The sequence below is a fragment of the Sebastes umbrosus genome, chromosome 9 (genome assembly GCF_015220745.1).
Source record: "Sebastes umbrosus isolate fSebUmb1 chromosome 9, fSebUmb1.pri, whole genome shotgun sequence".
NCBI lineage: Eukaryota > Metazoa > Chordata > Actinopteri > Perciformes > Sebastidae > Sebastes > Sebastes umbrosus.
Genome location: NC_051277.1, coordinates 25,181,013 through 25,231,810, shown reverse-complemented (window position 1 = coordinate 25,231,810; position 50,798 = coordinate 25,181,013). Strand labels below are relative to the sequence as shown.

Here is a 50,798-nt window from a genome sequence, read left to right as displayed (position 1 = left end):
ATCAAAAATAAAATTTGAACTCTGTTAAACCCTTTGGAGCTCAAGATTTCAAAATGTATCTCCTCTTACAATGTTTAAACTAGACACTCTAAGCTCCACCATAATACATAACCTACTGTTACCAGTTTTAAAGATTTATTACAGATTTTTGAGATTCTTTTTAGTTGTTTTTTTTTTTGTTTTTTTTAACTTAGTTTTCATTGTAGTTTCAGCAATTTATACAATCATCATCACATTCTTTCCTACTGTATTTTCATTTTACAGCTGTCTCTTTGTTTTTACACAAAATTTCACAACTTAAGACAAAGGGCACAAGACTTCATCTTAAACTATAATTTCAATCGAATTCAGAGAAAAAGGGAGGACACATACTTAAACAATCCAAAGAATTAAAATAAAATAAAGTAAAATAAATAAATTTAAATAAATTCTTTTTAGTTTTGAGTTATTCTCATGTCCATACTTTCCATATATTCACTGTGTAATTTGCTACAATTTATATATAAAGTGGGGTGTAAAATGCATTTTTTTTATGTTAATAAGTAACAAAGTATGCAAAAATTACCTGTTTTTATAATTTTATACTTTTGAAGATATATCAAAAATAAAATGTTAACTCTGTTAAACCCTTTGGAGCTCAAGATTTCAAAATGTATCTCCTCTTACAATGTTTAAACTAGACACTCTAAGCTCCACCATAACAGATAGCCTACTGTTACCAGTTTTAAAGATTTATTACAGATTTTTGAGATTCTTTTTAGTTGTTTTTTTTTAGTTTTTTTAACTTAGTTTTCATTGTAGTTTCAGCAACTTATACAATCATCATCACATTCTTTCCTACTGTATTTTCATTTTACAGCTGTCTCTTTGTTTTTACACAAAATTTCACAACTTAAAACAAAGGTGAGAGAGAAAACACAAAAAAAAAACAAGACTTCATCGTAAACTGTAATTTCAATCGAATTCAGAAAAAAAGGGAGGACACATACTTAAACAATCCAAAGAATTAAAATAAAATAAGTAAAATAAATACATTATTTTTAGTTTTTGAGTTATTCTCATGTCCATACTCTCCATATATTCACTGTGTAATTTGCTACAATTTATACGATAAGATATGCAGAAGTTTTCCGTAATGACAGGAAAAATATATCATTCAGATCTCCATCAGAAATGTCCCAGTCAGTTCAGACCAGGGAGCCTTGGAGTTGAGTAATGACGTCCTCCGACCACTGGGGGGCGCTGTCACATGACGGCTTATGACGTCTCATTTCCGATTTGTAAAGCAGAAGTACACAAATAACGGCATGTACCCGCGGCAGATATGAACCATGAACGATGAATGCGTCGGTAAGGTTGCCAAGTAACACATGTCCAAGATGTTTGTGTTTCTGGTGGGGATGTCTTACTGTTGAAGAGATGGTCACGTCAGCACGCAGTCCAGTTTACAGGCGGTAGAAGCTCAGCAGGCTCGGTGCTGCACAACAGAGAGGTCACAGGAGCAACAGGAGCAACAGGAGGTCATCACAGCTGCAGGTGAGTCACCTGTTGCCATCAGTTGAGTGTAACTTTCACAATACACGTTGAACATTTAACTTACACAGGACATTATTTAAAATGTCACACAGTCATTATGCCATAAAATAATCACAAAAATGTCATCTAACTATCATAGAAGTATACCTTGATTTATTTTTTATTTTTTCGACATACTATACTATAACTTTATTTTATTTTTTCAACCTACTATACTATGACTTTTATTTTGTTACATACTACACTATGACTTTTTTCGACATGCTATACTATAACTTTTTTTTTCGACATACTATACTATGACTTTTTTTATTTTTCGACATACTATACTATTTTTTTTTTTGACACACTATATTATGACTTTGTTTCGACATAGTACACTATTACTTTTTTATTTTTTCGACATACTGTACTGTGACTTTTTTCGACATACTATACTGTGACTTTTTTTTCGGCATACTATACTATAACTTTTTTTATTTTTCGACATACTATACTATTTTTTTTTTTGACATACTATATTATGACTTTGTTTCGACATAGTACACTTACTTTTTTATTTTTTCGACATACTGTACTGTGACTTTTTTCGACATACTATACTGACTTTTTTTTCGGCATACTATACTATGACTTTTTTTATTTTTCGACATACTATACTATTTTTTTTTTTTTGACATACTATATTATGACTTTGTTTCGACATAGTACACTATTACTTTTTTATTTTTTCGACATACTATACTATAACTTTTTTTTCGACAAACTATTCTGACTTTTTTTAAAAAAAAATTTCAACATTCTATACTGACTTTTTTTGACATACTATACTATGACTTATACTATGACTATAACAAAAAGTCATAGTGTAGTGTCGAAAAAATAGAAAAGTCATAGTATAGCATGTCAAAAAAATAAAACAAGTCACAGTATAGTATGTCAAACAAAAGTCGTAGTATAGTATGTCAAAAAAATAAAAAAAAGTCGTATAGTATGTCGAAAAACATTTTTAAAAGTCATAGTATAATATGTCGAAAAAAATAAAATAAGTCATAGTATAGTATGTTGAAAAAAAGTCATATTATAGTATGTCGAAATGGTAAAAAAAAATCATAGTATAGAATGTCAAAACAAGTTACAGTATAGTACGTCGAAAAAATAAGTCATACTTTAGTATTTCGAAAAAATAAAAGTCACAGTATAGTATGTCGAAACAATTAAAAATGTCACATTATAGCATGTCGAATTTTTTTTTTTAAAAGTCATAGTATCGTATGAAAAAAAAAGTTGTAGTATAGTATGTCGAAAAAAATCGGAAAAGTTATAGTATACTATGTTGAAAAAATAAAAAAAAGTCATACCATAGTATGTTTTAAAGTCATTGTATAGTATGTTGAAAAAAACAGTATAGTGTGTAGAAAAAATAAATTAAAAAAAGTCTTAGTATAGTATGTAGAAAATAAAAAGTCACAGTATAGTATGTCTAAAAAAAAAGTCATAGTATATTGACAAAATAGTATAGTATGTCGACAAAAGTTATAGTATTGTACGGCAAAATTTAAAAAAAAAAGTCAAACTAAAGTATGTTGGGAAAAAAGTCAAAGTATAGTATTTTAGAATCTATAGAATCTTTAAATACATAAATGAATGACATTACCACGTGCTTCCCCCTTGTCGTGCACCTGTCGACCGCCAGATGGTGCTGGTAGTTCACTGATGGCATGAAGTGCAGCTGTAGTAAACACTAAAACAAGAGGGCGTGTAAACACAGTTTGGTTAAGGGGTGAGCCATGTTCTCACTGACCTTTGTTTCGAGTCCAAAGTCGGTTAATATTTCACTTCAAAATGACTGTTGGTTTCGAAACTGGGATTTATTTCCCCTACAAAACTGGACCAGCGCTTAATTCACAGGTTACATCACTGACTAAACGTTAGGGTTAGTTATGGGGTGCAGTTGATATTTTAAAACTGATCAGATAAAACTAAAACTGTCTTTTTTTTGTAGTTTTGTACAAAATGGAGAAGGAGGAGGAGGAAGCCCTTAGAAGACTGATTTCTCGTGTCCGAAACAAACAGCAGCACCTCCAGTCCTCTGAGGAGGAGAGGAGCAGACACGAGCACAAAGGAGCCACATGGAGGGAGTGGACCGGCTGTGAGAGAGAAGTTGTAGCAGGCGGGGACGAGTTTAGAGATCAGAGAGAATGTAACCTCCCTCTCTCACGAGAGACAGACCAAACCTCCCCCAATCTCACATGTCAAGGTCCTGAGGTCCAGTCCGTCCCCCCTCAACTCATCTCAATGCTGCGGCTCAAAACTTTCAAGGAGGAGATGAGACGGGTCAGGTGACACTCTCTACTTGTGTGACTCATTTTGTTTTTACCATGGGGGGGGGGGGGATGTTTTCATGATAGAACAGCCGCCTAATTTCTCCACTTGATGTGTTTAACTTGTGTGTCAGGCTGCAGAGGTGGAGCTCCATGATCCCGCTGTCTGCAGTGTGTGTGAGCAGGAACAGGCTTCTCTGGCCTTGAAAAGTTTTATCAGGAGGAAGAAGACACAACTGCGGTTCCAAGCACTGAAGGGCAGACTAAACACACACTTGAACTGTGGAGTAAGTGACGAGCTTTGTGTGTCAAACTCTTACAAGCTCTTTTGTCTCTAACTGACTATTTGTGTCAATTTGTCTGATTCACTGGATTAAATCAAGTATTTCTCTCGTTACAGGAAGAGTGCACACGTCGTGGGAGTTTGGGCAAAATCTCCCAAAGCCCTTCGATGCCCCGCACTGGATTTGGGAGGAACTACTTGGTGGAGATGTGCGGGTCACAGCAACCTGGGGTTGCCTTAGCAACCACTAAGGAACGTGGAGTTGCCCAGACAACAGATGAAATGAGGGGTTACCCTGACAAAAAAGCCACGGGAACTCATTTAAAAAGACCTCGCTGTCCTTTTTCAGACAGATAGCTGCAGACATGATGGGCACAGTATTAATACAATGAAAAGGGACAATGTTGTGGTGGAGTCAAACATATTCCTATCTTTTTATTTTGACACACGCGATAAACCCACCCACTTGCCTAATAAACACTAATCCATATGCTGATCCTCGGTTACCCTGCTCAGCTGTGTTTATGTTCACACTAATTAACAGAAACACGTTTAGCCTTTGTTTTGAGTGTAAAAAGAAAAAGAACATGCTAACGAGGTTAATACAAAACAGCTATTTATTTTCTTATCACTGTATTAAAGTTAAACACATAACACTATTCAGAGCAAATGAGTCTGGCCTTTTTTTTCTCCCGTTCGTGGTCACTTGAACACTGTAAACATTAAAACAACATTGTGTTTTAGTTAAACTTCAATTAAACATATTACATTTCTATATTGGCACAAAAAATACACGACTGACGGTCATGGAAGCACGCATGCATTGCAAAAAAAAAAAGAGAAAGTACAGTACAATGTCTAAGGCAAAAAAACGATAGCGACATGGGCGAAATTATTTGGACATCTTATCGAGTTTCTTTTTGCATTATTGCAGTTACATGTTTAGGGGCTAGTAAACCTACTATAGAAGTCATACGATTACATATAAACACATCCAAAGCACGGATAAAAACAAACTACAGAATGACGTTACCGGATCCTCCATCAGTTTCAGCTGACACTTTATGAAAAAAGGTACTAAGACAATTTGTTAAAGTGGGGGACTGTTTGTGGAAATTGTCCTGAAGCACAGATCTGTTATTTCAGCCATATACTGCCATGTACCTGGCTGATCTTAAATCAGTGTATTGGACCAGGTCCCTTTAAACCCTACTGTAGTTGAAGGTAGAGTAGGATCTACTCATCAGGCTTCCTCTTGGGCTTCTTTGGGTTGCGGGAGCGGCTCTTGGCCTTGCACAACGGGCAGATGGGAGCATTACGATGAATCTGCTGGTGGCAGGACAGACAAGCCTGGAGAGAGGGGGAGACATTTAGAGCAATCACTTCATATTATGCCCTTTTCGCTGTGTGTCTGACCAAGCTTATTCTTTGGTGGTGTTCGTTTTCTTACCATTTTCTCCATATATGGCATTAACGAGGAGCCGATTTACATCTTGGATATTCGCAGTGCTTTTTCATTATTACAAAAGAAACTATAAAGTGCAGCCTAATTAACTGTAACTTACAGCAGGTTCACATAGGGAACGGAAAGGCCGCACTATGTTAATCATCACGCAAGCTGAAGCCTAGCTGTTCACATCAGAAGCGCATTTTTCTGCGCCAGTCAACAAGCAATTCTGCTCCTCCGCTGTTTACTACAGAGCTCTCTCTAGACTCTCTGTCTCTCTCTCTCTGTGTGTCTGGTCTGTCTGTCTGTGTAGTGCGTGGGCTCGTCTCTCTCGCTCTCTGTTAAGATACAACTGGCAAATATGTGGAAATGTTGAATAAGTAAGCAATTTAAAACCCTTGATCACAAACAGCAGACACTAGGCTACTTCTAATAAATATAATGAATGGATTTTGAAATATGATTCAGGGGATGGAATCAGAGGAACCAAAACTCCGGGAGAACAGCAGGGAGAGAGGGGAGGGAAGTCAAAAGCATTCGTGGGATGCAGATTTTATCATCTTATCAGATCATTTATATCACCTAATATATAATTTATAGTAGATTATCAGTGTGTTTTCTTGCCAGATTCGTTCCCGGTACTCAGAGAAAATAGACCAGGCGCCGAAACTATCGCTGAGGATTGCGAGCCAGGCACGGAGCGCCGTGGCACGGCATGTCCTGTGTGAACAGCCCAATTGATTTACATGGGCGCCGAAAGGACGCGGGCAGCGCTTCGCCGAAAATCGCGGCGATTTCGCAGCCTATGGGAACCCGCTGTTGAAATGGCTGCTGTATTATTAGGTCAGACCTAAAGACTTTTTTTCCACGATCACAGCTGTTTTAGGTCAGTAGGAGCAGTACCTTCATAGGTGGTGGTTGCTGTCTGAAGGTTGCCGTCTGGCGTGCATCTTGCTTCCTGGAGACCTGAAGCTGCTGTGCCGCTGCCGCGGCGGCAGCAAGGGATTCTGGGATGGCGGGCTCATGCGGCTCCTTCTGCCACTCTGCTTTCTGCTTCTCAAAGTAACTGTTCAAAGCAAAGAAAGAGAGAAACCTGGCTGGCTGTGATTCTCATTTAGAGCTTATGAATCATATCACAGTTGAGATTATCCCATCTACGCCGTGTATCAAGACACGTGGAGTGGCAAAACCAAATACAAAAGGAGACTAAAAAATTGAAGAACATTATACTCAATCTCACACATCCTCTTTATATGTACAACTCTGAGTAAAAAGTACATTCATTGTGAGAATGTTTGCCTGCTTGCATGAGAGTGTGTCCGTGAGTGCGGAGGGCTGGGAAAGAAATTTGGCCTTGGACTTTATGCCTGACTGGCCTGTTTTCAAAAAAAAAACAAAAAAAAAACGTGATATCCTATTTCTTTACGCTCTCTGGTTTCTCTCAAAATAGGTTTGTGATAGAGTAGAGCATTAAGAGAACAAATCTAATGGGTTGTATTTCCTGTAAACATGATCCAGTAAAGCACCGTTTAAGCTTAATTACAATCACCACATTAAAACACATTTCAACTTTTCACAGTTCATAATTGTTATGGATTCTATGTCACTCTTGTTTTCATATAAGTTATTACAGTTGGATTTGTTTGCTATAACTGAGGTGCACATTTTTGTGCTGACATGTCACTCTTACAAAGTATCTTAAAAATGCCCCACAGGCCTGTGACGTCACTTGTTATTACTGTCAATTACTTTTCTGCCATGAAGTACAAGTTTTAACATCTCCGATGTCTTCGCATCAATCTCTCTCTGCAATGAGTTCTGTCTTCTAATAAAAAACACAGAAGGACGACATAAGCCAGAACTTTCCAATCATCTCGTAAACTTAGGGAAAATCAAGGAACACACCACCAAAGAAAAGAGAGATGACTACCACCTGGCCAAATGAACTCATCATGTGAGCTTCCACACAGAACACGGCCAAACCGAAAAGCCTGCCTGCCAACAATGCTCTCAGCAGCGTGCAGAGCAGCAGTCCTCACAACTTGAGCTCTTCATTTAAGGAAAATTTCAATTTGCAGAGCATGAAATATCCTAACCACATCCTAATAACCACAGTGAGAAATTACAGATCATTTCCAAATTCCCTATATACTGACAGCTGTACCTCTGAGTGAGGGACCAAACCAACAACTGACAGAATCACTTGCAGGCAAACTGGGTTTATATTTTGGTCTGTACGACAGGAGAAAAAAAATCTCAAATAAAAAGTCATCTTCTACAACTGTCCTAACGTAACAAACGTGATCCTTGATCCAATTAAACACCTCCGATCATGAATTTCTTAGCTCTATATACTCTACTTACTATTTTACAAACTGTTCACACCTCTGTATATATTTAATACTTCTCTATACATACTACATTCCTGTTTACATTCAGCTTATCCATTTGAAATACTGTCTTCTACAGGTTTATATTTACATTACTTATTTTATATTTATGTATGTTAATATTTAAGCCCTATATTTTAACTTCCACTATTTTATATCTTTGATTCTCATTTAGCTTTTACTCATGTGATTTCCTTTTATATATATATGCACATTTTTAATGAGCATTGTTGAAGGGTACCTGAGACCCAAGATTTTCATTGCCTACGACTGCTTGCTGTAATTGTTGTGCAAATGACGAATAAAGAAACTTGAATCTTGAATAAAACTAGTCATCATCATCCCACATTTGCTCCATAGTGAACTGTCCAATCTTAATATAATATCATCCACTGTTGATGGATGTCAGACTGCAGTTTGTGCATCTGGAAGTCTATCTGTCTGCCCTCCTTGATGTGCGTTGGAGGGGGAATTTAATTGGACCTGATTGAATTTCTGAATAGGCTAACAGACCCGTCCATCAAGAGAGATACTTCTATTTAAGACTTAAATTATTTTTATGTCCTCCACATTACCACTAAGATGTGTTAAAGAATGTAAGCTACAGGGACTCTATCATCTTGTGAGTACAAATATTACAGAATTACTGTGCCAAGGTTTATGATCCGCTTTAGAGGCTTCTGTCGCCACCCAAATACAACAAATGGGAGTTTTGTTTTTGTTCAAAGCATCAATAAATGGCATTTGAAAAACAATGTCTCACTTACTTGAGATAATTGAAAGATCTCGCTGTCAATACATTTACATTGGGGCTATGAAAGCCTGCTCAACATTCCATAATAAATAAATAATACAATATTTAAATCAGACAAATCATTCAGGTTCTTCAGAACACTGATGACCCAAAGATCATCTCCCACTCAAAGGATGTTTCCTCAACGTAGGAAATTCATTTCCTCCACCTCGCAGTGTCTTTATGTTGCTGGATACGGGATTGGGAGCATTTTCTATTGCCTCTCAATGGCTCTCAACATGGCGATGGCTCGCAGCTGACGGTGCTAACAGCAAAGACTATACAAGCAAAGAGACAAAACTCCGGTGTATTTTCGACAACAGCCGCCGCTGCCATTTTGTACTGAAAACTCTTATTATATTCATAATATTTTATTATTCAACACAGGTCATTTTGGTAGCATATGACAATAGAATAGAAATTATTTTGTTTTACTTTGGCACTGTTTAAGTGGACGTTTTACTGGGATACTACGGTAATCGCTTTCAGTCCAAAATGGCGGAAGCATAGCTTTGCTGCTGGGCGCTGATGTTGCAATAGAACGAACAATCGACTTTCACTTCTTGGCAATATACGTTCTTTGCTAACAGTGACGGCGTTATCAGCTGTAACCGCCCTATGAGAGCAGTGCAGAGCAGCGGCCGTGAGCTAGCCAGTGGTGCACGAAACTGCACTAAAAGCACGCACGGCCGGCTCCTTCAATGTCAACAAAGCGAGGAGAAACTCGGATTGCAACACACAGAGGGAGAGCAACTTCGTTCTCTGCTCAGGTAGACATTACTCCTCTATATGTTTACATATCATATAGTTGTTTGCTGCTATATTAATGCTCTGGATATCAAATTTACCACCTTTAAAAATAAGATGCACAAAATCCATCTGACACCACGGAGCCGAAAGGGCAGCGAGCTGCTAGTTGTCCTTCGCATCTGAGAAATCTGATCTGAACATGATGATCCAGAACTTCTTTACTACGACACCAGCCAATAAAATAACTCACTGCCATAATCTGTACTATCCCTCACCACCCAACAGACCTGTCAGTAAAACATTATTTATAATCCTGTTTGCCATTACTTGTTTAATCTTGCACAATGTTGCACGACTGTGGGCAAAGTGCATTTTAACTTGGACGGCAGACATCTGCTGAATTCTCTACTATTTAACTAATTCAGGCTGGAATTGTAAATGTTAGAGATTATACTCTTGATTCAGTTAGTTTTTTAGTGACCGTCATCATGAATTAATCTATAAAAACTGACTATTGAAGAATTCACAAAATACTAGAAATGTACTGTTCACACTTGCATCTTTTAATCGTCAAAAATATTCCTCTCTATGGATTATGTAATTGAGGCAATGGGCTCTTATCCTCAACCATAGACACTCTCGTCCAGGAAATTATGAGCCGAAATTCATTGATATATTCTTTTGTATTAATAAATGATTTATGACGCATGATGATGCCCCTATATAACCAGCGATATTATTGGCTTTTTCTATGTAATAATTTGTAATGCCAGTTCCCGTGTCCAATTCCACGCAAAATAATACTAAGCTATTTACGGTACACAGACCGGAAGAGCCTATGTTTACATTTTCACAGTCAAAGTTTGGCAGTGAGTCATACATTAGCCAGTTAAAAGGAAGCAGGAGGAGATTTTCTTTTAGAGAATTTTATTTTTGACATTATATTTTGTGGTTATGCTGATACTGGGGCAGGGTCAGCAAAGAGGAAAAAAAAAAAGAATTGACCGAAGAACAAAAAAAAGCTAAACGGGACAGTGATGGAGCACAGGCAAAAACACGAGTCAACATTGGTCGGTCATTCAACAGATGGAGAGAATTGTGGGATTTGAGAGGATTCAAAACCGATCCTGAATTGGACCTCTTCCTCCTAGACAGGTATTTAATATGTCTATTTTAGTTATGAAATACATAACAAGATATGGTTTTACATCAATATATGAATTTACGTTGGTGGCTAAAACTTTTACTTTGTTTCACCATCGTCATATTACAGTTATCAATCTTACGTAGCCACAAATAGATACATTACCACCTCATCACTATGCATCCTGCAAATGGCGGTGTTTAAGAAAGAGAAAAAAATACAAAAAATAAGTTGCGTATTTCTTTCACTTGCATCCAAAACAAATGCACGCACTAGCCAGATCAAGATCTTTACGACATGAGGTGGTGGTGCTCATGTAAACACTGCCGCTTTTGTCCACAGGGGCCGCCAAAATCAACACAAAATGAAAGTTCCTTGTGAATTTTGAAGCCTTTATGTGTCTTAAAAATGGCGGTTGCTAAATGAGACTACTAAACGTCATCACGCCGACTCATCGGCCTTTACAACCTCTTTGTGTATACTTGCGTTGATGTGACCGTGGTGCAGTTTGTTTATAGCCTAACGTTAGCTTTTTACTTCTGGTGATTGCATTCACTCTTCAAAAATCATAAAAGTGGTGTTCATTTGTGAAGATTATTTTACGGAACAAAACGTTTAAGTACCTTAAACGTGTATTTGCCACAGAGCTTATTTTCTACAATAATCCAAAACCCAATGGAAAAATCCCATTGGCTTTTTGTTGAGGGAACCCAGAGCGATGCTACCTTCCTACCCTATGGTTTGTTGGCCTACAAAAATACGTCATTGGTAGAGCACTATTGATGGCCAAACATTGCTAACATTCTTACATAAAGCTGAGGTCATCTGATCCAGGATTTCCTGCCCCTTCTTTCATTACCTGTCCTACTCGTAATACAGTGAGTTATTATTATTATTATTAGGCTGATCTCGCTCTGTGAACTGATATCTCATATGTGAGACTGTGTTCTAGCCCTGGGGACATCACATCGACCGATTTCCCCTTAAACAGGCGAGCTCATAGACAGACCGGAAGCCTTCATCAATCAATGTAGATACGGTTAACAAGTTCAAAACACATATACAACGGGATATTTGTATGATTGATATAGCTGTCTGGGCAGATAACTCTTCACTGACTAAACGCGACCAAAATAGTGTTGAAGCTTTAAAAAACCATTGCTCTCTCTCTCGCCACATGATGAGCTAGTGAAAAGTGTTTTTTCTCCAGAAATCCTGGAAAACAGGATAGAAAACACTCAGTCTTGTGATGAGCTCACTGCACGGGTGGAATACGGTCCCATAAAAGTACAAAATCCAAGCCTCCCTCAAAAATAATCCAAGGCACACTGTAGCGTTTGAACAAAATAAAAATGCTTTTATTTTACATGGCAATCATTTTTATTCTATTATTGCCATGTAAAATTTTATTCAAACACTACAGTGCGCCTTGGATTATTTTTGAGGGAGGCTTGCATTTTGTACTTTTTTGGGACCGTATTCCACCCGTGCAGTGAGCCCTTCACAAGATTGAATGAGCCCAATACAACTGAAGGATCTAAAGAGCACCTGTATGTGATTACCACAAAGACCCAGCAGCGCTTCTACTCCATCGTCTTCCAGATAGAAGACACTCAATGATGACAACTGAACAATAATTACTGTGTTTATTATATTTCATGTCACACACCATATGCACTCTTGTAACTTTCACCAGAAAAATAAATGGTGTGATGACAGTAATGAGCTCAAACCCGCAGTAGGGTTACATAACCGTGGTATTGTAGTGATGCAGTCATGTGGTGAGCATCCCAGCCCTACTCAGACTTTTTAAATCCCAAACAGATTGCTCTCTGTCCTCTAGTTGTGTCTGAATATGTTAAGGCTGTTTGTGTGCAACCCTTTTTTTTTTTTAAATAAGGGATCTGATCTTCATGATTTCATACAGGCCCATTTCATTACTACCTTCCATTGCTCCAAGACTTGAATAATAATAAAAAATGAATACCACATAACTGAAAGGTTGGCAGGTCCCTGATGGATCTCTTTTAAAAATCTCATATAGAATCTATTTGATCTTTTTCATTCATCTGTTGGTATGGCGGTCTTAATATTAAATACAAAAATGCACTGGCTAAAATAGTAAAGACAAGCAGCAAAATTACAGGTGTCCAGCAGAGTAGCCTGACTGTTCTTTATAACAGTCAGGTGATGAAGAGGGCAAAAATCCATCTAGCCTGACCGCACCCACCCTCTTCATCAGGAGTTTCAATCCCTGCCCTCTGGCACCCGCTTCAGATTCCCCTCGGTCAAGACAAACGGATACAAACACTCATTCATCCGCTCAGCCATTACCATGCAAGGAAACTGAGGTAGTTGCTGGTCATATTTAGCGGGGGGATGACAGCTAGTCATCATGGTACTGTTTTGTTTTCTATCGCTGTTGATCAGTATTTTAAGGACTGCACTGGAGTGGTTCCCTTTGACTCGGTTTGAAATTCCAACACTCTTTGAATGGGTTTATTTTCTCAAAGTCGCTAATTACATGTGGTGTACTACTAGGCTCCATTCTTGGACCATCTTTGTACACGCCAAATATATATGTACTTGTGGCCTATAAAAAATGTAATTAACCAATAAACTCACTATGTCCCTGCAAGCCTGATTATATTTGGGCTTTTCACAGTACACAACATCAACTTGTTTTTAAACGCTAGTAAATCACATTCTATTATGTAACACTATGTCGTGGCACACTGAAATTTCACTGTTATTGCAATCACACTGAGACAAGCTACACAAATGTACCTTGGCAGTGACCAATGAATATCTATATAGTCTGCTAGCTGTTGCCATTGTCCCACACTGTATGTCTGAGAATATGTGTGGTTACACTGTAGATGATATTCATATGTGTGCAAAAATGCCATAAAGACAGTATTCTACATTTACTGTACTTTATGTTCGTGAATTATGTGATCTTGACTATATGCAGAAAAAGCATAATGACAATAAAGTTGAAATAAAACTGTTCATCGTATGCTTAAGTGTATCATACAAATGTTGAATAAGTGATCTTTCATACGTAGACAAACATGTTTTAAGATGTTTTGAGATCTACAGTAAGTGTCAAGTCAATAATTGACTGTAAATCACTATATTAACAAGAAAATTTCACGAGACCTAAAGATGACAAAAAACATGGTTGTAAACAAACTGTTATCTGTATCAAGCTACATCTGTTCAAAAGAATTTCAATGTACCGTGTATGCATTGTGTGTGTGTGTGTGTCTATTTGTGTGTGTGCGTATACTGACTCCAGGGAGAGCTTCTCCTCTTCTTCGTTCAGGTTAGGGAGTCTGTGTAGACCTAAAGTCATCCTGAGGGCGTCAACATGCTCCTTCAGAGGTTTGTACTCATCGTGCAGACGCCGAGTTGTTTCTAGCAGCTTATTCAAGTCGTTCTCCGACTGCTTGATGGTGCTCTCCATCTGAGAGGACAGGATTGGTATTTCAGAAATGCACATAATATGCTCTGTATAAACTATTTGTGGTTGTACCTAGTCATTACACATTTATACTACAAAATAATACAGGTACTGAAATTGCATTCACTATATCTTGATGTGTTGTTCGTCTAACATTGCTATTCTCAAGGCTGTTGCTAAATTGTACCAATCTGAAAACTGAACTGAGATTTCAGCAGCACTTCCTCTACAGAGGGTGCTCATCTCTGAATGTAGGACTCGCTCACCACATTGATATCTGCATGGATGAGCCGCAGCTCCTCCACATGTGCCATTTTCTCTTGTAGGAGCAGATCCATTTCCTGTTTGTACTCTTTCAGGTGCTTCTCTTCAGACTCCAGAGCCTCAAACTCGACCTTAAGACGAGACTTGATCTTCTGCATCTGGACGGTCTTGTTCCTGTAGAAAGTGGCACAGAGACAACAGACACCAGCTGTTAGGTTATTTCCCTCCCACAGATGCAAAAATAGAAAGATCTTTCCTCACAAAAATAGCAAGATCTTAAAACACCACACTCTTTTTCCATCTGTCATGCAGTGATTTGAACTCATGAATGACGTTCAGCATTGATGTTAGGCCGAATTACTCCAGCCGTGATTTAATGTATTAAGTGCATTAACTTCAATACATCGCCTGCAACTAGTCCAAAACGAGGCTGCTAGACTGATCACGGGTACGAGGAGATTTGAGCATATCACTCCGGTTTTAGCTGCACTTCACTGGTTGCCAGTCAAATTTGGAATTGATTTTAAGATGTTATTATTAGCTTTTAAAGCTCTGCATGGTTTGGCACCAAGCTACATCACTGAGCTCCTCACACTGTATGTGCCACCACATAACCTGAGGTCCTGTGACTTGGCTCTATACTGGTTGTAGACAGGTCTAAGCTGGTGACTAAGGGTGTCAAGGCCTTTTCCATCAATGCCCCTTAACTGTGGAACAGCCTACGTCAGGACAGCTAGCTCTACTACCAATTTTAAATCTCTTTTAAAAACCCATTTTTATAAAAAGGCTTTTTTAACTCAAGCAGCTTGGTGCACCTTTTCCCACACCTTATATTGTCCTCTTTTGGCTTATGTGTAGTGACTCATTGTTTTGATACCACTGGTTACGGGTTTTAGTTTTCTCATTATTTGGTCTTTATGTTTTGTTCTTCTATTGTTGTTTTTTATTTTGTCTGTATTTCATTGTATCTGTGCAAGCACTTTGAAACTATGTTTAGAAAGGTGCTATACAAATAAAGATTATTATTATTATTATTATTATTATTAATTAATGTAGTGTTTCATGCACATCTGTTACGCAGTTACGAAGTGTGGCTGCAAATAAGACATCAGGGCAAACAAACACCATTCTGCCACCGGTGTTAAGTGAGATAGATAGATAGATAGATAGATAGATAGATAGATAGATAGAAACTTTATTGATCCCAAGGGAAATTCAAGTTTCCAGCATCACAGTTCCCATAGTGCAAAACATGTTAGTAAAAAGGCAGTACAAAAGTTAGTAGTGCAAAGTACAAATAAATATACCAGATGTAAACATACAAACTGAATATAGTGCAGAAGAGGCTGTAAAAAAATGAGTATAGTGCATTATTATGTCCTGCAGACCGTCCTCCTTTGTCCCCCCTCCTCCCTAGAGGGGTGTTGTACAGTTTGATGACAGACCAACAAGCTTGCTAGCTAAGTAGCTAGCCTACCCACAGAAATAATGAGCATCGCACATCTGGCATTTTGTTGATACACATCTGGAATGTCCATACATTATAATCCGAATATGCACCTTAACTACAGCTTCTCATTTAGCATGTGGTGACTGCTTTCCAGCCCTGTGGTAAACCAGCCAACACTAGACTAGACATATTAAAGAGCTGGTTCAGCAGCAGACCGGCTAATATCAGCTAGCTCAGTAACAAAAGGGGATCTGCTGGCCGGCTAATGGTTAGCTACAATAACGTTTCTCTATACGTGTCTGGCAACAACTAACTTCATTTCCCCGGTCAGGTCTTACCGTATCTCCAGGATATTCTCTAACTTGCACATTATTTCTTGTTCGTCCGCCATGGTGTATCAGTCCCTGGTCGTTCAGGCCCCGGTGGTCTGTCTCGGTGTCTCACGGTGTCTCTAAAGGTGGTCTGTCTCCTTGTTGATATAGAAACACAATAGCCGGCGCGAGCGCGCACACGAGTACGAGCCCGTAATGTCTGAACCGTGGCGACGTTGTGATGATGAGTAGCAGCACGAGCAGCCTGGCTGTGATTAAACTAATAGATACTAAGTTACTTAATCCACTTCCTCTTACTAGCTATCTTTTACAGCACGACGGGAACAACTTCATATTTAAACATTAAATGTAACATTAAATAGTGACAGTATGGAGTAGGTTTAGGTTTCTCTCTGCTTGTTATTACTGTATCAGGGCTTTATAGCTATAGCAGTGAACCACAAGGAAGAAATACAATATAATTCAAACATTCAAAATCAGAAAAATATAAACAAATGTTACAAAACATGTTACAACAATAAAATTAATCAAATGATACTGTTAAAGGGAGTGTTTGTAACTTCTTACACGTTTAAATCAATCCGGGACGGTGTCCCATGCGCGCTCGCGTGTGGCTACGCTGTTCAGACAAGACTCCAACGCAAACTACACGGAAGCACCAAAACCGCTTATATAAGTTATATCTAGTGAAGCCCGTCTGTTAAACAGTGTTGGCCGCGGTCGGAGGACGCAGAGGAGACCGTAGCTTTGGTCTCCAGAGCCGGAGCCTCTGCTCCTCTGCCTGCTTGCCTTCACTCAGCTCGCTCCACCTCACGTGCATGCGCGCACACTCCACACTGCAGAAGAGTTAGTAGCTCTGAGAATATCAAGTGAATGTACAGTGGACGTTTGTGCAGAAATAAATGCTGCAGCTCCTCCAGACCAACAGAGGTTTCCCGTGTCTTATGAAGTGACGGGGCTCCGCAGCAAGATACGTTATCGTCTCCGACCGGATGCCGATGTCTTCCCTGTTCCCTCCCTGACCGCGGTCGGGAGGCTGAAGCAGGAAAAGCCAACACTAGTATCAGCAGTGATTCATGGAGAGACCTCCGTCTTGTCAGCTAACATTACTGCCAAGCAGGTGAAATATAGAGTGGTATTGTGATTTTAGCTGTAGTGTGTCGCCTCACTGTTTTGACGGATGCTTGCTCACATTCAGGTAGCGCGTGCACACGGGCGAGCGCGAGCAAGAGGACACTGACTTTCGTTGACTTAACGGCCACAGGTGTCACTGTTGCAACCAATTTCTGATTTTTACAAACAGTCCCTTTAAATGAATGAAATATTGCAGAAGTATTCAAAAGGAGGAGACCGGGGGCAATTGTAAAAAATTACTCAAAAACCTCTTGAACTATTTGGGTACAATTTTTATGTAGGTACCTTACTGTGTATATCTGTGTTCTACTTGTTAACGGTCATCAAATGTTTTTACAAGCAATATCAAATGTTTGTGTTGGCAGGCAGAGAGGGATCACAGAGTTTCAATGCTAGGATACTATTACAAACCAAAAATTCTAGATGAAAAATATGCAGATTTTCAGCCAATATGGCAAAGTTAAAGCAGCAGTGGGTAGAAATGGAGGGAGAAAATGTCACTATATCCTGACAATAGTGCATGAGACAGGTAATCTGAATGAAATCCTGTGCCTCTGTGTCCTCCGGTGCCCTCCGGTGTCCTCCGGTGCTCCTAATGGCAGCTGCAAGATTTCACAGACCGGAGGAAAACAACCAATCAGAGCCGAGCTGGAGCCTTGCCGTCTCTGAGCAGCTGTCAATCACTCACAAACTCTGATCAAACGGTCAAACTAGGCAGAGCTGATCAAATATGAATCAATATTCTGTAACTGTAATGCCTATTTCTCTCCTCAAATGTTTTCAGAAACATCTTGTAGTGTACTGTTTAGCTGTAAAATGAGAAAGTTTGTGACCCGGCAGCCGTGTTGAGATCAGTTGAGGAAATACCAAGCACCGCCCAGCAGCTGGAGGAAACTCTAATTTTACAGCTAAACAGTCCACTACAAGATGTTTCTGAAAACATCTGAGGTGAGAAATATGCATTACAGTAACAGAATATTGATTCATATTTGATCAGCGCTGCCTAATTTGACCGTTTGATTGGAATTCACGGGTGATTGACAGCTGCCTCCATTGAATGAACAGCCAATAGGAACGCTCTCTCTCTGAAATGACCAGTGATGACAAATGAATAGTTTTCTCTCAGAAACCTTGAATTACAATATGCTGAAAGGTTATTAAGGAATTTTTGCTGCCAAAAATATTCTGCCTACTGCCGGTTTAAAACAACTTCTGATTCATAGACATTGAAGATTTTCAAAGCATTAGAAATTGGCTCTTGGTGGGAATTGAACCCCGGTTCCCAGGATAAGAGGCAAAAGATTTCCATCTCGCTTCTGATTGGTGCAATTTGAGATGTCAACCCTTTGACCTTTGCTACATTGCCCCACGCACTCCCCCGGCCGGTCCGTTTAGCTACTGCAAACACTCTCTTGTTGAGCAGCTAGCAACAGGCCTACAAACCAAACACACCACCACACTAACCCTAAAATCACTGTATGCCATGACTTACGCTTAAACATTAACCAGAAGGATTATTAGATTAGCAGATTGTGCACGTACCCTCTCTGCCACTGGAACAACAAGTGCTGCTGAGTTAGACCTGCTCCTTATTTGTGTGCCTCTATAAATAGGTTTGGGGACACATAGATCATGCCTATATTGTACATGAGTGATGCATAGTCAAAACCTAATTAATGTATGAAGAAAAGTCTCTGCAGTAGATGAAGGCTGCCTCTCTAAAAACATGTGGGCCCCGGGCTGCCATTGGATTAACAAAGAGAGAAGTAGCCTACTTGGGAGCAATACAATGGTCCATTCTCATTCAGTAATAATCCTTGTCGGTATTGCAAGCGGTTTCATATGACTCCGCAGAGAAAAGGCTACTACCAACACCTCTCTGGAGAAGTGTTTCGGCTACAGATTAAAAAATAGAAATGTCAACTGTAAGTAGCTACCTTTCATTTTTCATATGTATCTTAATTTTCACTGTTTCATATGTAGTTGAATTGCAATTGTAGTGGTTTGACTGAAATTTGTGAACCTGCTCTGGAATTCAAAAGCTACAAGAAGGCATTAGTCTGTAGTTCTTAATCTTAAGAAAGAATTTTTAGCAATAAATGTATGACAATATAATGCCCAGCTGCCAGATCTTTCTAATCGGTTGTGTTTTTGGTCCTGCTTTTATCGTGTGTTGTCATTATCTAGACAAACAAAACCAAAGTTAAGCGTTCTCTTCCTGTTTTCATAAATATTCATTGAAGCAGTCAGTCTCCAGAGGATGTTCAGCAAGGCTTACAACTATAGTACATTATTATTATTACTAATATTATCATAATGGGCACTAATGAAAGCCTGCCTTGCTTTGTTAATCTCAGCAAAGTTTATGAGGAATGGAGCCGTCCATTTCTCCTCTATGCTGCTTTTTTCCCCCTATTGTACGAGTCAGTCTATTCCAACAACTGCAGATATGTGTATATACTAATATTTAAGATTAACTCTAAATGGGTGTCATTGTTTTGACCCAGTCTTTAATGCTTATGCATCATGGAATGAACCCCATGTTCTCAGGTTAAGTCTAAAATATACTGTGGGCTTCATTTCTTGACTGTAGTCCCCACCAACCTCTTGCGATTGGATGCTCCTGGTTGAACAGAAGAATGTAAGGAACACTCTTTTTGGTCATTTTGCTGTAAAAGAACCAAGAAATGTAGCATTGTTTCAAAGAACAAACAAGATTATCACTGAATTGGTAGTGCTGTTTTTTTCACCCATGGCTGCTGTTGTTCTGCATGCTCCTTGATGCTTCTCCAGTGGCACAGATGAATGTAGCAGTAGGGATCTTTTTCCCTCCCGTGGCTCAGTGCGAGTGTTTTCTCTGGTAGATAAATGTCCGAGTTACAACCATGGACGCTGAGCTGGAGTTTGCCATCCTGCCCAGCACATCTGGCAAACAGCTTTTTGACCAGGTACACTGCACATTACAATCAAACAGGTTGTTTTGCTGGACGAGTGTGTGATCGTGTTACTTATCGGTGTGTTTAGATAGTGAAGACGATCGGGCTGAGGGAAACCTGGTTCTTTGGCCTCCAGTATCAGGACAGCAAGGGCTTCTCCACGTGGCTCAAGCTGAACAAGAGGGTGAGGAGAATGTTTGTGTGTAAACTTCACATCCCTCGATGGCATAACTTGACTCCCCCGACAGCTGGATTACAATGAAGATGCTATCATGCTCATGGTTTTGGTTATGCTACTGACACCCCATTGAGGCTCATTAATTTGTGTTTCTTCATTCCGGCATCACCTCTGCTGTGGGGTGCCGATTTCCCAGGTGACAGCTCAGGATGTGAAGAGGGACAACCCTTTGTTGATCAAGTTCAGGGCCAAGTTTTACCCTGAGGATGTCACAGATGAACTGATCCAGGAGGCAACGCAGCGCCTCTTCTTTCTGCAGGTTGGAGATGAGTTCATGCACAAGGACATTGTATTGTATTGGACGCTGTAAATTTGAAACATTGGACTTTCCTAATCACTCTTATTCATTTTATGATTATATGGCACCATTTGAATTTTGTATGCAATGATAAGATCCATTAATTTAATATTGATATTTGCTGAACGGAGAGTAAAATTCATATTAAAACAACAATCGGAATCAGTTAAACATGCATCTGGACAGAGTGGTTATCAAAATGTAATTAATGCTGTCTCATGCAAGTGTGGCACCCTGCTGATGCAATGATAAATAAGGAAACTCAATCAAAACAGAAACGCTCAAAACAAAAATCTGTCTTAACGACCAGTGGGGGTTTCACGATGACTCACGCAGATCCTATCAACCCTCGTGGGTCTTCCATAAGGGAGTACAGTACATGCACACAAAAATGGATGCAGGTGCACTAAATAAATACCAAAACACACACAGTAGGGTTTCTCTCTCTGTGAGTCACATCAACACTATCACACACGATACCTTTACAGCATCATAAAACATTAGGGATTCATGTGTTAAAGCAGATATTTCAGTCTTTTTCTGTGTTTTAGGTAAAAGAATGCATCTTAAATGATGACATATACTGTCCACCTGAGACTGCAGTGCTCTTGGCCTCGTACGCGGTTCAGGTCAAACAAGGAGACTACAGGAAAGACTATCACGTACCGGGATACCTCGCAAGAGAGAAGCTGCTGCCGCAGAGGTGCTGAGTCCTATGATTATGAGTGTTAACCAAAGTTCAACTTAATTCCAGTTACTGGCCTCTGAATTCTAACCGGTGTGTTCTCTTCACCTATAAAACCAGGGTTTTGGAGCAGCACAAGCTGAATAAGAATCAATGGGAGGAAAGAATCCAGGTGTGGCATCAAGAGCACAAGGGACTGCTGAGGTACTGCAGTCTTGCTACTAAAAGTCATGAATGCATTTTTTGTAAACAGGTGTTCTGTAGCTCATTAAATTACTCCACATCACAGAGAAGACGCCATGGTGGAGTACCTCAAGATAGCCCAGGATCTGGAGATGTACGGGGTCAACTACTTTAACATTAAGAACAAGAAAGGATCAGAGCTGTGGTTGGGAGTGGACGCGCTGGGGCTGAACATCTATGACAAAAAGGACAAGTAGGTCGATATTTTAAAAAATATATGTGGATCAATGTATGCTTACTGCTGTTTGCGATTCATGGTCCCCAGTGGATGAATCCTACTGACTTTGGTGACCCCCTGACCTTTCATCTAGCATCCAACAAGGTTGACATTTTTTTTGTGTGTGTGAAATGCATCAACAATTATTGGACGGATTGTCATAAAATATGCTACAGATATCCATGTTCCCCAGAGGATGAATCATAATGACTCCCCTGACTTTTCCTTTAGCACCACAATTGATTGTTTTTGGTTCAGAGTGAGATTTAGACCACTATTGGATGCGTTGTGGTTATAAGCACCATAGATGTGGGTCAGTAGGGCCCTGCTACACCCAATAGTAAGTTTTGTCATCTATTCATACGGTTTATCACCAAAAGAAGGAATAAAAGAAGACGACATCGACCTCTAGCAGCGGGGGCTTTCACCCAGGTGACCGCAGGAGTTTGCATTTTGTGTGAAAACAAAAACATGTAGTTGTCGTTGTGTTCACAAGCCTTAAGTTTCACTGTCATTTTTGAAGCAGTGATATTAAGTCAAAACCAGTGGGCCACCTCCGGTTTTGAAAAGTGAAGCTAATACAGAAGTGCCTTAAACTTGCATTCTTTCGAAAAGAAGTCTGATTGTATAGAAGTCTATGAGAAAATGACCCTACTTCTCACTTGATTTATTACATGAGTTTATGGTCTCAATCGCTAGTTTCTCTTCTTCGATAAAGACAATAAAGCAGGGTAGTCCCCTACTAAGCTCCCCACAGTATGAATTGTAATGACTTTGGTGATCCCTTAAAGATCCCCCCCAGACTGAAAAGCACATCTACATTTTGCATGCTAAAGATGGTGAACATGATGAATCTGCATATCCATTGCCACTGTGCGGTTTAACTATGTGTAAAGAACATGATAAGCTCTGTTAACTGTAGTGGTAAAACGTGCCAATATTTTTCAGGATGACCCCAAAGATTGGATTCCCCTGGAGTGAGATCAGAAATATTTCCTTCAACGACAAGAAGTTTCTCATCAAACCAATCGACAAGAAAGCTCCGGTATGCAAAAAAAACATTATTATTAGTGATTTATCTGCAGCACCTACAAATTCGACGAAGCATGTCATTACATGAAATACAACACAGGCCACATTTAAGGGGGGTTAAGTTTGTTGGATACTTGCTATTTTTCCTACATACCTAAAGTCAGACAATGACCTTTTTGTGCAGGCATGTTGATCTGTGAGCTTGAGCGTAACTCACTTCATGGGTGTTGGTGGATGGGATTAAGTAGCTGCTCCTTCTCCAGTGCTTAAGGGTTTAATACATAGTACTCCTTATCTTAGCATTAGCAATTTCTTAATAAAACATTTTCACAAGATCCTACAAGTACTTCGAGAGATATGCCTATTCATATTTATTAACTGTGGCTATAAACAGGAGGTGCGAGAGAATTTGATATCCTTGTTACTGGCGAAATGACCAATTTTGCAAATGCATAAATTACAGAAAGTAGTCTAATGAGAGCAGCTGCTACTTGATCTCACTCACAAACATGAATTTAGCCTCACACTTCAATTTGCCTGCATGCACAGGCTCGAGGAAAGCATCCAATTGTTTCGAGAAATTAACTAAATTTGCCCAAACAAAGCTATCCCTTTAGGATATAAGCCCATTTTTGACTGTAAAACAGATCAGTGATGCTAATGATGCATCATAAATCACTGACTGCTAATTTTTGCATTAAAGGACTTTGTTTTCTACGTACCTCGCCTTCGCATCAACAAGCGTATCCTGGCATTGTGTATGGGGAATCATGACCTGTACATGCGTAGACGTAAACCTGACACCATTGAGGTGCAGCAGATGAAGGCCCAGGCCAGGGAGGAGAAGAACAAGAGGCAGTTGGAGAGGTAAGGAAGAACGACATAATGAAGGCTTTTTTTTTTTTTTTCCTTTTACAGTTTACAGTGTGTTCTCTCTGCTTTAAGAAAGAACTGTCAGGAGATGTAGTTTTTTTTCAGATGTGTATTTATGCACAATTCTCCTGTCAGGGCTCTGCTCGAGAGTGAGAAAAAAAAGCGAGAAAACGCTGAGAAGGAAACAGAGAAGATTGCTCGTGAGACCATGGAGCTGATGGAGAGATTGAGACAGATTGAAGAGCAGACAAAGAGAGCTCAAGATGGTCTGACAACTTTCTGAATACAAATGTTTCTCAACTTGAGTTTGATTTTTTTTTTTTTTTTCTGTTGAAGAACATTAAAAGAATGGCTCAGTATATTCAATTATATATTTGTGATTTTAGGATCTCTATAAAGCTTATACTATGTGGGCATGTCGGGGTATACAGTATGTGTATGATGATTTCTTTTGTGCGCATGTGTGTTTCAGAGCTGGAGGAGCAGACTCGCAGGGCTCTTGAGTTAGAGAAGGAGAGGACAATTGCTCAGGAGGAGGCTGAGCGCCTGGACAAGGACCGCAAAGCTGCGGTGGAAGCTAAAGCAGCCCTGCTACATCAGTCTGAATCCCAGATCAAGAGCCAGGAAAGCCTGGTATTCAAAAACACAAAACACACATGCATGCTGGGGTTAATTCAATTCCAATTAAATCTAGTAAATTATAATGTGGATTCATTCCAAACCTAAAAAGTGGAAAAACTGCTGTAAAGTGATCATTCAGCCAATTTACTTTATTCCCATGATCAATGACTCATTATGGTATATTTACATATATTGATCAAATCCACCTCTAAAATACAAACTGGTAAATTATTGATGTCATCAAGTGATTTACAAATTCAGCTTGATAGTTTATTTCAAATTATTCACAATTTTAGCCGATTGAATAGAAAGACAATTAACCTGAGCCGTGATGCTGCATAACACATACGTGCACGCACACACACACACACATATTCTCTCTAACACACATGTGCACCTGCAGACAGAGCACAATGACCTTAGATCAGGAGCACTCTCAACTCTCTCCCCATTTGTGTGCCTGTGTGTGTATAGGCCACTGAGCTGGCAGAGCTTACCTCTAAGATCTCCCAGCTGGAAGACGCCAAGAAGAAAAAGGACGAGGAGGCGAATAGATGGCAGGAAAGGGTGAGAATTAATGGAAGAACCATGAGAGAGATAACGGATGAATCAAACATGAGCAAAGAGGGATGTCTGACACTTCCAAGTGTTAGGCCCGGGTAAGGTAGAAGCGAGGCGTCAACCACAGACAAGTACATCAGTAAACTTTCAAATTGTGATTGTATGAATTTAATGGCCTTCACTGCATTGTCACGGGCAGCAAACTTCAACTCTGTGATGCCATAAATGGCTGAGACAAACCATTTAATGTATATGAAAATTTTACCCAAGATTTACCTAAAGTGTATGCAAATCTTTGTATATAAAAAAGAAGTGCTATATGAATTTGCAGTCACAACATTATGTGGTAATACTGCAGTTACCCTTATTTCTGTTTTTTAATGACCAACGGAGACTGTTGCACGCAATAATGAGCAATCTCATTAGTCAGAAAACAACATATTTGGGAATTTTTGCCTTCATTAGTGAGCGCCTTATTAAAACATCTCAACCTGGGATTCAACAGGAAATGGGCAGGTTACCCAGAATCAAATGTGTCATTGTAGTTTTGGTGTTAATTATAGATTTGTTAAAGTTACTACAAGGAGTTTTTAACTGTTTATGAAACAGTCTCAATGTAATACTGATGTTCTATACCATCTACAAAAGCAAACGAGACCATCAGCGAGAAGACTGCCTATTTCTATATAGTTATTCTTAATGCCTTTCATCGGGTCGCTGAACTATGAATCCTACTATGGCGAAGGCATGACCCGCCCTACTGTGCTTCTGAATGGCTAGTACTCTTTGCCTTCGTTGGTTTGGTTGGTTTAAGCATGAGGAGTGAGATTGTTGCAAGCAAGCACCACAAAGCTTTCTGTGATTATGAGCATGATGATCAACGTGCACCAGGCAATCAACAGTAGTTTGTATAAAAGTGAGAGACTAGACAACTGAAGTGAGAAAACCCATTTATGACAGAGTTGCATCCTTCTTTCACTCGCTTCCAAAACAAATGCACGTGCTAGCCAGATAAACATCTTTACGACCATAGACTATGTATAAGAAGCGGACGTAGTCACCATGACTTCACCAATTGGTTTGTGGACTGCCGTTTGGAGGCCTCGTGTTCGTCATTTTGTCCGTCGCCATCTTGGTTTCTGACCGTAGCCATCTTGTTTTTTTGCAACCAGAAGTGACACGAGAGGGTGGGGCGAAGTACAAACTGAATTAGACATTTTTAGGCGACCAAAATGTTGATATTAACTTTCATGGACTGAAAACAATGTGAAAGTTGTAAGACGAAAACACGGATAACACCCAGGCCAGACAATGCCATGGTCGTGCCCGGTCAATCACAAGGTAGCCACGTCCTAAAGCATTCCCTGCATTATCGTCAATTTTACCATAATTTACTAAATGAACATCATGCTGTATTGAAGAAGACTTGAAACTACCGATTGAGACTTGGAGGGGTCATCCCCTGTTGGCTATTAGAAAGAATGCAAGTTTAAGGCACTTCCGCATTGGCTTCACTTTTCAGAACCCAGAGGTTGCCCACTGTACGACACAAGGCGGTTGCGTTGATGTCCGCACTGAAATCAAAACAAAATATAAATTAATTGTAGTTGCTTTGATGAGGGAGAAAGAAAAAATACAATTTCTGTGTATTTTGGGTAAAATGCCCCTTTAAATAGTACTAAAAAAAAAATCGAGGTAAAACTGCCAAATGTCACCAAAGACCATCCAGATTTTTATTCCCAAAAAATACCTTAATTTATTTCAGCGTTGTAGTACCTCAAATTTCTTAGAATAGGAGCCCAATGTGAATAACACATTTTGGAATAAATCTGGCCAGCTTCTTCTACCTTAATATCCAACCACAGCGCTGATCGCAAGGTATGTGTGTTAACAGGCGACGGTTGTAGAAGCTGATTTGGAGCGAACCAAAGAGGAGCTGAAGACTAAACTCATGGGTGTCCACATCCAGGATTCAGTCCACTCTAATATGCATGAGCACGACGAGACGGATGAGAGCAGTGCAGAGGCGAGTGCTGAGCTGACTTCTCCGGGTATGGTCCGAGATCGCAGTGAGGAGGAAAGGGTAACAGAGACACAGAAGAACCAGAGGCTGCAGAAAGACCTCAAGGTAAGGTTAAGTGGATATAATAAAATTTGCTATTTCGTGGATTTGCTGTTCTCTTGCTCTCCGCTGGGTCAGAAGTCATGTTCAGCTAGAGATTAACAGTCCCTGGGCTGCTGTAGCTTTTAAGAGTGCATGGTTCTATGGCAATGTTGGTCTGCAACAGCTCAAAAACTATTCGATGGATTGCCATGAAATTTTGTACAGGCGTTCATGGCCCCCAGAGGACGAGTCCCACTGACTTTGGTGATCCGCTGACTTTTTATCTAGCGCCACCTTTAGGTTGACATTTCTGGGTCGTAGTGAAATATTTGTAACTATTTGATGGATGACCTTACATATATTCAAGGCCCCTAAAGCATAAATCCTAATGACTTTGGTGAGACTTTGCATCTAGCACCACCAGCAGGTCAAAGTCTTCACTTATTCAGTGACATAGCTTGACATCTATGAGGTGTATAGGCACCAAATTTTGTACAGATGTTCATAGTTCCCAAGCAATAAAGTGTACCGTCTTTGGTGATCCCAACTTTCCCTCAAGTGCCACCATGCCATTTTTGATTTTGATTGAAATATCTTGACAAATATAGGATAGATTGCTTTAATCCTCTGACTTTGCATCTAGCCGCATCATCAGGACAAATTTTCAATTCTTTGGTTTATGAGTAAATATCAACAAGTTCTCATCCCAACTCGTCACATACCGCCACACTGTCACGCCCCTTGGAATCACTTTATTTTTGGCATCAAAACCACTTTAGTTACCCTTGGTGTCACTTTAGGATTAGGTAACAAAACCACTATAGTTAAGTTTAGGAAAGAACTACATGTTTGGACTTAAAACTACTACGTTTGTGCAGTGAAATGACACTGAACGTTGTGAACACAGGACACAAACGAACAGCTGATTATAACGTGAAACACACAAACAGCAGTATCCTGGATGAAAGCCTTGTGTTTGTCGGACCCATCCACCACCCCTCCCACCCACCCGGTGTGTCTTTTTGCTCTTTAACCTACATAACTACAGTCCCGGCGCACTTTCTCGGAACGTTTACTGTTGCCGTGGATGGGTTTACATTATAGTTAATGGTACGCCCGGCGCGTTTCATACCGGCACTAAAGGGTGCCTTGTGTGGCAGTACCGAATACCAACACCCATGACAAAGCCGCGGTATCTGATTCCCTGGGAATGAGAACGGGTTGTAAATACATTCAAAACTAATGGAATTCCCATCATCCTCAGTCGTTCTTTGTCTTTAGTCCTAATTAGCAAATGTAAGCATGCTAACAGGCTAAATTAAGATAGTTAACCCGGTAAATATTCACTGCTAAACATCAGTGTGATATCATTGTCCCTGTGAGCATGTCAGTATGCTGACATTGGCGTTCAGCTCAAAGCACAGCTGTGAATAATTACAGCCTCACAGAGCCGCTGGCTGTAGACTCTTAGTCTTGTTTACAGAGAATCTCTGACTCTCAATCACTGACTTCCATTCTTAAAAATTGTATTTTGATAGTAATTTTCAAACTATTTCATTCAGAACTTGGAGCTATTAGGCTTAATAAGATGTATGGAGTGACGTGTGTCTTAGCTCAGTACACACAGCTTTGGTGGTGGCTGCCATTTCCTTGCCCCACCTCTTAAAGTTTTGTGGTTTGAAAATCACTTTTTTGTTGCTAATGTGAGATTTTTAATGTGTTTTGGTACATTCACTGTGTTGCCTGTTGACGCAGTCATATAGAGGTTTTGACTCTGCTGTAAAGATGGCAGCTTAATTGCCACCAAAAATTGTGTTTCGCCCAGAACTAAGTGCACTCTGCATAATAAAAACATTGTTGCAGGTACATTATCATATTCTATTGGTTTCATTCAAGTCGCAAATCTCATCCAGACCGAGGCCTATAACAAATGAAATAACATCGGTCTCTATCTCGCAGCCAAAACAAGATATGGTACTGCATAGAAGACTCTACACAAAACTGGACTTAATAACTATGGACAATAGAGTTTTTTCAGATGGGGATTGAGTGGAGTGCAGGGGTGATGGGAGAGGGGCAAGGCTTCTGAATAGTCTCCTAAAGAATCTCAGGATAGAGAATCTCATTCAATGTGTGTTTGTGTTCCCTTTCAGTTCCTGAGCGCTGAGCTGGCTGGAGCTGTAGACGAGAGCAAAAAGACCCCCAATGACCTGATCCACGCTGAGAATGTGAAGAAGGGCCGCGACAAATACAAGACCCTACGTCAGATTCGTCAGGGCAACACCAAACAACGCATTGATGAATTTGAGTCCATGTGAGAGGGGCTGCTATAGGTCCACTCGGACTGAAGGCAAGATAAGGATAGATGATGAAATCGGACATATTGAGAGATTTTAGAAGTGTATAGGTGCAGATTATTGCATAGGTAGAAAAATAACCTGACATAACAGGTTGAATATGACGGCAAATTATATTATTACCGCCTTTATATGGATAGTTTGGGTATTTTGAAGTGGGGTTGTATGAGGTACTTATACATAGTCAGTGTATTACCTACAGTAGATGACGGTCGGCATGCCCCCAGTTTGGAGAAACAGACAGGAGTTACCGTACGGAACCAAAGCAATGTACTGCTGTGGAGCGGGCCGGCAGCAAAATGCATTTTAGTCACTTAAAAGAAAGGCTCACCAAAAAAAAACTATATTCCTTTAAGTGCACGCTATATTTAGAATATTTTCACTGCTTTATCTTGCCGTCAGAAAGACCTTTCCGACGTCGAACTGAACTGAAAGTTAAACTTATTTGTGTTCTCCTCAAAGCCACCAGACTCCGTTGACAAAAACAGTATAGATTTCAGTTTCACTTACAGTTCAGTTTCCCATAAGATATTATAAATATGGCGTACACTTAAACTAATATTTTTTTTTTTTTTAGGTGAGTCTTTGTTTTAGATGGCTAATATATGTTTTGCTGCGGCCCCCGTCCACAGCAATATATTGCTTTGCTCCGATGTCGGTAGTCCTGTCTAAAACCTCACTTCACAAAGCCCAAACTATCCCCTTTAAAGTCCATGATTTTAATGCCATTTCATCTGGAAACAAGTCAGGAGTGACAACAAACATTTTGAACTACATAGGAACATAACACACATTTATGGTACACTTCAGTGTTGCAAATGAGACAAACATCATCTACAGTATGCTGTCTCTTATGAAAAGTCTTGCTGTTATTATTGTCAATGTGCAACTATGCCAACTAATGAAAACTTGTAGTGATTAAAGAGAGCGATAACAATAAAGCGGCAGTGGGCAGAATGTTTTGGGCATCAATGGGCAAAAATTCCATAATAATCTTTCAGCATATTGTAATTCAAGTGTGAATTGCTGTTGATATGATATGATGAGAAGTGAAAACTAGACTTCTGCACCTCCTCATGGCTCTGTTTTCAGGCTTTAGAAAATCTGGATGTTTTCCTCCGGTCTGTGAAAGATGCGTCTTGCAGATGCCATTAGGAGCACTGGAGGACACTGAGGCACACGATTCTCTTCAGATTACCTGTCTCATGCACTACTGTCAGGATATAGTGGCCGTTTTATAAAAATAACTTTTTAAAATCATATTTGCCCCATTTCTACCTACTGCTGCTTTAAGAAACTTCCACATAAATGTGAAATCCTCTATTCTTTATCACAGAAATAAAATACACAGAAACACAATCGGTGCGTTGTTTGTCCATACGAATGACGATGCGTCATCACTGTGCCTAATGAGGCAAACTGTACAAAAGCTGTAATCAAAAATAATTATCACCAATTATCAACCTCAGGTAGATGATTGTCTATCCAACATAAATAAACAGAAAATTAAAAAATTGCAGTCCCATTCTCTGCATAAAATCTCCAACTGCACTGCTGCATCTCTGCCATATCACTGCCTCCACTCAGCAGGGTTGTTGCTACATAATAGAAGGAAATATGCCCAAGTTAATAGAAATGGGATTGATTTTGTTATTAGGTTTCTCTAGCTGTCTCTCCTGCAGGCTTCTCTTCACCCATCTCTTGCTGCTGACGGCCTCATCCATCACTGCTGCTTATTAGACCCTCCATTGACCATCCGTATAAAAAGATACATTTTCCACTCTCGTGTTGTCTTTCAAAAGTCAATGATTGTGCAAGACGAGTTGTGGCCTTTTATCTAACATTTACCATATTTTGTGATGTTGGCCACCGCAAACAAGCCTTAATAGCCTAACTTAGGTTAGGTTAGGCTTGTTCAAGTCCAAAATGAACTGAAATAAGAAATAATTATAGTGACTGCGCAGCTGTGGGTTGGGGCCGAGCATTTTGAGGAGGAAGAAGAAGGGGGAAAATGAAAAAAGGAAGAGGAGGAAGACAAATGGACAGTCCATCCATTATTTATCCTTTAAGGCATTAGCATGTTTGTTCTGCCTCAATCAGGTCTCCAACTCACAACCTCAGACACCAAATGCAATCCCCATCTTGGTGAGATTACTGCCCGGGGGAAACTACCACTTCACTGACTTATCGCCAGGGTTGCATGGAAAGGCAGATTTTGTGTACTTCATCCAGACAACACATAGATGTCAATAATTTGTTTTAATAAAGATTGATTGCTCCATTCGTGACAAACTGATATTTCAAAATGCTTGATTTCCTTTGACTGCAATGGTTCACGTGAGGATAGAATTCAAAATACTGTCAAAAATAAAGTTTTTGAGATAAAATTCTGAAATTTACAACTCTGCATCTACCGTCACCTCAAAAGTTATGTCATTTATTTTCATGAACATTGGAGCTTTATTTAGGGAGAATTTGCAGTAGCTGTGTACACTACTGTTTATACTAAAATGTTTTAATGTACTGTGGGCTCAATTTTTGATAATTCAAAAATCTGTCTTGATTGTTTGTGGAGGACAGTCTGAAGATGCTAAATAGCAAGTTCGGTGTCAATTGAGTAAAAAATGTGGGAGGAGATAGATTTAATACGTTTTATAGTTTTTTAGGAAAACACTGATGGGACTTCATAATTCCTGCACAGGTTGAAGCATATGAACATTTTTCTGCTCACTTGGTCCTACATTTTGGTGAAAGTTGCAAAGTTGTAGCATGTACGGCTGATTTGTTGTGAATTTTCAAAGTTTTAATCTTAAGGCTGTTTCAGTTCAGTTCAGTTCGGTTCAGTTCAGACAACTTTATATATCCCCAAGGGGGCAATTCATTTGTAGCATTTCCAGTCCATACATCCATACATACAACAGACAACCAATAATTAGTTAAGTCAAAGGAAACATATTAAAGGCATGGGGCAGTTGGAGGGACAAGTTACAATAAGAACCATATAAATACATAGGATTATGGCAATAAAGCCAAAAAATAAGAAACAATATATAAGAACAACATATCTTAAAGTTATTTACAGTCATTTAAAATGGGTATGGTCTGTGTTTGCTGCAGCACAGCTAATCATATCGAGAAACAGGCATGTGCAGTTTATCAGTGAGTGCGTCGCTGCTGCCTGTCATAATGTGGAGATTTATTATTTAATCCAGGCAATCAAGTTCTCGCGAGATCTGTCAACATGCCAGAGTACAAAGTCAAGTTACAAAGTTGCACCCGTTACTTGTGGTGTTTGTTTTTGTTGGCGCTCCTGGCAATGGAACGGCTACTTTGAAGGAAAAAAAAAAAAGTTATAGCCAGTCCTTCATTGGAGAACAGACCGACAGACTCTTTCCTTTCCTCAAACAACCGTACGTCGTCGACTTGCTCTGAATTTCATACCCGCGAGTGACATAGGACTCAAAGTCTCACAGGAGGGTGGAGTGTTTTATTTGTGCAAAACCTGTCACGACGCGCGCTTTGGAGAGATATGGCCTTTCAGTTGAGCGCGTCTGATTTGGAAGAAACGTCTTTCACAATGAGCGACACCTGTGCGCGCCCGACTACTGCTGCTAAGTTCAGCGAGGCGGTGTCACTGTCTCTGGGTTTGGATTCAGCGTCTCCTCCACCGCTACACAACAACACCACCATGCACCACCAGCAGAACCAGAGCTCCAGCTCCAGCGGCGCGTTCGCACACTTCGACCCGGCTGTGGCGAACAGTTCCCAGGCAGCTGCGGAGTTAGAAGCGCCTCCAAATGTGATCTCAGAGGACGACTTTGGAGAAGTGTGCCACGGCATCCAGCAGGTGAGCTGCATGGATCTGCTCAGATCGGACGAAATGGACAGCAGCGCGCAAAGCATGACGCACGGTGGTGGCCAAGAGCTCTCCAGATATATGGGCAAGGAGTCCAACATGTTTATTATGAGCCCGGTGGCGGAGCTGCAGGCGCCTGAGCTGTCACCTTTGAAACCATACTCTTTAGACTACAATCCCAACCTATACACCAGAGATATGATGCCGGGTGTGTGGCGCGCGTACAGCAACAGCAGCCGATCCGAGCCGGAGATGGAGAGAGGCGGAACCACCGGTGGACATAATGTGTCGTGTAAATACTGTAATTGTGGAAAAGCTTCTCTCGGATCCAGGCAGAATGAATGCCACTGTGTGTGGTACAGCAACGGGGATCAGCAGGGTGGCAAAGGTGGCATGAGACCAGCGATGATGGCACAAGGGTATGGCCAAATGGAAAGTTACCAAAGTGCAATTCCTCAAGGGCAGAGCACTTTGTCCAATATCAAGACTGAGTCTTCAATCTGGGTGGATTGTGCTGATCGCACTTTCAGGTAAATAATAATAGATTTTGTAATCATTTGCTTGAGTTGGGTTTTTCATTGTGCATCAAGTCGTTAAGTTAAGAGCTGCATTCTTTTCCTACCACTCATTTCCCACTAAAGATTTACATCTGTTCTTCAGAATCAGAACCAGGACCAGGATGGTGTTTATTGCCAGGTGTAAGAGGTGTGAACGAGGAATTTGCTTTGGTTTTATTGGTGCAAGTTAAACAGTATAATAACAAAAGAATAGATAAAAACGTTAGAATAAAATAAGAATAAAAAAAAAAACAGTGGCTGTTGCATTGTTTGATATGGTCCTTTTATTTTATGAATTTGATGCTTTATTAAATCCATTTTATTACTTTAAATTGCACTGCCCCTTCTGTTCTTTTTATTTCTTGATATATTTCTACAGAGGGCTGCAGAGGATTATTGCACTTGCCACCAGGCAGCACAAATAAATCAAATACAGTTAACATGATTATTCTGATTTGTGATGCCTTATATTGATACACTGTAGTTCAGCAGAGGCAGCTGTGTATCAGCATTACATTATTTGTGCTCCAACAGCCCCATGTGCTCTCCTCGGCCTTGGCCAAGTCCTGTTTCACCATGCAGCCAGACTGACTCAAAGTTCACCCTATGCTTAACTTTCCAGAGCTGATCTGTGCTGTGACTAACTATGCCAAAAAAATACCACTTTTATATCACTGTCGCTATAAACAAGAGATACAGCACCTGTTACTGATTCTGTGCTCATTCGGAATGGAAGACAATGTCCTGTTTCCACTTGTTGATTTCTTAGTAATGTCTTAAAGCAACAGTGGGTAGGAATGGGAGCAAATATGATTTAAAAAAAAGTTATTTTTATAAAACGGTCACTACATCCTGACAGTAGTGCATGAGACAGGTAATCTGAAAAAGAAAATCATGTGCCTTTGTGTCCTTAGGTGCTTCTCATGGCATCTGCAAGATTAAACAACCAATCAGAGCCAAGCTGGAGCCTTGCTGTCTCTGAGCAGCTGTCAATCACTCGCAAACTCTGATCAAATGGTCAAACTAGGCAGCACTGATCAAATATGAATCAATATTCTGTTACTGTAATGCCTATTTCTCGCCTCAGATGTTTTCAGAAACATCTTGTAGTGTACTGTTTAACTGTAAAATGAGAAAGTTTGTGATCCAGCAGCCATGTTGAGATCAGTTGAGGAAATACAAAGCACCGCCCACCAGCCGGAGCAAACTTTCTCATTTTACAGCTAAACTGTACACTACAAGATGTTTATGAAAACATTTGAGGAGAGAAATAGGCATTACAGTAACAGAATATTGATTCATATTCGATCAGCGCTGCCTAGTTTGACCGTTTGATCGGAGTTTGTGAGTGATTGACAGCTGCCTCCGTTGAATGAACAGCCAATAGGAAAGCTCTCTCTCTGAAATGACCTTTGATTGGCTGAAGTCTCCCATCATGTGCTAGATTTATTAAATCCTGAAATCCTTTCTAAAGCCTGAAAACAGAGCCATGAGGAGGTGCAGAAGTCTAGCTTTCTCTCAGAACACTTGAATTACAATATGCTGAAAGGTTATTTCTGAATGTTTGCCCAATGATGCCAAAAATATTCTGCCTACTGCCGCTTAAAAAGACTACAGTTCTTTAATCACAGGTGTGCTTGTCTTTTTAGATGACTTCACTTGTTGTTGTATAGTCAATCATGGAAGAGGGAAATCTCCTATTATAAATGGATTAGATTTAAGGAATTAGTGCCCCTAATGTCATAACAGGCTGCCTAACACTCTGTGAGGGCATAGTGACCTGAAGTCTGATGTTAATACGCCTCTTTGACTGTCTGACTTTTCCAAAAATGTAGTGCCCGCTTTTGAATCCTTTTGAAAAACAGCATTTTTCATGTATATTTGTATGTGTGTGTCCAGGCATGAGGAGTTGTTTCCAGGTGTGTACCTGTCAGACAGGAGAGTGTGTCAGGTGTGCGCAGACGACGCTTCAGGTTGCCACTACGGAGCCGTCACCTGTGGCAGCTGCAAAGTCTTCTTTAAGAGGGCCGCTGCAGGTGGGTGTGATGCACACAAACACATGCGAGTGCACGCACACACACACACACACACACACACACACACACACACACACACACACACGTACGATTACTTGCCTGCTGATTTAATTTCTTACGCCCACTCCTTGGTTCGTTCATGCAAGCAGGGCACAGTGACCTGACATTATGAGGGCGAGTTACTTGTTATCGGTAAACACCCACATATCTCTGCTATGAGTGGAAGCCGAGGCATTGTTGCACTCGCTCCCTCAAACCCCCACTGGCGCTTTTCTGTACCACCAGGTAAGCAGAACCACCTGTGTGCCAGCCGGAACGACTGCACCATCGACAAGCTGAGGAGGAAGAACTGCGCCTCTTGCCGCTTAAAGAGATGCTTCATGTCGGGAATGAGCCTCAAAGGTGAGCGACTAAAGAGGAGAGGAGGCTGAGAAAAGGAAAAGTGTGTGTTGTGTGTATTTGGAAAATGTTGTCAGGGTGGTTGGATACCTTACATGTATTGGATCAGAACTTACTAATCAAATGTCCCAGCTTAATTACAGTGTAACTAATGCATGTCAGCGAAGGCCAAAAGAGCATTTTATTGGCCAGTGGCCAGTGATGGAGAACCTTGCCACATGGTTGTGATAAGGAGCCGCATTGGCTGGTAGCCATTTAAGTATTAGCCCCATAAATATTATTCCTTCCCAGATTTTTTCTTGATTTTTACAGCTATCTATTGTGTAATAAATCCGACAATCAGACACAACAACTTGCAGTGGAAACTTCTTATCTCCTTTTGTCCGTGGTGGATTCTAGGTCGCAGGCTGAAGGGAGCCGGACAGACAAGGAACGGCGAGGAGGAGCTAGGGCCTGGAGAAAGAGGAGAAAGGGCCGGTAAGAGAGATGTTATCTTGGAGCCTGGAAGTGCAGTTACCTGGGCTCCAAGTGAGGATTAGTGTCACATAAGCTCAAGTATCAATACTGAACATAGTTTTGCATAACAATTTTTTCTTTTTATACTATTCTCCTGGTCTGTCTGTACATCTTAAGCAGCGTCGCAGGCCCTGGCTCTGGGCATCCCCCCGACCCTGCGCTCCTGCCTCTCCTTGCTCAGCATCCTGCAGGCCATCGAGCCGGCTGTGGTCAATGCCGGGCACGACCACGCGCAGCCAGACACCCCCACGTCCTTGCTCACCAGCCTCAACGAGCTGGGGGAAAGACAGCTGGTAACCGTGGTGCGCTGGGCCAAGGTCATCCCAGGTAAACTAGTCAGGGCCAAAGTGCATGCTACACGGAGGCGTTTCCGCCAAAGGCTGCGCGTACCGAATTAGTTGTTTCATCTTCGGTACATTGCCTGACAAACCAGACGTATTGTTATGCCAAGCAAAACACTACAAAGTCAGACATGTCATGTTGAGATAGAGACTGAATAACGCTAAGAGGCGAATCAGTCACTTCTTAGTGTAGCAGAGTTCACTGTCCTTTAGACGAGCTCTAAACCCCCGGGAAGAGTCTAAAGTCTGATTTTATCCATCCATCCATCTTCAACCGCTTATCCGGGATCGGGTCGCGGGGGCAACAGCTCCAGCAGGGGACCCCAAACTTCCCTTTCCCGGGCCACATTAACCAGCTCTGACTGGGGGATCCCGAGGCGTTCCCAGGCCAGAGTAGAGATATAATCTCTCCACCTAGTCCTGGGTCTTCCCCGTGGTCTCCTCCCAGCTGGTCGTGCCTGGAACACCTCCCAAGGGAGGCGCCCAGGAGGCATCCGTGCTAGATGCCCGAACCACCTCAACTGGCTCCTTTCGACGCAAAGGAGCAAGGACTCTACTCCGAGTCCCTCACGGATGACTGAGCTTCTTACCCTATCTCTAAGGGAGACGCCAGCCACCCTCCTGAGGAAACCCATTTCGGCCGCTTGCACCCGTGACCTCGTTCTTTCGGTCATGACCCAACCCTCATGACCATAGGTGAGAGTAGGAACGAAGATTGAACGGTAGATCGAGAGCTTTGCCTTCCGGCTCAGCTCTCTTTTCGTCACAACGGTGCGGTAAAGCGAATGCAATACCGCCCCTGCTGCTCCGATTCTCCGACCAATCTCACGTTCCATCGTCCCCTCACTCGCGAACAAGACCCCGAGATACTTAAACTCCTTCACTTGGGGTAAGGACTCATTCCCTACCCGGAGTAGGCAATCCATCGGTTTCCTGCTGAGAACCATGGCCTCAGATTTAGAGGTGCTGATTCTCATCCCGACTGCGTCACACTCGGCTGCGAACCGATCCAGTGAGTGCTGGAGGTCGCAGACCGATGATGCCAACAGGACCACATCATCTGCAAAAAGCAGCGATGTGATCCTCAGCACACCGAACTGCAAACCCTCCTCCCCCCGACTACGCCTCGATATCCTGTCCATGAATATCACGAACAGGATTGGTGACAAAGCGCAGCCCTGGCGGAGGCCAACCCCCACCGGAAACGAGTCCGACTTACTGCCGAGGATCCGAACACAGCTCTCGCTTTGGGCGTACAGGGATTGGATGGCCCTGAGAAGTGCCCACCTCACCCCATACTCCCGCAGCACCCCCCACAGTATCTCCCGGGGGACCCGGTCATATGCCTTCTCCAAGTCCACAAAACACATGTAGACTGGATGGGCATACTCCCAGGCCCCCTCCAGGATCCTTGCGAGAGTGAAGAGCTGGTCCGTTGTTCCACGGCCAGGACGGAATCCGCATTGTTCCTCTTCGATCTGAGGTTCGACTATTGGCCGAACCCTCCTTTCCAGCACCTTAGAATAGACTTTACCAGGGAGGCTGAGCAGTGTGATACCCCTGTAATTGGCACACACTCTCTGGTCCCCCTTTTTGAAAAGGGGAACCACCACCCCGGTCTGCCACTCCTTAGGCACTGTCACCGACTTCCACGCGGTGTTGAAGAGACGTGTCATCCAAGACAGCCCCTCCCCACCCAGAGCCTTCAGCATTTCTGGGCGGATCTCATCAATCCCCGGGGCTTTGCCACTGTGGAGTTGTTTGACTACCTCAGTGACTTCCACCAGGGTAATTGATGATGGTCCCCCATCAACTTCCAGCTCTGCCTCTACCATAGAGGGCGTATTGGTCGGATTCAGAAGTTCCTCAAAATGCTCCTTCCACCGCCCGATTACCTCCTCAGTTGAGGTCAACAGTGTCCCATCCTTACTGTACACAGCTTGGATGGTTCCCCGTTTCCCCCTCCTGAGGTGCCGGATGGTTTTCCAGAAGCACTTTGGTGCCGACCGAAAGTCCTTCTCCATGGCTGCTCCGAACTCCTCCCACACCCGCTGCTTTGCCTCCGTCACGGCAGTGGCTGCTGCTCTTCGGGCCCGTCGGTACCCTGCAACTGCCTCCGGAGACCTCCGAGATAACATATCCCGGAAGGCCTCCTTCTTCAGTCGGACGGCTTCCCTGACCACCGGTGTCCACCACGGTGTTCGAGGGTTGCCGCCCCTTGAGGCACCTAAGACCTTAAAACCACAGCTCACCGCCGCAGCTTCAGCAATGGAAGCTTTGAACATCGCCCACTCGGGTTCAATGCCCCCAACCTCCACAGGGATGCCAGAAAAGCTCCGCCGGAGGTGGGAGTTGAAGATCTCTCGGACAGGGGCCTCCTCCAGACGTTCCCAGTTCACCCTCACTATGCGTTTGGGCTTACCAGGTCTGTCCAGAGTCTTCCCCCACCCTCTGACCCAACTCACCACCAGATGGTGATCAGTTGACAGCTCCGCCCCTCTCTTCACCCGAGTGTCCAAAACATGCGGCCTCATATCAGACGATACGATTACAAAATCGATCATCGACCTTCGGCCTAGGGTGCTCTGGTACCACGTACACTTATGAGCATCCTTATGTTCGAACATGGTGTTCGTTATGGACAGTCCATGACTAGCACAGAAGTCCAATAACAAACGACCACTCGGGTTTAGATCAGGGAGGCCGTTCCTCCCAATCACGCCACTCCAGGTGTCTCCATCGTTGCCCACGTGCGCGTTGAAGTCTCCCAGCAGAACTATGGAGTCCCCTACTGGAGCCCCATACAGGACTCCATTCAGGGTCTCCAAGAAGGCCGAATACTCCGAACTGCTGTTTGGTGCATACGCACAAACAACAGTCAGAGTTTTCCTCTCCATAACCCGAAGGCGTAGGGAGGCGACCCTCTCGTCCACCGGGGTAAACTCCAACATAGCGGCACTCAGCCGGGGATTTGTGAGTATCCCCACACCCGCCCGGCGCCTCACACCATGGGCAACTCCAGAGAAGAATAGAGTCCAACCCCTATCCAAGAGTACGGTTCCAGAACCGAGGCTGTGCGTAGAGGTGAGCCCTACCAGATCCAACTGATAGCGCTCCACCTCCCGCACAAGCTCCGGCTCCTTCCCCCACAGAGAGGTGACGTTCCACGTCCCCAGAGCCAGCCTCTGCCGCCCGGGTCCAGTCCGTCGAGGTCCCTGGCCTTCACTGCCACCCGTGTGACAGCGCACCCGACCCAAGCGGTTCTTCCCGCAGGTGGTGAGCCCACAGGATGGAGAGGAGGGGGGGGCCACTTTGCTTCTTCGGGGTATCCCCGGCCGGGCTCCGTGGCAAGCCCGGCCACCAGGCGCTCGCTGACGGGCCCTCCGTCTGGGCCTGGCTCCAGACGTGGGCCCCGGGCTTCCTCCGGGCCGGGTAACTCCTCCTCTGCCTCGTGTCGTCATTGGGTTTTTGTGAACCATTCTTAGTCCGGCCCCTCACCTGAGACCAATTTGCCATGGGAGACCCTACCAGGAGCACGAGGCTCCAGACAACACAGCCCTCAGGGTCATAGGGACACGCAAACCTCTCCACCACGTTAAGGTGATGGTTCCCGGAGAGGGTCTGATTTTATATCTGATTTCATTGAAGGCCTCACTAGATAACAGGCCTCGCCAGACTTTTATGCCAGTTAAACTGCCCCAGTTTGAGCAGCCAATCCCATGTAAACCAGCCTGTTCATATATTAACCACTAGAGGGGGATATGTTCATATTCAAGCCAAGAACGGCAGGCTGAAAAAGGCCAGCAATGTGATATCCCTGTTGTTATCAGTCTGACGTCTTCACATTCATACAATCGACCTGTGAAGTTATTTAATCATGTTTGATTGTTTTCAACAGGTTTCCGTGACATGCACGTGGATGACCAGATGTCAGTGATTCAACTGTCATGGATGGGGGTGATGGTGTTCGCTTTGGGCTGGAGGTCCTACACACTCACTAACAGCTCCATGCTCTACTTTGCACCAGACCTGGTCTTCAACGAGTAAGTCACGAAAAAAACGCTCACTTTACGAGAGTTCTAATGTTGTGTTTGAATTAAATAAAAGTTTGTCATACCTGGCGCAGTCTCTTTATCAAAGAAAGAAAGTTTATGTGAGCCCTAAACAGCCGTAATAATCATCATGACGTTGGGTGTGTCGGTGATATCATGAGATTTCACCTGTCACAGCGATCGGAAAGAAAAAAGCACAGCAGAACACAAGCTTCAGAGGAAGATTTCAAAATCACACAATGTACGGCGTCGTTTTAAGGCGAGACGGTAAACAAAGTCAGTTCCGCTTTTACCATTTCCTTCGCGGTTGATACGCGTGGCCGCAGAGGGATCACCTCAGTTGATTTATTCTGTTTCATCTTCACGAAACTATCATCGGTCCCTAAGAACTGCTGGAACATTGAGTCGTTTCTTTTTTCCACTTTGACAAGTTTAGATTCGTGCCGCAACCTCCTCCAGTCTTTAAAAAAATTGTTTCTGACACCTCAACTCCTGTCTTTTGTTTTTTCTTTGCACTTTTAAAAACTTAAAGCAGTAGGCGAGATTGGAGCAAATATGATTAAAAAAAAAGTTACTTTATAAAACGGTAACTATATCCTGACAGTAGTGCTTGAGACAGGTAATCTGAAAAAAAACATGTGCCTCTGTGTCCTCCATTGGTCCTAACAGCATCTGCAAGATTTCACAGGGTGGAAAACAACCAATCAGAGCCAATTTGAGTACACCTTGCCGTCTCTGAGCAGCTGTGGTGTACTGTTTAGCTGTAAAATGAGAAAGTTTGTGACCCGATCGCCATGTTGAGGTCAATTGAGGAAAAACCAAGCACCGCCCACCAGCTGGAGCACACTTTCTCATTTTACAGCTAAACAGTACAATACAAAATGTGTCTGAAAAGATTTGAGGAAATAAATAGGCTTTACAGTATCAGAATATTGATTCATATTTGATCAGCGCTGCCTAGTTTGACCGTTTGATCAGAGTTCGCAAGTGATTGACAGCTGCCTCTGGTGAATGAACAGCCAATAGGAACGCTCTCTCTCTGAAATGACCTATGATTGGCCAAAGTCTCCCGTTACGGTCTAGATTTTCTAAAGCTTGAACAGAGCCATGAGGAGGTGCAGAAGTCTAGTTATCTCTCAGAAGACTTGAATTACAATATGCTGAAAGGTTATTATGGAACGTTTGCCCAATGATGCCAAAAACATTCTGCCTACTGCAGGTTTGAGTGAAGCACATCACCGATGTACATAAACAACAATTCAACCACCTCATATCAGTAAATTGTTTCCAGTGTTGAAGGAGAGTGTCGCTCAGAATGCCAAAGCGCGCCAAAGGCCCCTCAGAGCAGCCTTCACTTGGCTGGTGTTTGGCGCGACATTAGCGAAGCACTCATTCCTTCTGCATTAGACCTCTGTCACTCTATTGGGCTGCTGCTGACCTGCATGGTAATGGATACGCCTGCCCTTGTTGCTGACCCTCATTTTTCTCTGCCTCTCTGTCGTTCTCTTTTTTCCATTATCCACCTCACTCATTTTTTCTCACCTCTGCTGCTTCTTCGTCTTTTCCTCCTCTGCCTCCATTAATTGTCTTCCTCCTTTCTATATCTCGCTCTGCCTGTGACCCTCTCTTGCCGTCTCGCTCCTCCTTATGTCGCACCCTCTCATGCTGTTTTTTTTTCTCTCCCATCACAGACAACGGATGCAGGTGTCCAGTATGTATGAACACTGTGTGAGGATGAAGGTGCTCTCCCAGAGGTTCTGCACGCTGAAGGTCACTCAGGAGGAGTTCCTCTGCATGAAGGCCCTGGTCCTCTTCAGCATCAGTGAGTCCTCCGGGAAACGAGTCCGTGAATAATAAGTTGAATGTCAACTCAGCGAGTGAAATACGACTATAATAGAGTTCAGCCATACTTCAGAGAATTGATGGGACGGGATAATGTCTGTGAGAGTTATTGTTGTGTTCTGGCTTTGTGGTCACAGTGCCAGTGGAGGGACTGAAGAACCAGCGTTGTTTTGATGAACTGCGGACCTCCTACATCAAGGAGCTGGACCGCTTGGCCAGCCACTGCGGAGAGACCACCCGTACACAGAGGCTGTTTCACCTCACGCAGCTGCTGGACTACCTCCAGTCGGTAATAGACACAATACAACTTCATATATGGAAACGCACCATGCTGGGACTTTGTGAACTATTACATAAACTTAATTTTAGTTGGTGTCACTGAACTACTTGAGCAGGAAACAGTGTTGAGTATACAAAAACTGTATTTGTCTTATAATAATACTGTTAACGTTTACCCTAACTAGGTCACGTCAAGATTTGTTGATCATTTCATGGCTGGATTACTTTAATCGAGGCTATCAGCTATTACATTTAAAATTTAAGCAGCAGTCTATTGCAGTTCAGTTACAGATCAACTGTAATATCATCCTGACAAAAGTACTTCCTTCTCAACCTGGGCTACACCTCCAGTTTGTGCACAAATCCCCAGCCATCCACTAAGGTTCAACACATACCAAAGGGTCATATGACTCCTGTTATAGCTTCTCTCCATTGGTTGCATATCAGGAGGGAAAATGATGAGTCACCCTCTGGTGGTTGCATTGCCACATCAAGAATAACTAATGCCCCATAAGGAATTGACACACATTGATACAAAGCACCTCAATCTAGTCTAAGCCAATACCATCCAGTAACTGCAGACTGCACTTCCAGTCTAACCTACATACTGTATCAGTAGGAAACATAGCAGCAGATCAGATCTGCAGATCAGATCTGCAGATGCAAACGGGCTGAGGTGCACCATGAACCCACAAGGACAATAATAGCCGTTTTAATATTTGTTCAGCCTGCAGGCGATGAATGTTAAATTTGAAACCTGCAAACTGTAAGAGTATTAACCGGTATACAAACTGCTCAGAGTGCTGGTGAGATCTCTGTGTCGATTACTCTGGAGAAGGAGTTTTATCTGTCAAATAAAATCCAGAGTAAATGAAAGCTATAAAAGTCAAATTAAAAATTGACTAGGTTTTGTCTTTTGAGATTGAGAATATAAATCATTTACACATCTGTTTTTACTGGCACACCAGTTTACTCCCGATAGTTGTCCATCTCTAGAGACAATTAACACTTCACAGACTTGTGTGTCTGATGGTCAAGTGTCTTAAAAAGCCTCAAGTTAAGCCTGAAAGAATTTTATTCTTAATAGTATTTATATTTGATCATTTGATATCCAGTAGAGGGTAGTGTGATTTAATTATGTTAATTTTTTATAAATCGTTTGATTTTAGCTTAGGGGTAGTAAAGTATTAAATGTGCAACCACTAAACCTTTCACACAAAGAGAACAGCAGCTATACGAAGAAAAAAAAAACGTCCTTAAAAAACATGTATCTAGCCATGTAGGTGTTTATGTACAGTATATGACTGTGAGTTTATATACTGTAGGTGTGTGTGTGTGTGTATGTATGCATGTATGTATGTAATTGTATGTATTACATACATATATAAATATATACATACATATATTTATATATGTATAAATATATACATACATATATAAATATATACATACATATATTTATATATGTATAAATATATATACATATATATATATATATATATACACACATACATACACACACACACACACACACACATTATTTTTAATTTAAAAAAGGAAAAATAATGAACATAATTATACATATGTGAATGTATATATATATATATATGTATATATATACATACACACACACGTGCGTATTTATGTTCACGTGTATGTATATTATTTGTCTTTTCGATTTTTAAAAATAATAATTGCATTAATAACAATAATTTGAAACTGCACTCAAAACCTCTAGTAAAATTAACTGGGTTTTAAAACTGAAAGCTCACGTCTGTTTTGTGGTGAATATATATGTATTACCAAATTAAAGGAACACAATGAATGTTTAATTTCTATCACCCATGTACTGTATATATATTTTTACTTTATTTTGCCCATCTCTCTGCTTCATGCACAGATGTAGCCAAGATAAATCAAGTCAGTAAAATCTGAAAGAAAGCATGCTTTGAGACACATTTATTATTTACAAAACTTAGATTAGATTAGAAGCTATGCTTAGACGGATTTGAAATCATTTGTGAAACTTTTTTGAATGGAGATATGAATTAATATTCTTAGTAGGGATGCAACCACTAGAGGGCGTCGATCGACTGCTTTCCTCCTTAGTACTATTAGAACTTTTAATACTAATTGGTAAGAACGATCTAAGAAGAAAAACAGTGGTGACATCAGTGGATGGGGCGTGACCAGATGGGCTGGAAAGTTTCCTCCCAAAGAGAGCCGAGCTGCAGCAGTTTGAGCCTTGTGTCTTTCACTGTGGATTTACTCTTAAAGGCTCAGCTTTGTCAGTGTCCCACTCACATCTCAGATCTTCTAATGCCTTATGAGCTGGAGGGCAGCCAGCGATCGTCTCTGGCAGGGCCCTTTAGGCAGAAAACCAGAGTTGATCAAGACTTTGCAGTTCAGACCCGTTCGGCTTTACCCTGCCTGCGGGGCTTAGAGCGTCACAATGAGTGTCATCTTCTTAAATCACCTCTTAAAGCTCATGTCAAAAGACAGGCTTCAATGTCATTTGTCGTTTCCTCTTTTATCTGCTGGCTTTGTTCTTTTTTCAATGCTGTACACATTGACGCGTTACATCTTTGTCGCTAATAACCTCTTTCTTTTATTCTCAGATTGTGAGGAAGTTACACCAGTTCACCTATGATCTGTTCATCCAAGCTCAGTCCCTCCAGACGAGTGTCAACTTCCCGGAGATGATCTCAGAGATTGTGAGCGTCCATGTGCCCAAGATCCTCTCGGGCATGGTCAAGCCCATCCTTTTCCACAACACAGACTAGAAAGAAGTCTCGGGTGATTGTCCTATACATGTATGTCACTTTAAATCTGGCACCCAGTCCTGCGACCATTTCTGGGAAAGCTGAAAACAGCTAGAGAAGCTTTATGATTTCATGAGGTGAAAGAAGTATAAGCTCCTTTTTTTTTACCTACAGGGTGACAGTGGAGCACATTGAACCTAAGAAGGCACATTCTTCCAATCTAATTGCATTTACTCTTTTCTTCTTACTGCCTGTTATCTGTATCACACACAACAAATGTTTTCTGGAGCTGATTTAAAACACGTTTTTAGCATGCATTCCTCCACACGGGCTCACGAAAAGGCCGACCGTCTGGCATGTAGACTTCTTCGTGCATAACTGACAGCAGGCAATATTTTATTTCAGGAGGAAAGACGGTAGTGAGAAAAACATGTTTGCCGAGTTCCCATCACCATAGCTTGTCTGTGTGCAGTGGTATGACATTTGCACTATTAGCTTTTTAAACAATGAATGTTATTGTGTGCACCTGAGATGAACAAAGTTGATTGACAGTTAATAAACTGGTTGCGGCATGCATGCTAAGAAGCAAAGCTGTCTCGCCTGAATATAAGAACAATTCTTGAAAGCTGTTCTAATCCATAGAAATAATAGTCGACTAATAGTTTTAGGTGTCGACAAAACAAATACACTTTTAAACTGTGAGTGACTGCAACAATGAAAATTTAAAATGTATATTTATGAATTTTGTGATATCAAAAGATCACACTGAAGAAAATAATTGGACAAAATACTCAAATGACTCATTATTCAGCTAACTATGGGAGACCTTTTTTTCTTGTTTGCTTGTTTTTGAATGTCAAACATTATTCAAGTACAATTTTTTCCAGAATGGACATTTCATATTGTTGTTACTTTTCTACAGTTTCGTAAAAAGTGTTCTTTGCAAGTGCTTTGTTGTGTATCATCATGTATTCATTGTAGCTTCTGGCATTTTTGCTAAATGTTAAAACGGTTCAGTCGAGAATCTGCTCATTTGTTGCCACACTTAACAGCTTAACATGTAATAAAAAAAACTGAAGCATGAGTGTGTATCTCGTTAATGATGACGGCAGAGTTGAAAGAAATGCACGCGGTTGCATAACAGCACAAATCTCTTAAAGTGAGGTCTCTTTTGAGTGCATGCTAATGGTGGACTGGGGGGGGGGGGGGGGGCATGTTTGAAAGAAACGCTGCAAAAGTGCCTTTTAGGGTGCCCTTCCATTAGAGAAAACGTAATGAAGTGCCTTCTTCTAGGGTGCCCTTCCAGTAGAGAAAACGTGATGAAGTGCCTTCTTCTAGGTTGCCCTTCCAGTAGAGAAAACACAATAAAATGACTTCTAGTATGCCCTTCCAGTGGAGAAAACATGATAAAGTGCCCTCTAGGGTGCCCTTCCAGTAGAGAAAACGTGATTAAGTGCCTTAGGGTGCCCTTCCATTAGAGAAAACACAATAAAGTGCCGTCTAGGGTGCCCTTCCAGTGGAGAAAACATGATAAAGTGCCCTCTAGGGTGCCCTTCCAGTAGAGAAAACACAATAAAGTGCCCTTCCAGTAGAGAAAAAAACGAAAAAGTGCCCTCTAGGGTGCCTTTCCAGTAGAGAAAACACAATAAAGTGCCCTCTAGGGTGCCCTTCCAGTGGAGAAAACATGATAAAGTGCCCTCTAGGGTGCCCTTCCAGTAGAGAAAACACAATAAAGTGCCCTTCCAGTAGAGACAAAAACGAAAAATGCCCTCTAGGGTGCCCTTCCAGTAGAGAAAACACAATAAAGTGCCCTATAGGGTGCCCTTTCAGTAGAGAAAACACAATAAAGTGCCCTCTAGGGTGCCCTTCCAGTAGAGAAAACACATTAAAGTGCCCTCTAGGGTGCCCTTCCAGTAGAGAAAACACGATAAATTGTCCTCTATGATGCCCTTCCAGTGGAGAAAACAAGATGCAGCACACTAATGGGTGCCCTTAAATGGAGAAAATGTGCCCCACCACATGCAGCTGGTGCCCTTTATATTTCTTTTCGCCCCCTGCCCCTCAATCAGCCTGCGTCTGCCACTGAATACAAATGTTTCTCTGTCTGATAGATTCATTTCAGTCTGATATGCAGTCAAGTGGACAGACAGGCTTTTAGAAAACATCACAGACAGACAAGTCTTTTCTGCCACTGCATTACACACCCTCAGGATTATCCCAGCCTCCAACCCAGCCAGGTAAATAGATCACAGCAGGAATCCAGAACATGTCACAGTCAAACGAGGAAGCCTGGCTGATTTATTTCATCTTTGTATCCTGCAAGAAAACAGCCATGTCTGCTGATCTGACATCAGAAAAACCGCTGCCTGTGTTTTACTACCATCTAGTGGCTGCTGTTGACTCTGGTGCTGTACACCAGTAAACTGACACTCAGCAGTAGTAGAGTAAGACAACATCTGTTGGATCCATTGACATTTGCTTCGTAATGTAATTGGACACGGATTCACTCAATGTTTGAACAGGGTTACCGTTAAATGGTCAGAGTCACGAGAGGGAAGGTCATAGCATTCAGGGGACAAGTCAATAAAGAATGCATTTTAATCACAGGCATAATTAAGGGTTAAATAGTGAAAACCTGATAGATAATTTGGAAGTAAAAGCTTCATCTTATTAAGAGTATAATAATGTAAATGATCAGCGTGTTTTTTTTATTTTATTCATTAGAAAAATGGTAAATTCAATGAAAAATATGTTGTATTTTTACAATATTTATGATGTCTGAGGGCTAAAGAGAAAATGACATATCTTTGAGAGCTGGTTTATTTTTACACGGTACATTTAAAAGCCCTAACTGTAAAAAGCAGTCTGCCTGGGTAACCTCCACCGCCATTCTAACTCCCATTTCCTGAACAACCTCTTTCAACAAGTATTTGTCCCTCTCATAAATGAATTGGAGCTGAACGAAAGTTGGATTTGAAAGACACGCTGAAATATCACTTATTTCTAAATATATTCACCACTACACATGCCCCTGTGGCTTCCCGTTAAAAGGAATGGCGTCTCGTAGGTTTGCAATGATCAAAAATGTATGTGTTGATGTCGACATTTGAACTTAGTTTGGATTCCATTTGATTTCTGTGTTCTCTCCGAGTCTGCTCTGCATCAATATTACATGCCTACTCTAGCAGAAGAGGGATTTTTCCTGTTGGGTAACGGCAAACCACAGAAAGCACAAACACACTGGCCACAAACAACAAAAGTTGAAACTATTTCCTCATGTTGAGATTAAGGAGTTACGGGGGGAAAGAGTTTCAACGTGACTCCGAATGTGAGAGGATGACACAAAAGAAAACAACTAAAAGGAGAAGTTAAAACTTGGTGCTTAAGTAACCAAACACCCACAATACCAAGCTCACATGGAAATGTGGTTGGCACGGGGTACAATACAATTCTTACAGGACCTTACATAAAACTCCAGCAATAATTTCTTTAACACCAGGATACCGCAACTCACGGCTACAGTGACCGGAAAACAATTAGATTGTGGAGGTGGTAAGATGACACCCCTGAATGGGTTGTTTCTGTGGCCTATCTAATGGAGGGCGATTTCTACCCAAGCACCAGTCCATTAACAACCAATTAACTTCCTATTAATATTTTACCAGACAGGGCCTCTCTTCCTGACGTGTTTTAAGGAGCTTTTCCCAGGAGCGTTTGAACATGAGCAGCTTTTAGCGCAGCATAAAGAGGCCTGTGTAATGGGCTGAAGGAGGAGGAGAGGCAACCTGATAGCACTGAGAGCCGAGGAGGGGAGAGAGGAGAGGAGACAGACTTCTGCAGCTGGCCTGCCCCGCGCCGCGCCGAGCCAAGGCCCGAGCCGGGACCCAAACATACACACGGGGTTAGGAAATCCACGATTTTATGGCCACGACACGAGATCAGACATGAGTAACGACCTTGTGCCATGCGTTGAGTGGAATTGTGCGTGGGGTTTTCTTAAGGATTATTTTTGGGGGGGTATTTTCGCTCTTTAGAATAGTGTATAAATCACAGACTGTATATAAGAAGCGGATGTAGTCACCGTGACATCACACATTGGTTTTTGGACTACCATTTTGAAGCCTCGAGTTCGGAATTTTGAGCCGTCGCCATCTTGGCTCCTAATGTCTTTTTCTAAACACTTTGAAGGAGAATTTATGAGGACTTAGAAAAAGACAACTGCGGTGCTAAGACAACCCGACTGCGCTAACACTACAGGCTCCATAATTATGATGCAAAGGCGGCGGAGGTTAAACTACAATGTTCCAAAGATGGACTACTAAAAGGTGCATCATTGATGCGTTTTTAAATAGCTCCTTCAGTGACGGGCTGCTTCACCCGCAGTGTATTAAAGAGAGATACCACAGGTCCTTCTGCTGCTGTAACACTTTACATCAACATATAATAAAGGATTATCTGACCTAACGTGGACAACCGGTGAAAAATATTCCTCATTACCAAGGTTGGAACTGGAATAAAAAAGGAATATAGGCTATCAATCACAAAAGTTTATATGATAAATATTGAGTTAATTGTTTGAGTTATGGAGAAGGGGTAGGATCACACAAGTGTATAGGACTCCTTTTAGGACATATTGTTCATTTATGTTGATTATTTGTTTATTGACAGTTTGCTATATGT

The 50,798-nt window shown here is 41.6% G+C and overlaps 4 protein-coding genes across 9 annotated transcripts; 3 read left to right on the top strand and 1 right to left on the bottom strand.

Moving 5' to 3' along the window:
- The first annotated feature begins 1,160 nt into the window (after window positions 1-1,160).
- LOC119494505 lies at window positions 1,161-4,802 on the top strand. Of its 4 annotated transcripts, none has more exons than XR_005208225.1 (6): window positions 1,161-1,350; window positions 1,445-1,536; window positions 3,542-3,709; window positions 3,797-3,878; window positions 3,995-4,147; window positions 4,261-4,289. XR_005208225.1 is itself a non-coding variant. In XM_037780434.1 (6 exons), exons 1-6 carry the CDS (start codon window positions 1,343-1,345, stop codon window positions 4,498-4,500), a joined length of 738 nt encoding a protein of 245 aa, XP_037636362.1. In that variant the 5' UTR covers window positions 1,216-1,342; the 3' UTR covers window positions 4,501-4,802. The 4 variants fall into 4 exon arrangements, 2 of the variants coding, with proteins under 2 accessions (XP_037636362.1, XP_037636361.1); XM_037780434.1 differs by having other exon boundaries at window positions 1,216-1,350; window positions 3,797-3,873; window positions 4,261-4,802; XR_005208224.1 differs by having other exon boundaries at window positions 1,208-1,350; window positions 3,542-3,878.
- On the bottom strand, window positions 4,742-16,355 carry zc4h2 (zinc finger, C4H2 domain containing). Its single transcript, XM_037780435.1, has 5 exons — window positions 16,186-16,355; window positions 14,400-14,571; window positions 13,964-14,136; window positions 6,494-6,656; window positions 4,742-5,493 (listed from the first exon to the last, which is right to left on the bottom strand). The coding sequence occupies exons 1-5, from the start codon at window positions 16,236-16,238 to the stop codon at window positions 5,380-5,382; spliced, it is 675 nt and encodes a 224-aa protein (XP_037636363.1). The 5' UTR covers window positions 16,239-16,355; the 3' UTR covers window positions 4,742-5,379.
- A 2,627-nt stretch (window positions 16,356-18,982) lies between these two features.
- On the top strand, window positions 18,983-29,724 carry LOC119494504 (moesin-like). 2 transcript variants are annotated; one of them, XM_037780431.1, is made up of 15 exons: window positions 19,215-19,238; window positions 19,907-19,954; window positions 20,178-20,261; window positions 20,338-20,433; window positions 20,624-20,746; window positions 21,337-21,488; window positions 21,591-21,674; window positions 21,760-21,906; window positions 22,879-22,975; window positions 23,666-23,829; window positions 23,971-24,101; window positions 24,308-24,468; window positions 24,931-25,023; window positions 26,912-27,145; window positions 29,275-29,724. In XM_037780431.1, the coding sequence occupies exons 1-15, from the start codon at window positions 19,230-19,232 to the stop codon at window positions 29,437-29,439; spliced, it is 1,788 nt and encodes a 595-aa protein (XP_037636359.1). In that variant the 5' UTR covers window positions 19,215-19,229; the 3' UTR covers window positions 29,440-29,724. The 2 variants fall into 2 exon arrangements, with proteins under 2 accessions (XP_037636358.1, XP_037636359.1); XM_037780430.1 differs by lacking the exon at window positions 19,907-19,954 and having other exon boundaries at window positions 18,983-19,238.
- A 3,054-nt stretch (window positions 29,725-32,778) lies between these two features.
- On the top strand, window positions 32,779-47,202 carry LOC119494633 (androgen receptor-like). Of its 2 annotated transcripts, none has more exons than XM_037780651.1 (9): window positions 32,779-33,864; window positions 35,791-35,927; window positions 36,213-36,329; window positions 36,726-36,803; window positions 36,963-37,169; window positions 41,082-41,226; window positions 42,927-43,057; window positions 43,215-43,366; window positions 45,975-47,202. In XM_037780651.1, exons 1-9 carry the CDS (start codon window positions 33,008-33,010, stop codon window positions 46,137-46,139), a joined length of 1,989 nt encoding a protein of 662 aa, XP_037636579.1. In that variant the 5' UTR covers window positions 32,779-33,007; the 3' UTR covers window positions 46,140-47,202. The 2 variants fall into 2 exon arrangements, with proteins under 2 accessions (XP_037636579.1, XP_037636578.1); XM_037780650.1 differs by having other exon boundaries at window positions 33,008-33,864; window positions 36,960-37,169.
- The last annotated feature ends 3,596 nt before the right edge of the window (window positions 47,203-50,798 follow it).

Bases quoted from the DNA above. Each gene is read 5' to 3' on its own strand.
- LOC119494633 (XM_037780650.1), top strand. From the start codon at position 33,008: ATGGCCTTTCAGTTGAGCGCGTCTGATTTGGAAGAAACGTCTTTCACA. The intron at 35,928-36,212 runs GTGGGTGTGATG...CTGTACCACCAG, and splicing joins CTTTAAGAGGGCCGCTGCAG to GTAAGCAGAACCACCTGTGT. The intron at 41,227-42,926 runs GTAAGTCACGAA...CTCCCATCACAG, and splicing joins CCAGACCTGGTCTTCAACGA to ACAACGGATGCAGGTGTCCA.
- LOC119494505 (XM_037780433.1), top strand. The intron at 1,537-3,541 runs GTGAGTCACCTG...TTTTTTTTGTAG, and splicing joins GGAGGTCATCACAGCTGCAG to TTTTGTACAAAATGGAGAAG. The intron at 3,874-3,994 runs GTCAGGTGACAC...CTTGTGTGTCAG, and splicing joins TCAAGGAGGAGATGAGACGG to GCTGCAGAGGTGGAGCTCCA.
- zc4h2 (XM_037780435.1), bottom strand. From the start codon at position 16,238: ATGGCGGACGAACAAGAAATAATGTGCAAGTTAGAGAATATCCTGGAG. The intron at 14,572-16,185 runs GTAAGACCTGAC...CACTTTCTACAG, and splicing joins GAGAATATCCTGGAGATACG to GAACAAGACCGTCCAGATGC. The intron at 14,137-14,399 runs GTGAGCGAGTCC...CTGTCCTCTCAG, and splicing joins TCCATGCAGATATCAATGTG to ATGGAGAGCACCATCAAGCA.
- LOC119494504 (XM_037780431.1), top strand. The intron at 22,976-23,665 runs GTATGCAAAAAA...TTTGCATTAAAG, and splicing joins CAATCGACAAGAAAGCTCCG to GACTTTGTTTTCTACGTACC. The intron at 25,024-26,911 runs GTGAGAATTAAT...GTGTGTTAACAG, and splicing joins CGAATAGATGGCAGGAAAGG to GCGACGGTTGTAGAAGCTGA.